Raw genomic sequence first — 72,089 nt, forward strand, 5'->3', positions numbered from 1 at the left:
TAGCATGAAGCAAAGTTATTAATATTTTCAACTGATAAAAAGCATAAAACTTTATCATCATGAAATATAATAAATGAGTATTATTTAACACTGGTAAGAAGAGTATGACTACTTACATAAATATGATGACTTCTTAACTGAATTAAGTGCTGTGATGAATCTTGACCAATCTATAGTTGCCTTCAAATCTATTTTTAAAAATTTTATTTTATAGTCAGTAAGTTTTTCATTTGTCTACTTGGGTGTGAAAGACACTATTTAAAACCAAACAGCAAATGTACATGGTTGGCTGAACATTTATAATCAAACAATTATATAACGTCTAAAATATAGCAGAATGAGTCACATAATTAAGATGTCAGATAATCAGGACAGCCGGTTCAGAAGGGTGTCATTTTGTTTCTTGTGCTCAGCTGAGCTTTAAAGTAAGTAGGACTGCTGGGTGGAGATTTATCCTTTCTACCTCTCAAGTCCTAATACCAGCCACTGTGAGGATACCTTAACTTGCAGACAGGACAACTAGATGGTATTATAAAGGAACAAAATTGTAAAAGCAGTACGTGAGCTGTTACCAATCCTTTATTTCCTTTGATTGCTATTCCTATACCATTTAACCTTGATAACCAGGATTCAAGTGATTCGTATTCCAATGACCTCCAAGTTAACTCTATACCAACCACCGGTATCGACTGGTCTCGCAAATAAAAACTGCTTTTAAATAACTCTGCCTATAGGTGTCTACCCATGACTTTTCTAGCGTGGTCTGCTTCTGAAATGTTGCCAAAACAGGAACAATTGATGATATCATAGGGAAAAAAATCTGTTGCCACAGGAAACCAAGTACTGTTGAGTCAAGTTCTTTCTTTTTGGTCACTTCTTTCAGAATTATTAGATAAAAGATCTACTTAATTTGTTCAACAAACAAGTGTACATCCATATCTCGGGGAAAATGATGTGAGACAACAAAATAATGTCCGTGTTTAGAGTTCATCATCCCTGGGATTCTGAGCTATTTTCTGGTATAGAAAACAGACTCAGCATCTCCATCTCCAGGGGATGCAGGCTGCCTCCTGTGATAATCAAGGAATGCAATGGTTCTCCCAAGTCCACAGTACACATCTGCTGTAAAGTGCCTGCTGCGATTTTCTGGTCCTCAGCTCCAACTCTGGCTAAGCCAACACAGAGTGTCTCTTCAGTGATTACTATTAAAAGAAGAACAAAACAAAACTGCTATTTAGTTCAGCAAATGCATGATCCTGTTCAACACTCAAAAACATTAGTACCACAAGTACATTTAAAGCCTCAAATATCTTTTAAATTTCCTCAGTCACTCACTACAGACCAATTACTTTTCCCTTGGAGAGTTACAAAGACTTACATAAACATGTTTTAAAGACTTGATAAAAAAATTAGCTATACTATTCCTTACAATTGTATATAGCATTTTTCTTAAAGCATTTGTTTATGACATACTTATATTTTTAATAAATTCTTGAGATATGTCCACACTGACCAAAATATAGTAGAAAAAAACAAAGAATTATGAGATAAATATATAGATTTCCATTCTGCTTGGCCACCTAATTAGCTATGGGACAAAGTTCAGTTTTCTCATTTTAAAGCTGTAATACTACTTCTCCTAAATGGTAGGTGTGATGGCTGAGACAATGGACACAGAAGTACTTACTAAAATACAGAGTTCTGAAGAGATAATGGGTTTGGGTATTATTTGTGCTTTTAAGATCAGAATAACCAACTCTAGGGAACTTTGGTATCATTTATTCTGCTTTTACTGCTTTCTTGTTTACTTGGGAAAGTTGTCCAACTGACCAGTGATCAGAAGGTAATGACTTATACAAGGAAAAGCAGACAAGCAAGAAACTCAGTACAAAGTTCTGTTCTTTCAGACTGTTCTCAATTTTAACAAGACTTACTAATGAGAATAAAATACACAATAGTCACTCAAGAATCTCTTAATGTATTTTTTCTATCAGAAGACAGGTACTTAAAGAATATGACAAGTTTATTTAAGAAACTCTTAATAAAGACTTACTGACAATATACATTTTATTCTATACTATAGTGTCCAGATGTTAAAAATATAAAAATAATTTCTTTTTGCTTTTACCATGAAGTAAACTACTGTTCTGTGTTGAGAAGAGAAAGTAGAATAAAAGTATTTTTGCAGGACAGATCTCACCCCTGATGAGATGTAGAATAGAAGTTCTGTATTTTATCAAAATCTTTATACATTAACACATTTACATCAAATTTGATTATATTTAATGGGAGTTTGACTTTCTGAAATTGTTAATTTTACTGTAAAGAACCCTATTTTTTTTCCCCAGTTCAACTTGAAGCCTGTGAAGTGTAAGTTAAAGTTCAAAAAAATGACAAGAAGTTAACACAATGCAAAAACAATGCCTCTTGCTTCAGTGGTGGTGTGTATGTATGTGTCGACATTAAATAATACACGTCTAAATGTACAGCAGAGGTAGCAGGACAGCCCTGATAGCGTCGTGAGTACCTGGTTCTTCTCCTCGTATCCTTTGATTCTGAACAATTTCCAGAAGCTGCTGGGCTGCTTGGTTTACACTCATATACCGAGGGGGTTCATAGATCTTTCTTCCCCTGTGACATAAAGCCGGATGCCATTGTTTTTAACCATAAAATTATACAGTCTGCTATTAATGCAATTACTCCCCCAAGTATGCTGAAGTAACACAGCCCACATTCTGCTTGAGGTTTTCACTTGATACTCATTTTAACTATACACCAAAGCATGAGGACAGTTGATTGTTCAAGTTTCTTAAGCTTTTCTACATTGCTCTTACTTCAACTATCCTTGGATCTCAAGGAAATGATGGCAAGAATAAGTCTAACAAAGATAGATACCCAAAATCAAACTAATCTTTAGTCAAAGTGATGATTTAGGCAAAAAAAAAAAAAAAAGAAAGAAAGAAAGAAAGAAATAGCTTGTCAGCTTGCTCAGGTTATCAGGTTCCATATTGTTCTTTTAATTTTTTTTAACTCTTTTTGGTGCTGAGGATTAAACACAGTGCCTAGATCATGCTAGGCATCTTTGTATATGTCGAAAGTACATATTCCTTTTTTCTTTTTGGCACTAAGCATTGAACTCAGGGGTGTTCTGCCTCCGAGCTATACCTCAGCTCTTTATTTTTAAAGAGGTCTCATAAATTGCAGAAGGTCTCACAAAGTTGCTGAGGCTGGCCTTGAACCTACAATCCTCCTGTCTCAACCACCTAAGTACTAGGATTATAGCTATGCTCAACAGAGCCTAGTCGATAATCCTTTTTTCTCATTTCTCTTCTAAAAAAGTAAACTAAAGCAGTAAAGATCTGAATATCTTAGATAGTGATTTATGTTTGTTTCTGTATGCCTCAAAAGCCTATCAGGCCTATTCAATGATAACAGTAATCAAAATGTTAGCATTTTCATCTTTTTATAAAATAGTTTTCATAGCTGGGTGTGGTGGCGCACGCTTGTAATCCCAGCATTCGGGACGTTGAGACCGGAGGATCGTGGTTTGGAGACAGCCTCAGCTACTTAGTGCGGCCCTCTGCAACTCAGTGAGACCCAGTTTCAAAATAAAGAATAAAAAATAGGGTAGGGGGTGTAGCTCGAAGGTCGAATGCCCCTGGGTTCCACCCCCAGACCCGCAAAAAAAAAAAAAAAATAGTTTTCATAATTTTACTGACTCAAAAAGCAATTCTTTCAGTCATTGTTAACCAATAGAAATATAACCCACAACATAATCTCAAAATTTTCAATAGACATGTTAACAAAATTTTTTTAAAAAGCAAAATTATTATTATTTTCTTGAACCCAGTGTTGCTCTTCCACTGAGCTAAATACTCGGCTCTTTCAATTTATTACAATCTTGAGATGGAGGTCTCACTAAGTTACCTAGGCTGGCTGGCCTTGAACTTGTAATCCTACCACTTTAGCCTCCCTAGTCGCTGGGATTATAGGCATGCACCACTGTGTCTAGTAGGCAAAATTAATTTTAATAATGTTTCATTTTTATCTAATATATCTAAAATATTATATTTCGAATGTTATTTCACATAAAAATTACTAGTGGGGCTGTTTTTACATTAAGACCTTGAAAGCTGGCATGTTTATTTAGAACATCTTAATTTGTTTTTATGTTTGTGTTTTTACAGTTTTATAACTGACTATGAACAGTTAGTTCTCATCCACGTTGACTGTGTATAGATTTCTGAACATGGTAACAGGGACATAGGTGAATCTTCATTCACATTATGTAAACATATGGAATGCTTCATGAATTTGTGTCATTCTTGTGCAGGGACCATGCTAATCTTCGCTGTATCGTTCAATTTTACTATATGTGCTGCTGAAGCGGGCACAAACATCTTAATTTGGATGCTAAAGTTTCACTGTAAATACTTAGTACCAGTTAAATTTCATTTAAATTTAATGTACAATTATATATTGAGGTTGTTCTGAACAACTGAAAAGTTTCCAATAAATAGAGTAGCAGTTGTTTGGTTTTTTTGTTTTGTTTTGATTTTGTGTGTGGTACTGAGAAATGAACACAGGGACATTCCACCTCTGAGCTTCCAGCTACACTGCAGCCCTATTTTTTATTCTTTATTTTGAAACAAGGTCTCACTAAGCTGTAGAAGGCTCACTAAGTAGCTGAGGCTGTCCCTGAACTGAATTTCTCTTGTCTCAGCCTCCCAAGTACTGGGATTGCAAGTGTGCGCCACCATACACGGCTTTTATTCTTTATTTTGAAACAGGGTCACACCAAGTTGTGGACGGCCTCATAAATTGCTGAGGCTGGCTGCAAACCTGCATTCTTCCAGTCTCAGCCTCCCAAGAATTGGGATTACAAGCATGGGCCACCAATCACACTAGGGTAGCAGCAGTTTTAAACTGATAAAAATTAAATAACAAAGTGCTTTAGTTGCACTAACCACATGCTAAGTGCTCATTGGTCAAGTATAGGAAGTGGCCACTGTACTGAATACTGACTCTCTAAGCAAAAAACAATTATCACTATCATTTACATATATAAAGAAATGAGGTCTCAGAGATGAAAATGATCTGCCCAAGCCCACATAACTAGGGGGAAAATTGGGGCTTAAACTCATTTTTTTTACTCCCAATTTATTAATTAATTCCATAAACATTTACTGATAGATGCCCAACCATTCTTGGTGTTGAATATATAAACTATATTACTATTTCTACCCTGTCACACTGCTTCCTATTTTGTTAAGAATAAATGTTTAATGTCCAACTGGTAATGAAAGCTGATTTCCAACCATCTTTAGCACTTGTCGTTTAAGTAAAACTGACTGACTTGTTCAAGGAATAAAAACAGATACAAGCATTCTTAGAAAAACTTACTTGATCAAATTTTCCAAAGACTGCTCCTTTACTTTGATATCTATAAGGAAGTGAAAAATAGTTCTTTAGGTTAATTAAATATTCTATCCAAAACCCAAGGTATAAAGTTCAGTTAAGAGTCACCTGAATTCTGTGGAACCATTCTTCCCAAGTCTCCCAAAATGCTCACCTGAGAGTGAGGTCTCGCCTCACACTGTATCTGGCCACTTTCTTACGGAAACTAGAAGAATGGTAGCTTGTGGTTGTGTAAAGGCTTGTGGTTAGAAAACAAACATGAACTTGGCCCTGACACCATCCAGCAGGGATCTAATTCCCTGCTGGAAAAGAAGACTAAGGGAAATTGATAAATACGGGCATACACACTACTTAACAGCGAATCAAAACCTGCTTTCATTTCTGCTAGCTGGTAACTACACAGACTCATCTGAAAAGTCTTGCTATGCTCCCATTCCTACCTATTTTTCAGGCACTATAAGACAAACACATCAATGAATGTAACATAAATATTAAAAAAGATTCTTATCACATTTTGAAAAGAAACTTTTGCTTTCTTATGAATGGTAAGACATACTGTACTTATAAATAAACAAACATTTCAATACCAAGTGCTCACACCTTTCACAGAGCACAAAGTGTGTCAGACACTGGGGCACCCCGGACCTGCCCAGTCGTCTCCACTCTCATGTCCACACATCGCAAAGAGCTCTTCCTTTACACTTTCTAATCACAGATGCTCAGCTGAATTATTTGGTAAAGGGTAAAAAAGCAGAATCACTCTACATCCTCACAGGAACTCTGCACACAGCAGCAAGAGCAACAGCTGCTTCCTGTTTTACATGTCAAAACAAACAGTTCAGCCAAAGTCTGTTTTTGTAAAAGTAAATATAGTGTAATTGAGTGGTCTTTGATAGACTTCTACAGATTTCTTAAGTTGTAAAGTTTTTCTTATAAAGGACACTAAAGAACTGGCTTAAGAATTATAGCAGAAACCAGTCACATATATGTGTAGTATTGAATGTTCTTGGAAATAGTGTTGAAATATTTTTCAGGTACAAAATATCATTAATTACTTAATATTTCTTCTTGTTTACACATATGGGAAAAAAGTATCTGTTATTGAAAATATGGACGCCCGTACAATTAATGATACAGGTCAATTTTTAGATTTCCTTTAAATGGTATTTGTAAGATTTTTTTAAAGTTCAATACATTTATTAATTTGTACACCGTAAGTTTCTAAAATATTATTTTTGATAGTAAGATCTTTCATATTTTCAACTTTTTAATGATATAATGATGTGCGCTACAGAATCTGATTTTGAAAATAAAATAAAGAGAATTGAGAATTTTTATAGGTGAATGTTTTTAAGTTGAACACAGACTGCATTAATCAATAGATCTTGAACCAGACCAAATTTACTATGGTTTGTCGTCTTCCTCCAGGTCAATGTAATGCTAGAATGTAAGCTTTTCCTACTCATCTCAGTACCAGGACTAGCATAATGTGACGTACCCAGCAGATACTCCATAAATGTCTACTGAATAAATTTACTAACATAGTTCTACCCACTCAGCAGCTTACCTTAAACTAGCCACCCTTTAAGCAATATAAGTTACAATTCTTTCATAAAGTTTTCACAATTTCTATTTTTGTTCTTGGGAGTATCTATAAAACTTATGCTATTTTTAATTAAACCTCTATTTCATCACATATATTGGTGTGTCTAAGCAAATTTTAAGTTCTCTGTGGTGTTCTGCCATGGTTTATTCTCACTCATCTCTATGGGGCTTGGCCCATAACAAGCAATCAATAAATGCATACCAATTAAATGATGAGAATGCCATATGAGATCTATGATTTGAGAATTTAGAACCATGACATCCTACACTTCACACCCTGTTCCTGCTTTTGTTAATGAAGCAAGGAAGATATATTGTTTAACCTTGTTTGTCTTTTCCCAGGAAAGCTAAGAAAAGAGACAGCTCTTAGAAAGAAAATCTAAGAGCCAAGGTTCTGGTTTGTCCTTCCTGTCTCTCCATACAATAGAACTTAATTGTTCTTTAAACTTTCATGTGCCTAACACATTAGTTCCAAGTAGATTTCAAACCTGTCTTAGTATTCCAAAAGAACCGAACTCTACAACAGGCACTCATAAATACCTATAAACTTTTTCGACTTGCTTCATCCAAGCTTTCCAAAAGATAAATATAGCATACTCTGCTTCCCCTCATTTTTTTTTTTTTTTTTTTTGTGGTCCTAAGGTTTGAACCCAGGGATGTAGATACTTCTAAGCTACATCCCTAGCCCTATTTTATTTATTTTTTATTGTGAAACAGGGTCTTGCTAAATTGCTGAGGGTCTCCTAAATTGTTAAGGCTAGCCTTGAACTTGTGATCTTCCAGTCTCAGACTCCCAAAGTATTGAGATTACAGGTATGTACTACCGCTCCCAAATCCTTCCCCTCAATTTTTTTTTCTTTTTTAAAATTTGGTACTAGAGAGTAAACACAGAGGCATTCTACCTCCAAGCTACACCCCAAGCCCAATTTTATGTCTTATTTGGAAACAGGATCTCACTAGGTTGTTGAGGGCCTCACTGAGTTGCCAAGGGCTGGCTCTGAACCTGCGATCCTCCTGTCTCAACCTCCAACATAAGCATGTATCCTAATGCCAGGCTTTCCCCTCATTTTTAATGGGCAAATGGGAAGAATATTAGATAGCTCACCTCTTAGACTATCCTCTACCTTTGTTTTAGAAGCTCTTCAAGCTGGGCATGGTGGTACATGCTTATAATCCCAGTACTATAGAGGCCGAGATAGGAGGATCGTATGTTCACAGCCAGCCTTAGCGACTAGCATGGCCTTCTACACCTTAGTGAGACCCTGTTTCAAAATAAAATAGGGCTAGGAGTATACCTCAGAAGTAGAATGCCCATGGGTGCAATAAAACAAAAAAGCAAAAATAAAACAAAAAAAATCCACCTCTCTGTCCTGCTGTAAAGTTCACACCCACTCTAAAATCTGAGTTCCAATGAATGTGCATTTTTTTATACCTTGTCTGAATACACTTCTGCTTATTCCTTTAACAAAAGTCTTTTTAACAGCTGTCCTTTCTCATCATCCTACGTTAAGCTTCAACTCACTGCTGCCCTTAGTTGGATCTAAGCTTGGACTAACAAGATGGACACATCTAACAGCATAAGCCACACCAATTAATAAGTGCTTCAAAATGTTGTTATAGGAACTACACAAAGACCCGTCTCTTTTCACATGGAGAATACAAGGACAAGACTCTAAAGCTAATTAATTAATTACTAATGAAGCACTAAAACCATTGACAAGAAACTAAAATTAAAAAAATATCATATGAGCTAACTGTGGGATAGAGGTATAAACCAAAACGGAAAATGTTAGAGAAATACTTATTTCCTAAACCAGATCTAGAACTAATTAGATATAAATGTAAATAAAATAAAAGGAATATATCTGGATAAGATTGAATGAAATAGGAAAAATGAAGGATTTCATATGACAACAGTTAATAATATCAAGTCTGAGAAAATAAAGTTAAAAAAACAACTAACAAATTAACTTCCATAAATATTCAACAGCTAAACTGCCAGACTTAATAGATATTTAGAAGAGAAAAATCAATAAGCATAGTCCCTGCTCTTACGAAGCAGGGAAGAAATCAATTAAGTACATAAAATAATTCAGATGAGAGGTAAGATTGAAATAAAGGTAATGGGAAATAGAATCACTGAGGGGATACAAGGTGTGGCACATGAGATTAGGTAAATTTCACTCTAGATCAGGAGTTGGCAAACATCTGCACAGAGCCAGGTAATAAATATTTTAGGTTCTGAGAAACATGAAGTCTACGCCACAAGTACTATTTCACTGCCACTAGAGCATAAAAAGCAGCCTCAGACAACACATCAGTGAATGCGTGTGGCCATGTTCCAATAAAGCCTTACAAAGCAAGCAAAAGCCAGAACTGCTATAGGGCACCGCGTGCTCACCCCTGATCTGAGTACTATCTCTAAATCCTACCCTGTAGAAAATGCCAACCATTAGTAAAGGTGAGTTATATTTTTTCTATTAAATTATATGGATTGGTACATATTGATTAATCTGCACAAAATTATATATCATTGATAATAAAGAGGCTGTATTATGCTAATCACGTAAAAGATTTTTGACAAATAGACATTTTTCTAATGTTCTGAATATTTATATTATTATAGAAGGAAAAATAATTGGTTCATCCTCTGCCCTGATCCTGTACTATGTAGTGGAAACTCTGCTTAGTGACTTCACATGGTATCAATAAAATAGAAAAATACAAAGCATGTTCTAATGATAGATGCCCTGTGTTAGCTTTTTATTACCAGCAAAGAGGAAGTAACAATAGAAGTAAGAATAAGTATTTACAAATACTTATGGTAATCTAACACATAAAAAACAAAAACCAATATATCAATTAAAAAAAAAAAAAACTGGTCCTTTACCACAAACAGTTTGAGAAATACTGTTCTAAACAACCCAGTGATGGAGGAAGCATTATTCCTATTTGATAAATATGACAACATGAGTTAAGGAATATTATCCAGCTAGTGAGTAAAAAGCATTGGGATTTTATCTTCAGATAACTGTATCATTTCAAAGTTACCAAAGATGCCAGCTGTGTTCTGCTCCCCAGCTGCAGATTAAAGTTTTCGATACCAGTATTTCTTTCTAAACATATGCTATCAGAATAAGGACTAAAAAATGTAAGTCAGTACAATTTCAGAGCTTCTGTAGGAAAGTCAAGCCCATGTCCTTCTGAAATTCAGTACCATTATCTCAGTATACAAACACAGCAGTCCTTGCTCTTTACAAACTAAATAGAAAATAGCAGTTGGGTGAGATGCTACAGTGAAGAGAGCTATGAATAACCATCTATCCGGAGTCCACCACCAATTAGCTGGGTGGCACTGGGGAAAATTATTCTAGATCTCAACTTCACCTGTAAAATAATTTTCAATAAGATGATCTCCAGAGTCTCTTTCAGATATATCATTCTGTGATCTTGAAAGCATCAGTGGGGATACAGGGTGGTGAGTGATGCAAATAAATGCTCAATCCAGGCCTGCTAAATTGCAATATATTGACAAAAAGAGGGCCTTGCCATATAAATGGGTAAGATATGAAATGTTGGAGAGGATCTACAGGTCCTAGGGGGAGCAGCATGAACTATGGATGTGTGTGCAGGGATAGCCATGTGGTACTTGAAGCAGATGACACACGTATCCCTCAAAGTATGAGAAAGTGTCCCAGACGCATTGGATGACTAGAATCTATCCTCCCTCCTTCACGCCCTCCCTCCCTCCCCTTTCTTCTTTCCCCTCTCTCCCTCCCTTCCAGCCTCCCTCCCTCCCTCCCTACTTTCTTTCTCTTTCTCAGGGGCATTCTACTGCCAAGCTACACCGCCAGCCCTAATTTTTATTCTTTCTTTTGGAACAGTCTTGCTAAGTTGGAGAGAGCCTCACTAAGTAGCTGAGGCTGGCTGTGAACCTGTCATCCTCCTGTCTCAGCCTCCCAAGTACTGGGATTACAAGCGTGCACCACCTCAGCCAGTTACCCATATAGAACAATTTTCACCTAAACACAAAATCAGAATGAGGAAAACCTGACAACTACATATAGTGACCTTAAGGAAGCTCCAAAACTCTTACCTAGTAAGCATAACGTGTGCATGCCATTCTGTCTGTTCTTCTTCACTTTGTCAAAAAAGCTTTCTGGTCTCCAAGTGTCTGTCCAAAAAACAATAGAAACTGTCTCTCCAAACTTATATAACTAGAAAAAAAAAAACAAAAGTATTAATTAATGATGGAATAAATGACTACTGTATCATAGATAAGAGAATTTAATTCCTATATAACCAAAATAAGAAGTAAAAATGAAGGATGAGAGGATAATTCAGGAGTAGAGCTTAACATGCCTAAGTCCCTGAGTTTGATTCCTAACAATGTTGAAAAAAAGAAAAAGTTAAGACCCAGCTCAGAGGGGGTCAGAGCTCACATCTGTCATAAATGGTAACAGAAGTTTCCGGGTTCATGGTAAGTGGTATCCTTTGGATGCCCCTTACAGTGGTAAGCTTCTACTAGTTCTGCATTCAGTACAGGAACAAGTAACTCATAATTTAGCTATGAAACCACTGAAATATTGAAAAGCAAGAACCCAGATGGAAAAAAAAAAACAACAAAATAAAACTTCTGAGCACTCAAGAAGATATAAGACCAGAGAATTATAAAGATCAAGTAAGTTCACATAGCTAATTAATAATAAAAAATAATCAAAGTCCCATCTGAAGGAATCTTCTATCATATTATTTCAATAAGATTTGAAAATTACCTATTCACGCCAGCCACTGCTCAAAACATCTAAATCCTTAATTTAGCAAGATTTTATTTGTTGTCTCAAATAAAGTCAATGATGAGGACTTTCTCCCCATGTGGCCCATTCCACTTTACCATCACTTCAACCAAGAAGTTTACTTCTCTAATCCAGGCTGGCTGTACTAGTTCACCTAAGTTAAGTCCAAACTCCAAATCTTATGTTGAGAAAATCTAGTTTTGCATTCTGACTCTGCACCTTGATAGCTGTGACATTACTCTAGGTCTGTAACTCCAATAGTAGTAAATACTCTTTCTTCTTTCCACTAGCATTGTGAGGACCAAACAACATGTAAAAAACTGTTCAAATGATGAAATGATATGCTAATATTAATATTAATTGGTTTGTGTGTGTGTGTGGGAAGGGGGCAGGAGACTGAACCCAAAGGCATCTATATCCAAGCTACAGCCCCAATCTTTTCTATTTTTTACTTTGAAATAGGCCTTGCTAAGTTGCTGAGGCTGGCCTTAAACCTGAAATCCTCCTGTTTCAATTTCCCAAGTACTAGGATTACAGGTGTGCATCACCATACCCTGCTTAAATATTAGTTCTCATCTAAGTTCTATGCAGAAATTTTTTTTTTTTTTTTTTTTTTTTTTTTGGTGGTACTGGGGTTCCTGGAAGCCCTTCTACCTCCGGGCTACACTCCCAGACCTGTTTTATACTTTTTTTATTTTTGGAAACAGGGTCTCTTAAGCTTCAAACCTGCTCAATCCTCCTGTCTCCGCTTCCCAAGTGCGGGGATTACAAGCGTGCGCCACCATGCCCGGCTGAAGAGATTTATTTTTAATGACTTAGTGTATAAAAAAATACTAATGTTATTTATATAGTTATTTCTTCAATATAAATAGTATTCAAAATACAGCTGAAAAGCGCTAGATACTGAAAATCAAATTTAGTCTTCTGCCATAAATTAACTGTGCCTGAAAAAACTGTGACTTCAGGAAGTCATTTATCTTTTCTGAGTCTTGGCTCTTCACTTGAAAATGAAGAAACTTGTCTGAAACAGGAATCAGTCGTCTTCTGCTTCCAGTAACCTAAGGAGTCTTGGGTCAGTTTCAGAGGCTGCTGCAAGAGCAACGGGGAACCAGACAGGAAGGAAACAAGAAAAGGTGGGGCATTCAGGCTCCTTCATCCCTACTTCCCTAGAGAAGCTCAGTATTTTTCAGGTTTCACATCTTGAAGGAGTTCTACAGGGACGGTTCATCTGATTCCTTGTAGGCTGTATCTTCCATCTTACCTATACCATAGGGGCTATATTCCAAGGTCCATTTCAAAGCTAATTAAGCAAGGAATTCTTTTAGAGAAGCCATGCAATAGCTAACAGTAACAGTTCTATTCTCAGGACAGCATACAAAGACCCATGTATCTCTCTGTCACATTCAACAAGATTTCTTTTCTTTTTTTGTGGGGGGGCAGTACTGGGGCTGGAACCCAGGGATATTCTACCTTAGAGTTACACCCCTGCAGCCCTATTTTTTATTCTTTATTTTGAAACAAGGTCTCACTAAGTTGCAAAGAGCCTCATTAAGTAGCTGAGGCTGTCCATAAACCAGGATCCTCCTGTCTCAGCCTCCTAAGTGCTGGGATTACAAGCATGTGCCACTGTGACCTGCTACATTCAACAATATTTTTCTGTAAAAAAATTGTATTTTAAATTCTAATGTGAGATTCCTGGAATATTCTCACCCTGTGTAAAGCTCACAGGAATGGCTCTAGCTCTGCTAAGGTGGAATGACTGCTATTATTCTGACAGGCAAATTTACCCAAAAATATTTAATATAAAGCATCTACTATGTGCCAGGAACCATGCTAGTCACGGGGTTAAAGTGACAAGCGAAACACCTCTGGCCCTCACAGAATGTGCTGATGCCTCATTCAGCAGGCAAAGGCTCTGAGGTCAGGTACTGGCTCTTACTCATTGGGAGATCACAGAAAGTAACCCTTCTGACCTTTGGGAAGAAACTGCCGGTAAAATAATAACCATAAAGCCAGGTGTGGTGGTGCATGCTTGTAATCCCAGTATTTGGGAGTCTGAGACAGGAGGATTGTAATTCGAGGCCAGCCTCAGCTACTTAGTGAGGCCCTTTGCAATTCAGTGAGACCCTGTTTCCAAATAAAGAATAAAAAATAGGGCTGGGGGTGTAGCTCAGAAGTAGAATGCCCCTGGGTTCCATTCCCAGTACCGCAAACCACAAACCTAGCAACAGAGATCTTAAGGATTAAATTACAAAAAGTATATAGAGTGCTTAGTAGTACATTACACATTATAAAGACTCAGTAAATAATACAGGTTTGATAATATGATAACAAGAGTACTTATAATGATGATATGAATAGCCAGGTGTAGTGGCATGCGTGTAATCCCAGCACTTGGAAGGCTGAGATATAAGGTTCACAGCCAGCCTCAGGTACTAGTGGGGATGTCTGCAATTAGTGAGACCCTGCTTCAAAATAAAGAATAAAAAGCAGGACTAGGGGTGTAGCTCAGAAGTAGAATACCCCTGGGTTCCCCAGTACTGTAAAAAAAAAAAAAAAAAAGTCATGTTCTGATATAATCAACTGCATTACTTATTGAAGCAGAAAAAATATATATTACCAAATATTTAAAACTACACTTATATTATTTAATTCTGACAAGTCCAACTATATATATATATATATATTCTTTTCTTTCTTTTCAGGTCTGGGATGGAACCCAGAGGCATTCTACCTCCCAAGCTACACCCCCAGCCCTATTTTCTATTCTTTATTTTGAAACAGGGTCTCAGCTGAGTTGCAGAGGGCCTCACTAAGTAGCTGAGGCTGGCCGCAAACCGCCGATCCGCCAGTCTCAGCCTCCCGAACGCTGGGATTATAAGCATGGGCCACCACACCTGGCTTATAAATATATATATTCTAAAAAAGAAATTTTCACTTCTCTGATCAAATTGTGAACTACTATCTGGGCATGGTGGAATACACTTGTAATCCTAGTACTTAGGTGACTGAAACAGGAGGGTTGCAGGTTCGAGGACGGCCTCAGCAAACAGTGAAACTCTCATCAACTAGTGAGACCCTGTTTCAAAACAAAAATAAAATAGGGCTGGGGTGTAGCTCAGACACAGAATACCCCTGGGTTCAATCCCCAGTACTAAAAACAAAACAAAACAAATTGTGAAATAATAGTACATATTATGGAAAACAAAGAAAATCATATATGCAATTATTTCTTTTTTTTTTTTTTTTTGCAGGTCTGAGGATGGAACCCAGGGGCATTTGACCTCCAAGCTATACCCCCTGCCCTAATTTTTATTCTTTTTATTTTGAAACCGGGTCTCACTGAGTTGCAGAGGGCCTCACTAAGTAGCTAAGGCTGTCTGTGAACCACGATCCTCCAGGTCTCAGCCTCCGGAATGCTGGGATTACACGCGTGCGCCACCACGCCCAGCCATATATGCAATTATATATAAATACTTTACATGGGTCTTAAATATTTAAAAAAGGCATGGAAATAGTCATAGAAGCAAATAACTAAATTTAAAATTCATTAAAAGAAAATTGAGAGTGTAGTTACAAAGAAACATTAACTGAAGCATTCTGTGTAAAAGCATCTTTGAATGGTCTAATTTGAGGGATAAAGAAAACCTCATATAAACCCAGATTTATAAACTGTAACCAGTCCTGTGACTGTGGTACAAACTTCTTCAATGAGTCCTGGAACATTATGCAAACAGTTTCACCATTTAAATGTCAGTACTTCAAAGAACAGAAGGACTAGTTTTTTTTGTGTTTCACAACCAAAGGACTTACCAGTAAAGTAAACTGTTAAAAAAAAAAAAAGAAAAAAAAATGGGACAAAATCATACAGCGACAAGAACTGAGGTTACAGAAGCCTAAATATTGAGCTTTCTTATAAAACTCTGTACTCTGTTAATCTTCCCTGAAAACATTATTGCTACAAATCTAAATTTAAAGACTACAAAACCAACTGTTTTCTACAAAACAGTGGGCAGATACAGACCTTTTTAAGTTGAACCTGGAGTAACATATAGAGAAAGCAGTTTACCTGGCTTGATATTAGATTATGCTTTTATCTATTAAAGAAAAAAACCACTGAAACAAAAAACCTGCAACTCAAAGCCACCCAGTCATTATATACAAGGCACTCTCTAAAGTGAGAAGATGCACAAAACAGACAACTAATATTAAATAATCATAATTACCAAGCCAGGAGTGGTGGCGCACACTTGTAATCTCAGTACTTGGGAGGCTGAGACAGGAGGATCACAGGTTTGAGGACAGACTCAGCTACTTACTGAGGCCCTCTGCAACTTCATGAGACCCTGTTTCAAAATAAAGAATGAGTAGGGTTGGGGGTGTAGCTTGGAGGTAGAATATTCTTGGGTTCAATCCTCAGTACCACCACCACCAAAAAAAAACCCAGATATGAAATATAGACTCTAAGTGTTATATAAGTTCAGCATTTCTCCCACTTAGCATCCGAAGAAAACTCCTGAAAAGGTAGGGTATGAGCTGGACCTTCAAGGACAGATACAATTTAGAGTGGGGATACTGAGTACAGGGGACCAATGAGATAGTATGAACTAAGTAACAGAATGGCCTTAAGCAATTATCTAACAATAGCTAATATACCTGGACTTGCTTGTAATCTGTATCTCTAGTTTCTGATATCTTATGAATGCCAATTTCTATTAATTACAGCAATATATGTACGCGCGCAGAGGTATACATACATTCACACACACGTAGGTAGATAATGAGGACTGATCTCAGGACATCCTACTTCTGAACTAGGCCCTCAGTCTTTGTTTTTTTTTTGTTTTTTTTTTTTTGTTTTTTTTAACTTTGAAACAGGGTCTAAGTTGCTGTAGCTGGCCTCAAACCTGTGATCCTCCTGTTTCTGCCTCCCAAGTGTTAGGATTACAGATGCGTCCAACCAAGTCTGGCAAGCAAATTAATTTACACAGAAACTCAGAAGCTAACCACTCATGTACCACCACCCGTGACTAGCAATGGGCTTTTAAAATAATGGTTAGAAATAGTAATAAGTGAGCTAGGCGTGATGGCACACACCTGTAATCCCAGCACATGGGAGGCTGAAACAGGAGACCCTGTTTCCAAATAAAAAGTAAAATATGGCAGCAGGTATAGTTTGGAGGAGGAATGAAATCCCCAGTATCAAAAAGAGAAAGAAAGAAGGAAGGAAAGAAAAGAAGGAAAAAAGGAAGGACACAAGAAAGAAAGAGTAATAAGTGGAAATGCAAAGTTGAAGAAAAAAATTCTAATTTTAAGTTAAAATTTTAATGATTTAGCAAGTATTCAAAGGCAGCTCCTAAATGATTAAAAGAAAACAAAGAGCTCAGATGAGTTCTCATAAGGTTACAGAACAATGTAGTGCTCGGATGTTACTTAATTTTGTGTTCTTTGTACTAAGTGAGATTTCATCATTTCAACATTAGTCCCTGGACAAAAATGAAATCAATGAATGCTTTTGAAAACTAGCAGTAAGAGCTACTACAAGGTCAACAATGCTGATTATCACAATTAGTGTTGTAGTAAGAAGAAAAGAAGGAAATGAGTTGTTACTTTTTGAAAGTAATATCCATCTTTTCCAAAACAGGTATGTATTATACCAATGAAAGAGCTCATGCCAATACTCAAGGTCACTCATGCAATAGCAAGAGAAAGTAAAAGTATTTCATAATAATTAGAAAATTATATAATCCTTTGCCTGAAGTTGGCCAGTTCGTATCCAGAAATAACTGCTAACTGGTTTCAGGGGAACGGCTCATTTATCTGTCCAAAATGTGTCCAACTAGCAGAGCATGGTGGTGCATGCTTGTAATCCCAGCATTTGGGAGGCTGAGACCGGAGGATCGCGGTTCGTGGACAGCTTCAGCTACTTAGTGAAGCCCTCCACAATTTAGTGAGATGCTATTTCAAAATAAAGAATAAAATAAGCCGGGCATGGTGGCGCACGCTTGTAATCCCCGAACTTGGGAGGCTGAGACAGGAGGATCGCACAGGTTCAAAGCCAGCCTCAGCTACTTAGTGAGACCCTGTTTCCAAATAAAATATAAAGTAGGTCTGGGAGTATAGCCCTGAGGTAGAAAGCCTCTGGGTTCCACCCCCAGTACCACAAAAAATTAAAAAATAAAAAAAAATAATAATAATAGAATAAAAAATAGGGAAGGGAATGTAGCTCGGGGTTCGAATGCCCCTGGGTTCCATTCCCAGATCTGAAAAAAAAAAAAAAAGTGTCAAACTCATTTCAGTTTAAGTTTTTCCCCCCCCAAAAGAATTAGTATAGCAAATTACACAAATGATTAAGAAAAATGATAAATACAGGGCCTTGGGGTGTAGCTCAGTGATGGGGTGTAGTTCAGAGACATAGTAAGTGTTTAGCATGCATGGGAGCCCTGAGTTCAATCAACAGCATTAAAGAAAGAAAGGAAGAAAGGAAGGAAGGTAGGGAGGGAGGGATAGATAAATAGCACACAGAGGCCATTTTAGAATTTGCACTTTCTTTTTATCTTGAGATATAAAGTCAAGTAGTACACATACTAAGTACTGAATTACACTGAGTGAGATTAAGCCTGTTTCACAAAGTCAAGGGTCATATACCTTCTCTCATCCGTGGAAGCAAAAGATAAAATAGAAAATAAAAGTAACTTCAGTTACACAAAAAAGAAAGACCAGTGGAATAGTGGATGGTGACAAGCCGGGCGTGGTGGCGCGCTCTTGTAATCACCGTACTTGGGAGGCTGTGCTAGGAGGATCACGCAGGTTCAAAGCCAGCCTCAGTTACTTAGTGAGGCTCTCAGCAACTTAGTGAGACCCTGTTCCCAAATAAAATATAAAATAGGTCTGGGAGTGTAGCCTAGAGGTGGAAGGGCCCTGGATTTCATCCCCAGCACCATATACACACACACAAAAAAAAAAAAGAAGAAGAAAAAAGAAAAGAAAAGTAGATGGTGACTGAGGGAAGAAGGTGGGGAGGTGAAAAAGGAGGACCGAGGAAGGAAATTGTTCAAATAATATTATGACAATATTTGAAGGTTATCACCACCAATTTCATTTACATGTATAGGAAGGAAAGGAGGGGAGAAATGTGGAACAGAATACACCCAGATCTGTGGGCATATATGTTTGTATCACACTGAACCTCACTAAGATGTATAACTCCAATACAGTAATAAAAATTTTGAAAGAAAATGAAATAAAAAGATTGAAAGAAAATGTACCAAACAATAACTGTAAATGCTTCTCGGTTGTGGGACCATGAGTACATAATGCATGTATTATCAAGGAAGTTGCTTGTTTCTCAAATGACTGTTCTAAAGCAGGAACAATGGTAAACAGAACAACTTCAGTATTGTATGAATAATTTACTAAATGCTTCTGCAAAAATGTTAAAATAATTCCACAAAAGAAGTATTTTATTCTTCCTGTCTTGTATGTACTAGGGGGAAAAACTCTTCAAAGCACACAATTAAACAAGTGTTAGAAGTAGTGCTGCTTAGCATTTCAGATCACATCATTCTTGTAGGGGTTGGGGATTGAACCCAGGGACACTCCACCTCCAAGCCACACACCCCACCCCAATTTTATTTTTATTTTGAAACAGTCTTGCTAGGTTGGTGACAGTCTCACTATTTGCTGAGGCTGTCCTTGAATCTGTGATCCTCCTGTCTCAGTCTCCAAAGTACTAGGATTACAGGCACATACCACCACACACCCCTAAATCCATGATTTTAAAATACATATTTATAACTCATTTGTATCCAGCTTGACAGGACCACAGCCATCTTGAAACATAACTGCTATGATCACCCTTGAGTAATCCTGGTTGTTCTTCCTTGCATAATTTCCAGCATTCTAAAAATACACAATACCATACGACTGGTGTGTGAAGTTTTACAATGGACCCTAATGCCGAGAATGTGTCTGACTCTAATATGATGCTGAGATAAAGCAAGTACACTGCAGCTTGGATGAAGTCACTTTTGTCTTGACTACCTTGTAACCTCATCTTCTGACAAATTCCAGGGATCCATCTGGCCTTGCTGATGCCCAGGATTATACTTTTGTCAGTAAGGTTCCTCAGTACACTGTACTCTGGGTAATACTGGAGCTGTCTGCCTCTTTTCTTTGGTCTCATGACACCTTTGAGGAGGTTTTCACATACTAAGAAGATTATTTTTAAAACAACTAATATTTTAATTGTGAAAAATGTTAAATTTACTCAATGAAAATTTATTTATTTTATTTTATTTGGTACTGAGGATTGGACCCAGATACATTCTATCCCTGAGCTACATCCCCAGCTTGATTTTTTTTTTTTTTATTTCTTATTTGGAATCAGGGCCTCACTAAGTTGCAGAGGGCCTTGCTAAATTGCTGAGGCTGAAACTGAAATCCTCCTGTATTGGTCTCCCAATTACTGGGTTTACACGTATTCGCCACCATGCCTGGCTCCCTCAATGAAAATTTAAATGCCTAACCTATCTTGGTCCAAGGTAACTTTTGCCTAAGGTTCAGAAAAAGACCAGCTTTTTTATAAAACCCTATAGAACATTAAAGCTTATCTAGCTTAGTGATTTTCATACTTTTTACTGCCACAACTCTTTTTCCAAAGGATTTCTTAAATAAAACATCAGTATAGTTAAAGATAATGACTGGCCTTCTCAAGGACTTAAATCTTCATTGTGTAACATTATATAATTGCATACTTCATTATATGCAGAATCCTTAAAGCATCTTCAAAAACCATGGTGCAGTTTAAAAACCAGTGAACTCGTCTCTCTCCCTCCTGTCTTCACTCCAGCCTCTTATAGCTTAAGAACCAGGGAAAATAGATGACTCCTTAATTACTGTCTGGGCATAAAGTAAAACCAAAACCAAGGCCTTTTAATTTGTAATTAAATTCTAAACCTTTCCATTGTGTTTTTCAAACAATTCTCAATTTATAGTAAGATTTTGTTTAATACATTTATATTCTATGTCTTAAGTTACTAATTTCCTAGATAACCAAGGTTTCTACAGTATATAGTGTGTGTGTGTGTGTGTGTGTGTGTGTGTGTGTGTGTGTGTCTAACACCTTACAGATTTCCTAAAGGGCTTCCATGATTTTCTTTTACTTGTGTTTTTCTGTATGGAATGTCTTGCTCTTGTATCCATCTAGCAAACTTACAATTCAGTTTTAACCACTTTATTGAGTTATCCTTTACACATCATAACATTCACCCACTTTAAGTGTACAGTTCTGTAACTTTTAGTAAATTTACTGAGGTATATCAAACATCACCCCAGAACATTTTCATCACCCTATTAAGATACCTTTATATCCATTTAGTTACTCCCTGAAATACACAGCTCCAAGGCAACAACTAATTTCTTTCTGTCTCCATAGATTTGTCTTTTGAGGACATTTCATATACATGGAATCATGTAATAGGTGGTGTTTTATATCTAGCTTCTTTCAGTTAATATAACTGTACTCACTTTCTGTGTCAGAATAAACTCTTTACAACTCAATACAAGAGACTTTAGGGCCATGTCCAGAGGCTCAAGAATCTAGGAGTAAGATAAATCTAACCACACCCTTCTATATAATCAACTCTATGATTAATCATAGTCCAGACAGTATAGGAAGATTAGTGGAAGGTTCTCAGTGACAGGAGGCAAATCCTCTGGCAATGACAAGTTACTAAAATCAATTAAAGCTGGATGTGATAAAAAAAAAAAGTAAAATAAAACCAACCAAAACAGGAAGCCAATTGAACAATAGTAATAGAAGGGTCCAGCCCCATAGTCCTTGGGGATAAGAACCACAATATCTGTAATAATGGAGACTGTGGGACAACACCCATTAGCAACTGAGCCCATTTCCTTTCTTAGGACTAGCATCAGTAAGGCAAAAATAAATCTCTACATCTGAATTCTCTTATGAGAAACTGCTCTTACAAGTCCATTTCTTTGATTTTCTCATATTCTACTCTCTCCATGCAGTGGTCCAAGCCACCATCATCTCTTTTCTAAATGACAATAGCCTCCTAAACGATGTCCTCAGTCCCAGTCTTGTCTGGCAGCAATTCAACCTCAGTATACCAGCCACATATTTCTTTTTTTCTTTTTTTGGTGGTACTGGGTGGAACCCAGGCTCTTTCTACCTCTGGGCTATATTCAGACCTATTTTTTTTTTTTTTTTAAAACAGGGTCTCACTAAGTTGCTGAGAGCCTCACTAAGTAGCTGAGGCTGGCTTCAAACCTGTGTGATCCTCCTGTCTCAGCTTCCCAAGCACGGGGATTACAAGCGTGCGCCACCACACCTGGCCACATATATTTTTTGAAAACATTTATCAGATTCAGTTTTTCTATCAGTTAAAACTCTCCCATAGTAATCCATGTTATTTAGAATCAAATCCAGACTTCTCATGTTGGATTAGAGAGCTGAGTGGTCCAGTTCATACCCTCCCATCCAACCTCAGGTTATTCCTCCCCTTGCCTATATATGTATGTGTAATTCAATAAGACTTTTTTTTTTTTTTTCGTTTCCTTTAGCAAGCCAAGTTCATTCTCACTTTGGAACCTTTGCATTATCTGTTCCCTCTGACTAGAATACGTTAGTTCCCTCTTGATTCACATTTAATCTCAGATATTACTCTAGAGTCCTCTTTTCACCATGACAATGACTTAGTCATTCTCTAATATATCAGTCTACTTGCATTCCTTACATTTACCACTACTGGTTTTTTTTTGTTGTTGTTGTTGTTGTTGTTCCCTCCCATCAAAATATTAGCTCTATAAGAACAGAATCCTAGCTGGTTGTGGTGATATATATCTATAATTTGAGTACTGGAGGCTAGGATGGGAGGTGTAAATACAGGTTTGAAGACAGCCTTAGCAAATTAGTGAGGCTGTCAGCAACTTAGCAAGATCCTGTTTCCAAAATATTAAAATAAAATAAAATAAAATAAAATAGGGCTAGGGGCATAGCTCAGAGGTAGAATGTTCCTGGGTTCAAAAAACAAAAACAAAAACAAAAAAAAAACCCACAGGATCCTACAGCTCGTTTATCACTATAGCCAAAGGCACTCAATAAGCAAACAATAAATAGCATTTATTGAATAAATGAATCACATTATTTTGCTTAAAGATATCTAATTTGGAAGCCTCTAGTAACCATACATTTTACAAGGAAGCTTTTCATTAGAAATATGGGGTTTGTTATTAAGGAATTTTAGTTTTATAGGACCCCTGTAATAGAATGCATATCAATGGCCTTAGATATATATGTGTGTGTATACATATACACAAGTGTTAAATAGCTATGAAACTACTTGCCATCATTAATTTGGATAAGTGAGAATTTTCTGTTGGCCAATAACTACATTTTTTTTTTTTTTGGCAGTACCAGAGATTGAACTCAGAGGCATTCTACGTCCAAGCTACATTCCCAGCCCTATTTTTTGTATTCTTTATTCTGAAACAAGGTCTCACTAAGTGGCAGAGGGCCTCACTAAGTAGCTGAGGCTTCCTGCAAACCTGCGATCCTCCTGTCTCAGCCTCCCAAGTATTGGGATTACAAGCATGTGCCATCATGCCCGGCTAACTACAAATCTAATAAAAATAATACTTGATTCTGAACTCTCTGTGTTATTACTTTAGAAAACAACAGAAACACTGAGCCCATGGTAGCACACACATAATCCCAATACTTGTGAGGCCAGCCTCAGAAACTTAACAAGACCTGTTTCAAAAATAAAAAATAGGGATATAGCTTCAATCCTCAGTAAGGAGAAAAAAAAAAGAAAATAAAAACAATAAATAGAATAGGATAATGCAAAAAGGATTAATGAATTGATAGTTTAAATATCTGTGTCCAAGCCAGGCATGGTGGCACACGCCTGTAATCCCTGCACTTGGGAGGCTGAGACAGGAGGATTGCAAAGGTTCGAAGCCAGCCTCGGCTACTTAGTGAGACCCTGTTTCCAAATAAAATATAAAATAGGTCTGGGAGTATAGCCTGGAGGCAGAAAGCCTCTGGGTTCCACCCCTAGTACCACCAAAAAGAAAAAAGAAAAAAGAAATCTGTGTCCATTTTTAGGCTGGGAATTTCATACTGTAACTCTTTAAGGCAAAAGTGACAGAAAGCATGTACTGTTGAGGTCTATCACAGCACTCAAAGTGGTGTCTTTGTTCAACAACTTCATGGATGCTTTTGAAATTATGAGAAAGTATTTTCACAGAGATGACAGAATGCCTTTCGAAAGAAGTGCCTACTTCCCTTTTTAAAAAATTTAGCAAGAGAGCATGACCAGGTAACCTGCTAATATTCTACATTTGGCAAGTTATTTCTGGCCATTAAAATTTATTCTTCCAATCTTGCCAGGATAAATAGGAAAAGAGAAAATAGATTTTTTAAGGCTTTGCTTAGGCAGGTGGTCCTCAAAGCATGGTATATCCGTACTAGCAGCCACAGTGTCTGTTAGAAATATAAATTCTCAGACCTCATCCCAGGTGTATTCCACCAGAAAGCCTAGGATAAGGCTCTGCAGTCTGTTTCACAAGTCCTCTAAGGTGATTTGCATTCGGGTTATAAATTTTTCTATATATGCTGGTCCTAACAGTAAAAAGGGCGGCTATGTAAGGGAATGGAATTTGCCAAAGTTCTTGCAGGTTATCGACACATTTCACACATTTACTCCTCTTTCTTCCTTTCTTTCTTCCTTTCTTTTTCTTTCTTCTTTCTTCTCCCTCTCATCTCTGTCTCTCTCTGTCTCTCTCTCTCTCTGATTTATTATTTATATTGAAGACCGAACTTAAGGGAATTCTACCTCCAAGCTACACCCCCAGTCCTATTTTATTCTTTATTTTGAAACAGGGCCTAAGTTGCAGAGGGCCTTATAAGTTGCTGAGGCTGGCCATGACCCTTTGATCCTCCTGTGTCAACCTCCCAAGTACTGGGATTACAAGTGTGTGCCACCATGTCTGGCTTCACATTTACTTTAAAAAGTCAGTGTGCCATGCATATTGCTGTGCATATATAATCAGCCCTCCATATCTGTGGGTTCCAATGAAATGAGTTCAACTAACTGTGAATTAAAAAAATTCAGGAAGGGTGCTGTTTTTGTATTCAACATGTACAAACATTTTTTTCTTCTTTCTTAAACAATTCAGTACATCAACTATTTATATACACTTACATTGTACTAGGTATTATAAGTAATCTGAAGATGATTTAAAGTACACAGGAAGATATGTGTAAGTCATAATGTAAACACGTTTTAGGTTTTTATATAGGATTTTCCTCCATGTTAATATAAGGGACCTGAGCTGTTATATTAGAAAACTATACAAAAGGAATAAAAATTATATTTTTCCTGGGATATGAATCATTTAGGTAGTATAAGAAGTATACCTTAATAAAACGCCATCAGTACATAAAATAAAACCCAAAAAGAAACTTCCAGTAATACACAATTAGTAAATTGTTTCATATCAAAATTAGATAATAATCCAAAATGGGGCAAAATGATTTGTGGCTACAGAGAAAAATCCCATACACAACTGAGCATACTACACAACTAAGCAAACTAACTACTTTGAAAAATAATACATAAAACATGGATATGAACTCAGGAGCTTACATGTAAAAAGCCAATTCTCATTAAAAATTCTTCAAGTAAATTCAACCATTTTAGACATGAGAAGAATCATCTATCAGTGTAGAAGATCAGAAAAACAAGGTCACCCAGATTTAGTTTTAGCTAGTCTAGACAAGAGATTTACATGGACTATACTTTGTTTTTTAAGGCTTAAGAACAAAAAAAATTTAAATACTTATGATAATTGAAGCCAATATTTAAGCCAGGTGTGGTGATACATTCCTGTAATCTCAGTATTTGGGACTGAATTTACAAGAGGACTGCAGGTTTGTGGCTAGCCTCAACAACTTAGTGAGACCTCCAGAAGCTTAATGGGGCCCTGTTTCAAAGTAAAAAATAAAATAGGGCTGGGGTGTATCTCAGTGGTAGAATGCCTCTAGGTTCAATCCCCAGTAACACAAGCGCGTGCACACACACACACACACACACACACACACACACACACACATACACACACTTTAAAAATACATGTTATAGCCAGGTGTGGTGGTGGGACATGCCTGTAATTCTAGTACTTGGAAAGCTGAGACAGGAGGATCACAGATTCGAGGCCAGCCTCAGCAACTTCATGAGATCCTGTTTAAAAAAAAAGGGGGGGGGGATCTGGAGGTTTAGCTTGGAAGTAGAGTGCCCTGAGTTCAATCTTCAGTATAAACACACACACACACACACACACACACACACACACACACACACACACACCACATACATATTTCATTGGCTTAAGATTAACAAATCTTTATTACATGATAATGTATTGCCTTCTGTTTTTCTTTCTTATAGCAATCATTAATTCTTTTAGTATATATGCTGCCAAAGTGAGCACAAAATCATCAGTTCCTAAAAGGTAGCCTTATCTAAAGGGAAGAATAATTGACTAAGAACCAGAGAGGTTTAACCTCATCTTTGCTATTACCTATCTAAACAATTTTTTCAGTCATTTTATCCATCCTTAGCATTCTTCATAGTGTTACATTTAATGGTTTTATGAACAGCATTCACCCTATTCCAAAATAGCAATGTTCAGAAGGATTTTAAACTAGAAAAATCCTACACCAATTTAAATATAATTAAGAGCAAGTGGTAAATACTGAAATGTAAATCATGTACACTTCTTTGGTTCCAAAGGCATTATTTTGAGATGGATGAATGTCTAGTATCAATAAACTGAATTGAGCTATTCTTCTAGGTATTAGAGATTTCTCTATAACTAGAGACAAAGCACTGAGTCTAATGTTAATGTGTCTTCTTATAAATATCTATCTTTAAGTTAAGACATACCAAGGAATTCAATATTGCATAGATTCTAAGATGCACATTATCTTCCTATTATAACACGCCTACTACTAAGATTGGATCAGACAGATTACCCACAGAATCACACACAAAAAAAGAAGATGCCAAGACAACAGAAAACAAGCCTAAGAACCCCCAAAATATGAGAACTAGGAACAGTGAGGAAATAAGAGAAATCATGAATATTGACCTACAAGAAATACAAAAAGGAGAATTCCGAATCCTGATCCTCAGTAAGATAAAAGGCCTCACAACAAGTGTATAGACAATGAAAGAGAAAATGGAGACATTAAGAAAGAATCAGAGGACTGAAATCAAAGAGTCAATAAATAAAATGAGGACAGCAATAGAAAGAAATTCTGAAAGATTAGATGAAATGGAAAACAGAATATCACTATTAGAAGACAGTTCATTCAAAACTGAAAGCACAGTCGACAGCATACAGAAGTCACTAGAGCAACCAAACCTAAACATCCAACAACTATAGGACAACATGAAATGTCCTAACTTACAGACAAAGGCACTGAAAGGATAGAGGTACAGACCAAGGGTATCCGTAATCTCTTCAGAGAAATAATTTTAGAGAACTTTCTAAACATGGAAAGAGATTTGGATATACAGGTACAGGAGACATACAAAACACTGTTAAGACAAGATCAAAGAAGGACCTCCCCATGCCATGTTATAATCAAAATGACCAACACAGAGGCTAAGAAAAGAATCTTTAAAGCAGTGAAAGAAAAAGAACGGGTGACATACAGGGGCAAAACAATAAAAATCACCCCAGACTTTATAACCCAAGTCATGAATGCAGGAGGCACCGGTATGACATAATACATACCCTAGGAAAAAGAAACTTCCAACCAAAATCGCTATATCCAACAAGGTTATTATTTAAAATTGATGGAGAAACGTCAGGCGTGGTGGCACATGCTTGTAATCCCCGTGCTTGGGAGGCAGAGACAGGAGGATCACGCAGGTTTGAAGCCAGCCGTGCGCGCTGGCTTAGGAGACCGTGTTTCCAAATAAAAATGTAAAAATAGGTCTGGGAGTGTAGCCCGAAGGTAGAAGGGCTTCCAGGAACCTCAGTACCACCAAAAATAAAATAAATAAATAAATAAATAAATAATAAATAAATAAATAAATGGAGAAACAAGTGTTTCAATATAAGCAGAATCTCAAAAAATTCATGAATACAAAGCCAACACTAGAAAAAATACATAAAGAAATAAACCATAAAGAAGAAAAGAGAATCAAATTTCAGAACCAGAGAAGCAATGAAGTTGTTCAGCTCGGCAACTAAGCAAAGAAGAAATAACATTATATCAAACAGAAGATAGAACACAAAATGGCATGAAACAAAAATCGTATTTCAATAATAACTGTGAACGTCAAAGGACTTAACTCACCAATTAAAAGACATAGCCTGGCAAAGCCGATTAAAAAACATAATCCAAATTGTACCAGTATTGAGAAGGGGCATCAAAACGTATTAATGTGCCAGTATTAGAAAATTGGTTTGATAATTTCCAAAATGTAAAACATAGTCAGAGCCTAGGTGATGTGCAGGCACTCAGGCAGGGAGGAGGCTTCAGCTATTACAATGCAGAGTTCCTCTCTGTCTTTGCCCTTCATTCTAATGATTAACCTATAGTAAAAGCCTTAGTGTCAACTGAAACCTTTAGCCCTAAAACTACAAGAGAGGCAACCGGTGCCTCTGTTTACCTCCTCTTTTCTGTGATCTGGCCTGGGCATGGGAAAGGTAAACTCTGTGTGTGGCTTCAAAGCACCCTAGTTGATGAGCAACTAATACTGTCCAGTACAATAGAGACAAGGGCCAGTAGATTCTTGACCCTTGTACTTAGCAAGTGCACTGTATGGAGACAAAGAAGCACCATGTGGCTGAAGACTAAGTAACTATCCCATTGCCTTGGTAATGCTGACACCAATACAAAATCTATTTGAAGGTTGGAATCCCCAAAAGGGGCCAGAGTTCCATTTTCGGGCTCTCCAGCATGCGGGTCAGCATGCTGATTTTTCTTTCTCTTCTCTATTTCTTACTGCTCTATTTTTCTAATTTTGTTATAAAGATTTGTTAAAGTTGCACTGAGCTGCCTGTTAAGTTTTAATTTTTCTATTCAACAAACCTTAGTTGAATAAGAAAAAGAACCCCCACCATTCAAACAGTAACACAAATATATGCTGCTTGCAAGAAACTCACCTTACAGCCAAAGACATTCATAGACTGAAAGTGAAAGGATGGAAAAGAATATATCATACTAATAGAAACCAAAAATGGGCAGGGGTAGCAATGCTACTATTCAACAACACATACTTGAAGCTAAAACACATCAGAAGAGGCAAAGCAGGGCACTTCCTTTTATTAAAAGGAACAATTCACCAAGATAGTAAATGTTCATGCCCCAAATGTGGGTGCACCCACATGTGTAAGACCCTTCAGGACATCAGACCTCAAAGAGATCCAAATACAATAATATTGGGAGACTTCAACATAGCTCTCATGCCACTAGATTGATCTTCAAGCAAAAGATGAGTGAATACTCTTCAGAGCTAAAGAAAACTATAAACCAAATGGACCATTATAATAGCTATACACAGAATATTTCAACCAGCAGTATATACATTCTTCTCAGCAGCCCATGGAACCTTCTTCAAAATAGATTACATCCTGGGCCATAAAGCAAGCACTAGTAAATTCAAAAGATGTAATATAATTTCCTACATCTTTTCAGACCACAGTGGAATGATAGTAGAAATCCACAACAGGAAGAACAAAAGAAACTATTTAAATACATGAAGACTGAATACACTATTGAATGATGAGTGGGTAAGATCATAAATAAAGGGAGAAATAAAAAAATTCATGGAATTAAATGAAAATAGAAATACAAAACACTAAAAGTTATGGGACTATTTGAAGGCAGTGTTAAGAGGGAAGTTTATAGCACTGAGTGCCCACAAAGAAACAGAGTCACCAAGTAAACAACCTAATGACACATCTCAAGGACCTAGAAAAACTACAACAGTCTAATCCCAAAGCCAGCAGAAGTTAGAAAATAATTAAAATCATAATAAAAATAAATGAAATAGAGTATGAAAAAAATTCAAAGAATCAACCAAAAAGCTGGTTCTTTGAAAAGATTAATAAGATTGGCAAGAAAGAATCAACTCAAATTATTAAAATCAGAAATGAAAAGGGAAACATCACCACAGACAGTGGGAAATTCAAAGGATTATCAGAAACTATTTTGAAAATTTATACTCCAAAAGAATAAAAAACATGGAAGAAATCAATAGATTTCTAAGCACATATAACCTACCTAAATTGAACCAAGAGGACATAGCAAGCCAAAACCAACTAATAGCATGCAAAGAAATAAAAACAGCAATAAAAATTTTGCCATCAAAGAAAAGCCCAGGCCCTGACAGGTTTCCAAATGAATTCTACAAAACCTTCACAGAAGAACTAATTCTAATACTTCATAGCTTATTCCAGGAAATCAAAAGAGATGGAATTCTCCCCAAATTCCTACTATGAGGGGAGTATCACATTAATACTAAAACTAAATAATGATACCTCAAGAGAAGAAAATTACAGACCAATATCCTTGATAAACATAGATGCAAAAATTCTAAACAAAATACTAGCTATACACATTCAAAACCAAATTGAGAACTATACACCAACAACCAAGTTGGTTTCATCCCAGAAAAGCAAGGCTGGTTCAACATATGCAAATCAATACAAGTCATTCACCACATAAATAGAACTGAGAACAAAAACCACATGATCATATCAATAGATGCTGAAAAAGCATTTGACAAAACCTAACACCCATTCATGTTAAAAAACACTGCAGAAAATTGGAATAGAAGGAACGTATTTCAATATCATTAAGGCACCATATAATAAACCCAAATCAACATCATATTGAATGGAGAAAAATTGCAAGATTTTCCTCTAAAATCAGGAATAAGACAAGGATGCTCACTATCACCATTCCTTTCAATATAGTTCTCAAGACTCTGCCCACTTGCCACACAATAAGATAAGAGAAGGATATCAAAGGATTCAAACAAGAAAAGAAGAATTAAAATTATCCTTGTTTGCAGATAACATACTTTTATCTAGAAGACTCAAATAACTCAATCAAAAGACTACTGTAGCTGATTAACCAATTCTGCCAAGTTGAAGGATAAAAATCAACCTAAAAGCCGGGCGTGGTGGCGCAGGCTTGTAATCCCAGCATTTGGGAGGCTGAGGATGATTAACTGGAGGAGCTACATTCGAATATGTGTATAACTGTGAATGTAGCATGGTCAATATGGACACTCATTGTTGGGAAGAGGGAAAGTGGAAATGGCGTGTGAGGATGGGCACCAAGCACTGTGTGAATGTACACCATTTTCAATATGATCCACATTAAAAAAAAGTTATAAAAAAAGAGAAAAAAGGGCAGAGAAGCTTGGAGGTAGAATGCTCCTGGATTCAATATCCAGTACAATAAACACAAAACAAACAAACAAACAAAAGCTAACATTATACATATTGAAAATTGCAAAGCTAGCCTAAAAACATAGTATCACTATTGTTTTTAGCTCTATTGTTGGTTCTTTTAAGAAATTCAGCATCATAATATTAGCTCTTTCTTTCCCCCACTGTGGTACCAGAGACTGAACCAAGGGCCTTGGCATGCTAGGTAACCAGTTTCTCACTGAACTACATCTTGGCTCCTTTTTTGAGGCAGGATCAATTAAGTTGCTTAGGTTGGCTTTTAAACATGCAATCCTCCTGCTACAGCCTCTTTAGTAGCTGGGATTACAGCATGTACCCCACACCCAAGCATCACAATCTTTTTTTTTTTTGGTGATTACTGGGGGTGGGACCCAGGGGCTTTTCTACCTCCGAGCTATACTCCCAGACCTACTTTATATTTTATTTGGAAACAGGGTCTCACTAAGTTGCTAAGAGCCTCACTAAGTAGCTGAGGCTGGCTTCAAACCCGTGCGATCCTCCTGTCTCAGCCTCCCAAGCGCGGGGATTACAAGCGTGTGCCACCACTTCCAGCTTATCACAATAATCTTGAAAGTATAAAAAGTAATGCCATGTGGAAAAACATGGACCTCAACAATGCGGATTAAATCATTTGGAAGCATACAGAAAAGGTTTAGAAATACTTAAGCAATATAATTAATCCGCTTATGTTTTCCTTTTTGTATATGTACAAGTTGGAGAGAAGGCCAAAATCATTCTCTAGCTAAATCTGTGACCTAGAAAACATAAGTTGGAGAAAAATTTGCTATAGCAAACAATATAAATTAAGTAGTACATTTTCAATTAGTATATTTTATGATTCATGATCTACAAGCAAAATCTATTTGCAATCTGTAGTGAAAATAAAAGATTTTCACTTAATTTCATTTAAAAACTCCCTTTGTAGCATACCTGTAAACCACAGCAACCTACAGCATTCATTATGGAGGCATTGTGAATAACTCGGTAAGGGATTCCCAACTTCGTTGCTCTCAGAATAAGATCGCTGTGTGTGGTTGCCCTGTAGTGAGAAATTACATTGGATTAAAGTAAATGACACCAATTTCATGTATGTGTGTGGCAATGGGTGGAGACTGAACCCTGGGGGCATTGTACTTCTGAGATGTACCCCCCCCAGTCCTTTTGTTAATTTTTATTTTGAAACAAGAGAGAGCTAAGTTACTAAATCTCACTAATCTACTGAGGATGGTTTTGAACCTGAGACAGGAATCTTCCTGTCTCAACCTCTCTAGTATTAAGATTATGTGCCACCATGTCCAGCAAATGGCACTAAATTTTATTTTGTGTGTGTGTGTGTGTGTGTGTGTGTGTGTGTGTGTGTGTGTGCGCGCGCGCATGTGTGTGGTATTGGGGAAGGAACCCAAGGGCATTCTGCCTGTGAGCTAAATTCCCAGCCCTATTTTATTCTTCTATTTTGAAACAGAGTCTCACTAAGTTGCAGAGGGCATTACTAACATTCGTAACTTCCTGGCCACAAACCTGTGATCCTCCTGTCTCAGCCTCCTAAATATTGGGATTTCGCGTGTGCCACCACACCTGCATGTGCCCCTCTAAATGTTGAATTACAACTACAACACAAGTAGCTACTAAAAAATGGGACGTCTATTTGTTCGATGTCCTGTTAATATCTGTAAGAGACATCTGTGGAATATAATGAACTCAGCAATCTAACTATTGAAGAGCAATTCTTAAATTCTTTGGTCTCAGGGCACCTTTAAATTTATTTAATTTTAATTGTACTTATTATGAAATACAGTGTGAGATTTCAATACCATGATCATAATGACTGGCACACATCGGTCACCTCAGACATTTACCATTTCTTTCCTTTTTCTCTGACACAGCTGTCACTTCAGATATCTCTCTCCCTCTCTTCCCCTCTTTCTCTTTTAAGTATCTATCATCTCGGACTCATTTCTTTCATCCTTTCTGCCCTTCTTGTTTTTTACTTTGATACAGGGTCTCACTAAGTTGCCCAGGCCTACCTTGATCTTGTGATTCTCCTGCCATAGCCTCCCAAGTAATTGGGATTACTGGCAGGAGCCACCACACGCAGCTGGCATTTCTTTGTGTTGGAAACATTAAAATCTCTCTACTATTTTCTTTTAATGTTCAGTTATTTGAATCCAATTGTGTTACATAATATTAGGAGTAATTCCTCCTATACAACTACACTCCTGTATCCATTAATCATCCTTTCTCCATTTTCCCTCCCTCATACCCTCCCCAGCCTCTAGAAACAACTATTTCTATTCTCCATTTATTTGAGATCAACTCTTTAGCTTTCACGTAAGATCCTTTAAATTCTTAAAATTGCTACTTTAGAGTTCAAAATTATGAACTGGGCATGATGGCACACACTTGTAATCCCAGTACTTAGGAGGCTGAGACAGAAGGATCCCAGGGGTTCATCACCAGCCTCAGCAACTTAGTTGGGTTCTTTGTAATTTAGTGAGACCCTGTTTCAAAATAAAAAGTAAATTAGGGCTGGAAATGTAGCTCAGATATAGAATGCCCCAGAATTCAATCTCCAGTAACACACACACACACACACACACACACACACACACACACACACAACTAGACTCAATTCTTTATAACTGCTCTGTTTTGAAGGCTTTGGTTTTTGCTCTTGAAATATAAGTCAGAATATACACATTTTCCTAGCTTATCAGTCTTTCGGTTTTTTTAATGCAAGGGTTTTTTATGAGAGTTTTGTCTGACAGAATGTTGCTTACGCTTGTCATCTGTCTAGCAGTTGCTTTATTTATAACTTTTCAGTCTGATTACTATATATAATTAGTATGTATGTGTATATGTATGTGAATATGTACATTCTTCCTGCAGCTTTTCTTTTATTGAGATAAATTGCATTATAATTAGGGAGGTAGGCAGGTTTGAACACAGAATGTATTGTAAATACAAATATGAATACTGTTAAATGTAGCCCCACATCAATTTTGAACTGTATTACTAAAGGCTTTTTCCCTCTTGTTAAAAATTCCAGACCCTACTGGGGAAAGCAACATTAGCATGTTTGAGAAACTACTTACAAACAAGCGGAACCTATCAACTGTTCAATGCATATCAAGTAGGAAGATCAAGAGCTTAGACCCCAGGAGGCAGTCAAACACAGATTAACACATACCCATCAGGTAAGCCCATTTTTAATCAAAAGCATAAAATAAAACCTAGTATGAAAAACAATCATCAGTTTGATTTAGACTAAGCTTTAAAAAATAAGGTGATAGTTGTAAGGAATATTTTTAATATCACCTTACTATTTAACATTAAGAAAAGTGAATTAGTTATTGTGAGTTTTTTCAACTTTAAATATAGTTTTATTGATGAGTTACTTAAATAGATCTAAAGAAAAACTGGTTTACAACTATGTTTCTACCAAAAGTTCACTTGAAATGACTAGACCTTGACTGAGAATCTATGTCAGCTACTTGGGAGGCAAGAGGCAGGAAGATCACAAGTTCAAGGCCAGTTTAGATACTTTAGCAAGCCTCTACCTCACAAGAGAAAATGAAAAGAGCCAGGCATGGTGGTGCACGCCTGTCATCCCACTACTTGGGAAACCCCCAGGAGAACCACAGGTTCAAAGCCTACCTAAGTAACTTAACAAAGCATTCAGCAACTTAGCAAGAACCAGTTTCAAAATAAAAAATAAAAAGGGATCAGGGCGTACTTTGGAGGTAGAATACCCCTAAGTTTAATCTATAGTATTCCCTAACTCCCAAAGTTAAAAGGGCTGTAGCTCAGTGATAAAGTGCCACCAGGATTTAATTCTCAGTAATACAAAACAAACAAAAAGCTAGATCCAACTCATTTATAGACAGAATTTCACTATTTATAGCCACATGCCCAGAAATTGCAAAGAAATTTTGTCTTAACAATGTGTTTGATATCTTGAATTGTTCTAAAGGTAATTTCAAAAGAAGAGAGCCAAAAATGTTTACATTAATGGACTCAAAATATATAAAGGTGACTAGTGCAAATGTACAAGATTTGGCATATTTATTTTAAATTTTATCTTACAATAACATCAGTATTCATATGTAGTACTACCCTATTTGATTTAGGCATGGCTGGTGGTCTAGAAATTTACTAGTTTTTCTAGTAACACGACACAAATTATATTCTCATAAACTATTGGAAGGTCTGTTAACTTGGTGCTATGCTAAATTGTGTGTGTGTGTGTGTGTGTGTGTGTGTGTGTGTGTGTGGTACTGGGGATGGAACCCAGGGGCATTCTACCTCGGAGCTACACCCTCCAGCCCTAATTTTTATTCTTTATTTTGAAACAGGGTCTCACTGAGTTTCAAAGGGCCTAAGTAACTGAGGCTGGCTGCTTACTGTGATCTTGTCTCAGCCTCCCAAATTCTGGGATTACAAGCATGGGCCACCACACTCAGCTCTATGCTAATTTTTATGCTAATTTATTTTTATTTATTTATTTATTTTTGGTGGTACCAGGGATGGAACCCAGGGACACTGTACCTCCGAGGTACACTCCCAACCCTATTTTTTTTCTTTCTTTTTTTTTTTTTTGGGTGGTACTGGGGTTCCTGGAAACTCTTCTACCTCTGGGCTTCACTCCCAGACCTATTTTATATTTTTATTTGGAAAGAGGGTCTCTTAAGCCAGCAAGGCTGGCTTCAAACCAGCACAATCCTCCTGTGTCTGCCTCCCAAGTGGAGGACTACAAGGGTGCGTCACCACACCCGGCTCTATGCTAATCTTTTAAAAAGTAACTTGACAACATATTTTATGTGCCAGAAAAAATACTATATCCATAATTTTTTACTTTTGATCTTAAAAACCTATTTAGGAGAATCCAAATTTTAGAAAAGTAGATGAGGGGCAAGAGATCAATTCCACTAACTTGTATAATAGCTTTATACTGGAGAACAGAAATGCACTCATGATAATGCTGACGTTTACAGGGCAGTTACCAGGAGCCAAACACCATATGCATCATGTTGATGAACACAATGATCATATGGCCTACAGTAGGGCACACGGGAGACAGGTAATTAAAGGCACATTCTCTGTATGTGTACGCCATTAAAGAAAATATACATGATTTAAGTTACAGAACATACTAAAATATGGGACACAAAGACTCATTCAACAACTCTTTATAGGGAGACTTAAGGATATTGAGTGCTTGAGGCCATCATTTCTCACATGATTAAGCCAGATTTACTGACATAGTATTTTTTAAGAGTTCTTTATTTGATTAATTTCCACATTCCTTTCAAAAAGCTGAATAAAAGAGTACAGATGAAACTACATCAAACTGTTTAATTCTGATTTGTTAATTATGTTCTTCAAGAACTTGTCAGAAACAGAAAGAGATGAATAATGACAAGACTTCCACAACTACATGAATTTCCTTAATGCCACTGGACTATACATTTTAAAATGATAGTTTGTCAGCCGGGCGTGGTGGCGCATGCTTGTAATCCCTGCGCTTGGGAGGTGGAGACAGGAGGATCAGGCAGGTTTGAAGCCAGCCAGCCATGCTGGCTTAAGAGACCCTGTTTCCAAATAAAAATATAAAAAAACAGGTGTTTGGGAGTGTAGTCCGGAAGTAGAAGGGTTTCCAGGAACCCCAGTACCACCAAAAAAAAAAAAAAAAAAAGATAGTTTGTCATGCATATTTTATCACAATTTTTACAGTATTATAGAAAAAAAATTAGTAGAGTGTGGTGACACATGCCTTGGAGGCTCAGATAAGAGGATCACAAGACTGAGGCCAGACAAAACAACTTAGATTCTGTTTCAAATAAAAAATAAAATAGAACCGGGGGTGTGGTTTGGCGGTAGAATCCCCAGGGTTCAATCCCTAGTACAAAAAGAAAAGAAAAAAAAAAAAAAAAGAAAAAGAATTTTAAGATTAAGCTTCCTGAGCTTCCTGTGTTTTATATTTTATTTGAACACGTATAAAGGGGTTTAAAATTAAATAAGAAACTTTTTTTATTTTTTTGGTGGTACTGGGGGTGGAACCCAGGGGCTTTCTACCTCTGAGCTATACTCCCAGACCTATTTTATATTTTATTTGGAAACAGGGTCTCACTAAGTTGCTGAGAGCCTCACTAAGTAGCTGAGGCTGGCTTTGAACCTGTGTGATCCTCCTGTCTCAGCCTCCCAAGCACAGGGATTACAAGCGTGCGCCACCATGCCCGACTTCCTTATTTTTTTTAATGTCCTATGATTTAAAAAAAAAAAAAAGAAGAGCTTATAAGGCTAGGTGTCATAGCACATGCCAGTAATCATAGGACTTGGGAGGCTGAGTTAGATTGGCAGGTTCAAGGCCAGCCTCAGCAACTAAGTGATACACTCAGCAATTTAGCTCAAACCTGTTTAAAAGATAAAAAAAATAAAAAGGGGTGGGAACAGGGTATAAATCTGATATATAATGCCCCCGAGTACAATTCCGAGTAACAAAGACAATAAAAAAACCACCAAAAAACAGATACTACTTATTTTAAGGAAACCTTAATTTTATATAAAATGTCAGAGGCCAAACAAAACTATTTAAATATTTTGAAATGCATAATTATCCAAAGTAACTTATAATCAAGTAAAATACAATACAGAATCACTGACCCTCTGTATTGATATACTTTCTTTTCGTGGCAGACACATTCACATATTACTTCAGTTTTTGAGAAACACCCTTGGTGGTGAGTTCATAGTAATTTAATTGTCCTTATGTTCCTTAAATCTGTGACATATTTCTTGGGTCACCAGCTGTAGACAAAAACTATTCTATTTGGATTGACATTAGAGATTGATGATGCTTGAGTAGACAAGTAGAAGCCCATCTTCTTAGTAATGAGGAAGAACAGAGCTCCCAGTGGATATAAGAAATTGAAATCAGAGGCTTGATAAATGATAAAGTCAAGACAAGTAAAGTAACAGCAGTATTGTCAAATATTAGGTCATTTACAAGGAAAAAAGAAAAGGTCTGGAACAAAGGAAGCCGAAGATACTTGCAATTATCTGCAGCAAATGGCAGGCGTGACTTTCAATAATGACTTATTTAATAGAGATGCACTAGTTGAGGCATGTGACGCCCTGTGTCATCTCCTAAAACAGCAACAGAATCAAAGATAGAAACTTGAAGTTCATACTTAGTAACACAGTGGCACTACCTTCACCTGGGAATGTTTTTCATTAATCTCAAAAATAATGAAAGCTTAAAATACAAAAGTTTAGATAAAGCTTTGGAAAACACAGTCTTCTATCAGAACCCGACAGGTAAATTTTAAATGGAACAGAATAATTACCGCTGACTAAAACGATAAATAACTAAAAAAATATTTGTTTGGCTTACCCAAATGGATCACCAACCACAAGGAATGCAACATCACTGCTCTCAGCATCCTTTAAAATATTATCTGCTTCTTGTTCCACTTCTTCTCTATCAGCAAGAATCAATTTTCTTCCGTAAAAGTCTTCCTACGGATTTAAGTCCAATATCAAAATGACAGAGGTGACCATTTCATCACACACACACACACACACACACACACACACACACACACACACTAACAAAAACATTCTTTGTCTGAAGCTGATGCAAATCTTGGCAACCATCCAAACACAAATCACTCAGCACAACTCATCAATGAGCTAGCACGCTGTATCATGTTACAATTAAACTCTGTCTTTGGGGCTATCTTAATATCCCAAGAGAAGGCAGACCTTTTAACATCTGAGGCGTTTTGCATTTTAAATTTACCTTTAAATTTGGCTCTAATAGATCAGGCAGAACATTATAGAATGAACAGAGAGTATGAATGCATGAGCTCTACTTTAGAAACATGATAACATACAACAAATATAATAAATAAGACTGATAAACATACGTGATAGTTCTTAAACTTTCTATGGGGAAAATATTAAGCTTGGTAAAAATAAAAGGCAACATCAATAATAAATAATAAAAAGCTGTATTTTGGCTGTTTACAATACCAGCAAATGTTGCTATATAATTGTAAGAAAGACAAATTTAAAAGTGTGTTCTCTTGTTTCTGCTAAAAAGGCACAGGTGCAGGAGAAAGAACTGAATTCTAGCCTAGAGATGTGGCACACACCTGTAGTACCTGTACTTGGGAGGTTCAAACAGGATCAAGGTTCGAGGCCAGCCTCAGCAACTTAGTGAGATTCTGTTTCAAAATAAAAAATAAAAAGGGTTAGGGGTGTAACTCAAAGGTAGAATGCCTGTGTTCAAGACTCCAAAGAAGGAAGGAAGGAAGTAAGCAAGCACAAGGAGAGATCCTTTACTAGAGAAAGGTTCCAGAAGTTTCCTATGTTTACCCAGATGGAAAAAGCTGTTTCCATTTTTACTATGCACATTTTTCTTAATTATTAATATTTCATGTTTTACTTTGATTTTATGAACCAGAAAATGTAATCGCTGTAGAAAACTTATATTTACATAACAGACATTATTAGAAACTGAAGAAAACAATGGCCTTTATTAAACTCCTAACATTTCTTAAAGACCAAGAAACCACATGCTTCTAGTTGAATGGGAGTCAGTTACAAGGATATGAAATATAACCGGAAGTGGGTACCATAAAAGTAAATTTTTTCACAAAAGCTTTAAAGAAGAAAAAGTATGGGGGGAAGAAAGTTTAAAAGATAATTTCCAGAATGGCCAATGCTTGAATATGGTTTCAGAATGAAAGGAGTATGGCAATACAGGTTGAACGTAAAGATATGGTTGTGCAATATTTAAAGGGAAGTTTATAAACCATAGGTAGATGGGGCTGTCCGGAACAGGAAAAGAACATCACCTTACAAGACATTCTGTAAGGCCAGAGGGAAGACAGATGCAGATTTATGGCAAGGGCAGATGAGAAGGTAATAAAAAGAGTCATTAGCTTCATTTTTCTCATTGGAGTATAGTCCTTTACTGCCCTTTCCTGTATTCCTATTCTCAATTCAAGCAATTGGACAAGAGAACAAGGTAATAAGAAGGAGCTGATCTCCAAGTGATGTAAGTTAGGAAGAAGAACAGAAAGAAACTGAAAATTATGTCAGTGAAGCCCTATGACAAGTGTAACAAGTTTATATTTTCTTCCTCAATGCTTCTGCTCAGTTATTTCTCTTTCAGGCTAGACGGTTCTTTCTCTTATCCTTATCAAATCTTATCTAAAATAGTATCTGTACCAATACACTTAGGTTGGGATTACTCCATGATCAGGTATTGTTCTAAAAACCTTATGCATATGAATCTATTTATTCTTCATTTCAATCTGATATAGACACTATTTTAATCCCTACTTACAAATAGGAAACTGAGCACAAAAAATGTTTAATGGCTCAAAGTCAGAAACTTGGTTGATAGCAGAACTTCATGTGTGCTACAAAGATTAGTGATATCTGCTTTCTTCTCCTTCTCCTTCTCCTTGGGATAAAATCCTGGTGCATTCTACCTCCAAGTTACACCCCAGCCCTTTTTATTTTGAAACAGGGTCTTGCTACCTTGTTGAGGTTGGTCTCAAGCCTGCAATCTTCTTGTCTCGGCCTCTCACATCCTGGGATTAGCATGCAACATTGTGCTAGGCTCATTCTCTTGCTTTTTTGCAAGGTAGCTGAGATTCTAGAGTTGGCCTCCTCTGGTTATGAGCAGTTTCCATACATTTATTTACCCTGCAGGGGTAAACAAACATTCTCTACTTGGATTTAATATAAAACAAGAGACCAAACAAACAAAAAGATTGGGATAAACTATTTTAAAACATAGCTCAAATTCCATCTAGTCCATAGTATTCCCTAACTACCACAGCCTGAAGTAATCATCTATTGTATTTCCATCGTAAATAACTATTTTTTTCACATTTGGACAGCTTCTACTACTTTGCTGGTGAAAGCAAGCATGATATTTAGATAAGCTCATCTCAGTTCTTTCCAGACATATCATTTTACAGTTTTTTCTTTCCACTGCTATAAATATTACTTAAATCTTCCATTGTTACCTAAGTTTTCCTGAGAATAACCTGGATAATTCATAACCTGCCTGTGAACAAAGTTTATGTGTTTTCATATAATGCACACAGAGACATAACACCAAAGAGGCATATAAGACATTTTAACAACAGAAAGTACCTAAAGAAATTCAAGTTGTATATACCAAAACTAAGACTCTGTCCTAGATTTATTGTCTCTAGATTATTTTTTTATAGAGAACATATAAATAATACTGTTTGGCAATTTGAAAACAGCTTTCTTTATGAGCAGATACATTTCAGATTTCTTTAGCAATGACCGTGGTACCATTTATGAACTATTATGCGTGATGGGTAAGAGAAAGCACATGTTCATTGTGGAAAATAGATAAAAAATTTTTTTCTTACTATGTAATAGATACTTATCATTGAGACCAGATTATATATATGTAACATATGAATTTCAAAAAAACTCAATTTATTATAGAGAAAAATGTACAATAAAAAGAGAAAGGAAGTCGTGGCTGAGAAAGTGGTTCTGAGTAGGTAATCAATATAAGGCTTAGGTTTATTTATATTTTATTTTAGTCTACAAATGATTCACTTAAGATGTAAGATGTATACAAATTGTTCAGGGAAGAAAATGAACTGAGGATCTAGAGAACATGCTTCTTGTACCTTAACAAAGTACACCTAATTTACCAGAGGTAGAAGATTGGGACCCAGATCTTGACTCTACAAGTAAAACTCTACAAGCATATTTTTGGGGAAGAAAAAAATCTTTCAGAAATTATAGCAGTTCCACATAGAACATCTTTATTTTTTGGTGGTACTGAGGTTCCTGGAAGCCCTTCTACCTCCGGGCTACAGTCCCAGACCTATTTTTTTAATACCTTTTATTTGGAAACAGGGTCTCTTAAGCCAGCGCAACTGGCTTTGAACCTGCACGATCCCCCTGTCTCCACCTCCCAAGCGCAGGGATTATAAGCATGCGCCACCATGCCTGGCAGAACATCTTTATTTGTGTGTGTGGTACTGAGGACTGAACCTAGGGGCATTCTACCTCTGAGCTATACTCCCAGCCCCATTTTATTTTTTATTCTGAAACAGGGTCTCACTAAGTTGCAGAGGACCTTGCTAAATTGCTGAGGCTGGTGGTGAACCAGTGTTCCTTCTGTCTCCGCCTCCCAAGTACTGAGATTACAAGTCTGTGCCACCATGTCTGGCTGATACCTTGTTTATAAAACTGATAATTAATTTTATTCATCTCTATTCTCTTAAATGGTTTTAAGTTCATTCTAGTTTTACTTGATCTCTGGTTTAAAGAGACATATCCCCAACATAATTTCAAGGACCAGTCCTTCATTCCTTCTTCAAAGCTGTAAAGAAACTCTGAAACCTTCAAAATTCTCCAGGTTGTGAATCTGAGGTCAGAGACCGGAAATTCTTTGGGTCTGTTATTTATTTGGAAGACATGAAAATGTCAGTTCAAAAAATCTCCTTCCTCCTCCCAAGTCAAGTCCATTAGCCTTTTGGTCTTAATCTATATTTGTGTGTGTGTGTGTGTGTGTGTGTGTGTGTGTGTGTGTGTGTGAGTGACTGAAAACTGAAAGCGGGGCTTTCTACCTCTGAGCTACACCCCTGGCCCTTTTTTATTTTTTAATTTTGAAACAGGGTCTAAGTTCCAGAGGGCCTCCTTGAGTTGCTGAGACTGGCTATAAACCAGTGATCCTCCTGTCTCAGCCTCCCATGTACTGGGATTACAGGTGTGTGCCACAATGCCTGGCTCTTAATCTATATTTTCCTTAGGAATTTGACAATGAACCTGAAACTACACACATCCTCTAAAATTTACTGAGCCCTTAATGAGGACTAGCTAAATGTATAATACATTTACAAATCATTTGGTTACTTTGTCCCAGGCTCACTGGATATATGTGAGAAGTCTTAAAAGATGTCTACTTAAAGGTACACTCTCCCTAGATATGTTACAGATAAGAAAGGCCCTGATCACCATTCCCTATGAAAATACTTCAGAGACTAAAGCTTTCAGCTTGGATTCTGAATATATAACCAACTCATTAAGGAGGTGTCAGCACCTCATTACCACTCAATGCAGAAAGGATTTCTTGGCTATCTCATGAAATAAGGGATTCTGAGAACTATCCCCCCAGGAATGAAAAATAACTTTCCTTTATTTTCTGAGGAAAGCCACAAATTAGAATTTTAAAGTAGGACAAACTCCTCTTTCATTTTCCAAGTCACTTGGTTGGTGTCTGATTTCCATTCTTGTCCTCCTCAGATCCTTAACGAAACAGGGGATGTACTTTAAACAAGCAGACCTGAACGTTCTCTTCGGCTTAGTGTATGAAAATAAGATGGTCTATAGTTTTCTTTCCAAGAGAGTGGAACCTAAATCACCTACCAGGGCTTCCTTCCCTACAGTCAGGATTGAGGTGTAGGCTTCCAGATACACTCGACTGCAGCGTCTTAGGACTTCCAGGCCCTTGACTGTGATGTCCTTGGCATCTCCCAAGCCCAAACCGATCAGGTAAAGCATTTCGAACTCCAGAAACCCGGAGACTGCAGGACGAAGTGAACAACAACAAAATAATGTCAGCAACCATGTTTTTGTCAAGACAATACCGAGGATACCTTAAATCTAATGATGGAAATCACGGTTGCTGAGGGCGCGAGTAAGCTCCAAGAACCTCAGGTCATGCTTCTTTTTTGGTGGTGTTACTGGGGATGAAGCCTAGGGGCATTCTCTGAGTTCCACCTCCAGCCCTATTTTATTCTTTATTTTGAAACAGGATCTCACTAAGTTGCGGCGGACATCGCTAAGTAGCTGGGGCTGGCGGCGAACCTGCAATCCTCAGGTCTCAGCCTCCCAAGTGCTGGGACGGACGACAGGCTTGCGACACAGGGAGCCGTGTTTTAAACAATCTCACCCGGGGGAAGTCCAATTACCGAAAAAGAGGACCGCAGCAGCCTCCGGGTCGGCGCAGCCCCAGCCCCAAGCTCCGTGCGGAAGCTGCTCCGCGGAGACACGTGCGGCCGCGCGCCGGCCCCTACGGCGCCGCAAACCGCCGGCGCTTTTACGACACTTTACGACCGGCCGCTGGGGCCGGGCGCGGGGAGCGGGCGCGGCGCGTCCTCGGCGCCTGGGGAGTGGCCTCGCCTCCCTCCCCGCCCGGCGAGTGGCAGGTCTTTGCCCCAAGTAGGCGCGCGCTGCGGGATCCGAGCCCGGCTCCCCCGGCCCCAGAGAGGCGGCGGCCGGAGGGCGGGATGCCCCGCCCTCTCTCTGGGCTGTAGTTTAGCCCGCGGCCCTCCGGGTGGGGGGTCGGGCCGGGAGGTTCTGGTTTCCCAGCGAGGCAGGGACTCCTGCGGTTTGTTCCGAGAGCTGAAGGCGGAATGCCCCGGACCGGCCTTAGTCATCCTCGGTGTCTGGGAATCCCAGGTCTCCCGGGTCCAGGGAGACGACCTTTAAGAGTGAGTGCTCAGGGACTTCAGACCTGGGCTCCAGCGGGGAATTCTTGAACTGTGATTAGATACACATGCAGTTCCGGTATCGGATAGGTTTTTTTGTTTTTTTTTTTTTTTTTTCCCTAAAAATGCTCTTCCTGAATTTACTGATGGTCTGTTGTCATTCCTTATCAGATTTCCATTGCTTATCTTTTTTTTTTTTTAATGTGGTACTCAGGGTGGAACCCAGGGGCTATCCTCCCAGACCTATTTTATACTTTATTTGGAAACAGGGTCTCACTAAGTTGCTGAGAGCCTTACTCAGTACCTGAGGCTGGCTTCAAACGAGTGCGAGCCTCCTGTCAGCCTCCCAAGCACTGGGATTCATAGCGTGGGCCACCACGCCCAGCTTCCATTGCTTATCTTGATAGTATTGATAATACAATATTTTCTTGTGTGTGTGTGTGTGGTACTGGGGATGGAACCCAGAGGCCTCTACCTCTGGACCACACTCTCAGACCTATTTTATATTTTTACTTGGAAACAGGGTCTCACTAAGTTACTGAGACCCTCACTAAGTAGCTGAGGGTTGCTTTGAACCTGCGTCATCCTCCTGTTTCAGCCTCCCCAAGTACTGAGATCATAAGCATGTGCCAACACGCCCAGCTTCTTGATTCTTTTCTGACAGGGCCCTATGTCCTTTTGCCCAACTCCTTCCTTAACACTTGATTTTTTCCTCTGAGAATTTCACCCACCCTTTGCACTTCTCATTCAATACACCCTCTCATGGCATTGATTTATATCTCACACCATATTTCATTATAAAAAAAAAACTCAGAATGGGTCATAGACATAAGTGGAAAACTTGAAAGCATACCAGAAGAAAACATAGGAGAAAGTTCCATTATTTAGCCAAAGATCATCTAAGGGGCATACTGTACAGACACTCAAAATACAACAAGAAAAAGTAGTTCAGTGGACAGAAGATTTAAACTGATACTAAAGATATATAAATAGCAGGCATTTAAAAAAAATGGCAACCATCATTAGACATAAGGGAAATACAAATTTAAACCACAGTAAAATACCTCTGCATACTACCTATTAGAATGGCTAATATGAAAAGAACGAACAAGAAAAACTGTTAATCCACTCTCATAATTCCAGGTATCCCTAATATTTTACTAACTCAAATTGTAGCCTCACATTTAGGACTCTTCCCTTGGTTGTGTAGATTACCTTTTTGCAGGAAATCTTCACCTGGATAACCCAGAGCATAGGAAATTCAGTGTATCCAAAGCTGAATTCATCATCTTTTCTACCAACTTGGCTCTTCTCTCAGTACTAACTACTTCAAGTAGGAAGGATTGTTATCCATAGATTCACCCAAGATAGATATGTGGGCATCACCAAATCTGTCACATCTTTGTCTCTCTCTTAATAGAAGCCAAACCGATCACAGTCTTTGTTCATTCTGTCACTCTTTTAGCTGGTCATCATGTCTTCACATTCATCCTTTTCTTGAGGGCCAGGGAGTTCTAGTAACATACAACCTAAAAATGCCACCCCCCCATCTACCTCCGGGCTACACTCCCAGACCTACATTTTTATATATTTTATTTGGAAACAGGGTGTGTTAAGCCAGAGAAGCTGGCTTCGAACCTGTGCGATCCTCCTGTCTCCACCTCCCAAGCGCAGGGATTACAAGCGTGGGCCACCACGCCCAGCTGTTACTCCCTTTCTTAAAATCCTTGTAAGGCAAGAGCAAATTCCAGCTCCTTAACATATTTCACCGGATCATCTGTGGTATGGTCACTACCTACATCTGTGTTTTCAGCTTTCTCCATACATGACCTTTTCCTCCAGCAATATTGAGTTGCTTGTAGTTCTGTCCACCACATGTTGCTTTTTGCCTCTGTGCTGCCACTTGAGCAAGGAATGCTGTCTCCTGTTCTCTCTTGCCTAGGTAACTACTACTTGTCCTCTCAGGACTTCCTCTCAGAGATCTTCAAACCACTAAGGTAAATTAGATGGCCCCTCTTTATCACAATAATTCTCTATATGAGGCAGTTAATTTAACTCAATTTTGTAATTATTGACCTGTATTTTTTTACTAAATCATCATTTTTATAAAGTGAGGGACTGGCCGGGGGTGGTGGCACACGCTTGTAATCCCCGCGCTTGGGAGGCAGAGACAGGAGGATCGCGCAGGTTCGAAGCCAGCCGCGCTGGCTTAAGAGACCCTGTTTCCAAAAATAAAAAAGTATCAAATAGGTCTGGGAGTGTAGCCTGGAGGTAGAAGGGCTTCCAGGAACCCCAGTACCACCATATATATATATATATATATATATATATATATATATAAAGTGAGGGACTGTCCCTCATTTATATTCTCTTCCCTAAAACTTAGTACTGTGCTTGGCACATAGTAGGTTTTCAATATGTTTCAATATATGTTTTATTATGTATCCACCAGTAGCTGAGCAATTTCTCTGAGTTGTGATGTATTTTCTATCTTATTAAATGCAAGGAGTGATATGTTGTGGATAATTACCAAAAAGTCATCAATAGAATACGAACCATGCTGGGTGTGATGGCACAGGCTCCTAATTCCAGCATTCGGGAGGCTGAGACCAAAGGATCGTGGTTTGCGGGCAGCCTCAGTTACTTAGGCCATCTGCAACTCAGTGAGACCCAGTTTCAAAATAAAGAATAAAAAATAGGGCAGGGGGTGTAGCTCGGAGGTCAGATGCCCCTGGGTTTCATCCCCAGACCCGAAAAAAAAAAAAAATACTAACCATAAACATGCTTTGCTCTTGCCACTTTGGAAAGCCATTTGTATTGAAAGACTTATGACATATATCACATATACTTCATATGCACACTATTGAATAGGTAAAGTTTCCAACATTCTGGTAATATTTTGTATGTTGTTTTCACATTTTCTGTGAATAATTTCAAGTAGATTTAGTATAAAAGAACATTGCTAAAAAGAATAAGCAATTCAAAGAAAAGTATACTTTCTTTCCTTTTGGGAAATCTATACTGAAAATGGAGTTATTCTATTTTCTCCTTTGTTATTTAAAGCAGGTTTAAAATATGATTGCATATCCTCTAACAATTTCTTAGGAAGACTTTGAAACATAGAAAAGTTGAACAATTTTACAGTATCTATATGGCTACCTCCTAAGTTCACTGTTTGCTGTGTTTGCTTTGTTACACATTCATCCATTTACCCAGACATCAACTCATCTTATTTTTTTTTGCATTTCCAAGGGAGTTGCATCAGTACTCATGATTGTATTTTGCTTGAAAAAAATAAGCTCCTTTCAAGATAACAGATTAAGAAAGCATGCCTGAAAGATAGCTGATTACATCATATAATTTCTTCAATTAATTTAGGCTGGTCTTTGAAAATTTTCTTTTAAAACAATTTATTTATATTTGGTACTGGAAACTGAGGGGCATTCTACCTTCAAGCTGTACCGGAAGCCATATTTTATTTTTATTTTGAAACATGGTCTCCCTACATTGCTGAGTGTCACTACTTCCTGAGGCTGTCCTCTAACCCCGGATAATCCAGTCTCAGTGTTAATACTCGTAACATTATTTCAATGATAATGAAAGCAGTTGATTACAATACAGTTTTACTGATATATATAGCAAATTCAAAGTCTGTTTAAGCAGAAGAGAGGGATGATTATAAAAAATGGTAGATCCAGAACACCCCCCCCCAAAAAAAAAGAATGAAGTAGAAACCTTTTTTAACTTAAAGAATAATAAGCATGAATGAGGACTGTAGAGTTTTCTACTCTATAGTCCTGCTTTTAGGTAGACAGATAGTCCTACCTAAAATCATCCCTGAGCATTCATGCATTTTCTAAAAGATTCATTTTTGTTTATTTTTTTTTTGAGGGGATGCTGGAGATTGAAAGATCTGTAAGGTGCTTTTATAATTTTTTTCAGTAACTAATTTTCAGTAGTCTATTAAATTTCTTCCTTATATCTGAGACTTTAAGGCAGTAGTCATAAAATGTATGAAAGAGATGCACATAGTCATAAGGTAATATTGATAGCTTTTCCATTCCATTGTCATAAACATATACTACTTTTAGCTTAAAGTAATAACATAGTTGAGATGCTGCATTACATTATGGAGAAATTATAATTACTTCACAGCTAAAAGAAGTCATCCTTTAATTATCCTATTTGAGCTTGTTGTCTGTCTATTGAAAAGAAACCATCAGGGGGACTGACTAAACTCCATCTGACCTTATTGTGAATAGAGAATATTATTTTACTCTGAAGCTGGCCTTTTAACCTACATTTTCCCAGAGATTGCCTTTGTTAGAGGAAATCTTGATTAATATTTGTAAAGTCTAGAGACCTGAACTGATTGATAGTCATTATTTTTTTTAACAATTCACAAATATCTGGTAATTAAAGATACCACTGCTTTAGGAAAAGGAGCTGTGTTCACTGAGGTTAAAAAAAAGATTTAAAGTTCTTTATTCTGTATTGGTTTAGGACAAAAGTCACTTTTTATTCAGTGATCTTATTTACTCATCTCTACATTTTACATTATGTGATATGTAAAATATTTAAATAATGAAACACAATATACCAAATCTAAAACTAATTTCTGTGAAAAATAATGGAAATTTCAATATTTTTATTAACCATAGCTTAATACACTGAGAGTAACCATGTGGAAGACACTTAAAGACCTATGTTTTTACTTTTTTATTTTATTTCATTCTTTTTTCCTTTTTTCTCTTTTTTTTGTATTTTTTCTTGTATTTTTGGTTGTTTTTTTTTTCTTTTTAATTTAAGCCTATGTTTTTAGCTCCCAGAATGTTACCATATGTGTGTGTCTGTGAACTTTATTTTTCTAAGCCATTTTTATAGTCGGTAGCTCCTTCAAAATAGGTAGAATCAAGGATACTTAGTTTCAATACTTAAAAACTGTATAGTTTTCTTTTAAGTTTTTGTGTGTGTGTGTGTGTGGTACTGGGGTTCCTGGTAGCCCTTCTACCTCGGGGCTACACTCCCAGACCTATTTTATACTTTTTTATTTTTGGAAACAGGGTCTCTTAAGCCAGCACAGCCTGCTTCGAACCTGCGATCCTCCTATCTCCGCCTCCCAAGCACGGGGATTACAAGCCTGCGCCACCATGCCCAGCTTTTAAGTATTATTTAAGGAAATATTTAAATTTGTCAAGATATAGTGGGAGAAGGAGAGTGGTTTTCTTTTTACTCAAAATCTGCAGTTCTTAAAAAATGACCTTCCAGACTCTGTAGGAACTATATGCTAGCTCCCTCCTATACACACATATCATTCCCCTATTTCTCTTACCTCATCTCTTACTAAACTCTTGCTCCCAACTCCTACAGATAAATATGTGGCTCTCTGTCTCCACTATTCAAAATCTTTGTCTCAGGTTCACCTCTTCAGTGAATACTAGCCTAGGTAAAATTGCCACCAACATTTCCAATCATCTTTTCTATTCATTTCTCCCATAGGACTGTTCATAACACAACTGTCTGATTTACTTATTTATAATTTGCGTTTTTGTTTTTATTGTCCATATTCTACTAAAATATAAACACCAGAAAAACAGGGATTTTTCTTCATGTCCATTTTCTTTACTAATGTGAAACAAATACCTAGAACAGTATTTGGCACATACACTCAAAAAATAACTGTCGAATGAGTCAATATACATTTTTATATGTAATAAATTATAAAATTCCTTGGAATAAAGAACTGGGCAGAGGGAAGTTTATATAATGGTTAAGAACTCACATTTTGTTACCATTCAGATCTGGGTTTAATCTAGGCTTTTCTACTTAATAGTGCATTCCCTTTGGCATCATGGCAGAACTGTGTGGGAGAGGAAGAGGTCAAATAGCCAGACAGGACACCAGGGAGAGATTGAAAGGGTAGGCTCACTCTTTTAGAACAGCTCATTCTTGAGAACTAATTGAGGTCCTGTGAGAACTACCTTAATCTTTCCAAGGGCAGCACCCCAGTAACCTAATCACTTTCCACTATATTCTTATTAAAAAGTTTTATCATCCCCTCTTGGCTACATTGAGGACTCTTAAAATGGGTGACCCTTTGGCAGACAGACTGTATCCAAATCATAGCAGTAAGAGTTCAACAAATGTGTTTGTTACCTGTGTTTGGTAAATGTTACCTGTAGGAGTTTTATGAAAACTAAATGTGACAAAATAAAAATGATGAGAAAGGCTATCTTAAAAAATTGACGGGCCCTCAGCTGGGTGTGGTGGCGCACGCTTGTAATCCCAGCGCTGGGGAGGCTGAGATAGGTGGATCGCACAATTTCAAAACCAGCCACACTGGGTTCGGACTCTGCTGAGGGGTAAGGCCGGTGCCAGGGCCAGCGAGGCCGGGATCAGAAACTGCAATGAGGCAAGGATGGAGCTGGGACTTACGAGACCAGGATAGGAGCCTGCTGAGCGGTTAGGCCGGTGCCAGGGTTAGCGAGGCCGGGATTGGAGCCTGTCATGAGGCTCGGCCAGTGCTGGGGCCTCTGAGGCCGGAAGAGGAGCCAGCCGAGGGGTTAGTTTGGTGCAGGGGCCAGCAAGGCCAGGATTGGGGCCTCCCATGAGGCGAGGTCGGGATAAGAGTTCTCCGGGTGGCCAGGCCACTACTGGGGCCGTCAAGAGTGGGATCGGAACTTGCAATGCAGCATGCACAGAGAGCACAGAAAATAAAATCCAGATGCTTCCCCTAATTAGCAAGAACTAGGAGGAAAGGGGTAACAGGAGGAGGTTGAGTAGTAGAAAGGGCCCTATTGAGAAGCAATTAAGGTGGCCAATCAGAGGGGAGGGGATGGGGGAGGATGGAATCTCTTTAAAACTCATGAGGTGCGTAAAAAATTATATCAAAGATAATCACCAATTAAGCATGGGATCGAGGGGGGGAGTGTATGGGATGGGGATTGGATGAGGGCTTATTGGATGATATGTGCTTGTATATCTTCTCAAGTCTTGTATTCCAAAGTGATGTATGATTACAAAAAATAATAATAAATAATAAAATTAATTAAAAATAAATTTAAAAAAATAAAAGAGAAAAAAAAAAGAAAAGAAAAACAGCCTCAGCTACTTAGTGAGGCTGTCTGCAACTTAGACCCTGTTTTAAATAAAGTATAAAATAGGTCTGGGAGTATAGTCCAGAGGTAGAAAAGCCCCTGGGTTCCATCCCCAGTACCACCAAAAATACTAATAATAATATTAAAAAATTGAATGGCCCCCACTATACTGACTGCAGCACACAGAAGAACCTGTGCAATTGTTAAAACAGAGCATTGTATTTATTTCCATGATAATTCTGAAAATGTGTCTTTTATGTTATAAAACTTTTTCTCCCAAATTCATAGCATGTCTGATTTTGCCTTAAATTTCAATGGCTTACTAACATCCTGGTTCTCTGGAACACCTTGTTGGAATAAAATTCTAATTTTTTTGGTCAGTATACTTTGCATTAGAATACTCTTTTATTGTTTGATTTACTGCTTTCTTTTCTAGAACACCAAAGGATGATGGTTCTATAGCCAATAAGCCCTGATCTATGTCTCCTTTAAACTAGTCAAGACGAGACTTCCAGTTCTTGCGTAGACAAGGCCTTCACTCCTTTTTGGTGTTGAAGAAGCTATAGAAGATGGACTTTTGCCGGGCGTGGTGGCGCACGCTTGTAATCCCCGCGCTTGGGAGGCAGAGACAGGAGGATCGCGCAGGTTCGAAGCCAGCCGCACGTGTTGGCTTAGGAGACCCTGTTTCCAAATATAAAAATTTGGCCTTGCCTTTAAAATCTAAGCTAATTAGAACAATAACATATGATAGCACTAAAATATTTAAATAAATCAATAAAATACTAAAGCAAAATAATTTTAGCTTAGGAGAGGTAGGAAACACCATGAATGAAGGACTTCTAAACTAGAATTTAAAAGATTAAGATTCCCATGAGATAAAGTAGGAAAGTAGTATTACAGGAATGGGCAATAACACTAAGCAATGAGTGGCTGTGAAAGTTGAGATAAATTAACCAGAAAGAAGAATCTTGCAACATTTGATCTAATGAAGATCATCAAATAGGAGAGCAGCAAGCGATCAGCGATAGTTCAAGAAACAGGCAACTGGTCACTTGCCACCTATACTGTTGAGTGGGGAGCATGTAGCATATGTGACACCTCTTGAAGTTATGCTCAAAACCTGTTCAAAGGACTAAATGACCCTGAGTTTCTGAAAAATGAGTGTCTAGTTTGAGGGTGTCAAATATTGCAAAAGGGAACACATTCATAGAAAGATGGGCTAAGGGCAAGAACTCCAGTCTCACAGAGGACAAGCTATAAGGTTCAATTTCTTCAGATAACAAGGCAGGAATACGAATCCTGAGGACTAGGTAGAAGGCAAAGAACTTTGTCACTGAGAACAGTGGCAGCACAGATAATAGGAAAGTAAATAATGTCTAAGTGTTAATGAGTATCAGGATCAATGTGATCCTGAATAATTTCTACATAAAATTTCTTATAGCATCTCTACTTAAGAAAAGAATTGGCTTTTACATTACCGTACTCCCAACCTATTGATAAGGTTTAATGGCCATAAGAGAAAATTATTAGAAACTAAAACATGTCATCACGTTCTTAAAGTATTTAAACACCTATTGATTTTTTTAAGTTACTAATACTACTTTCGGCTTCCTTTTATTGCAAATATTTCAGCTACTTTTATCATCTTTAAAAGCTTTAAGTTTTAGCCTAGAAATCCATGGGTTTTTTTTAAGGGATTACCAAATATTTTAATTGCTAGTTCACTTTTTATGGTGTGTACTGAGAAATGTGATCCTAAAGTACAATTTCACCTAGAACACAAATTATATAAAATCAATGGGCTACAGAATGTGTTTGGTAGTAATATTAGCTAATGTTAGTTGTGTATGACATTGCACCCAGAATGAACTAACCCTGTTTTGTGGAATAAAAAAAAAATCTATCAGCCATTTTGTCCATTTCTGTTCGGGTAACATTAGAGAGAGGTGAGTAATAGATATTCCAAATTAAGATATCTATTTCAGATGTGAATTTGAAGATTATTTGAGGAATATAAAATCCAAACATATAAGTTGGGTATAACTATAAAGGAAGACATAAGAAAATTTCTGTCCACATAGCATGCTACTTAATGGAATTCTTTTGAACCCATTATCCTTAAGTTTGGTGAACTCTGTTCTCTGGACTTTTTCATTTTTTTTCTATTTGTGGAAAGAACTATTTAAGCTATTATTCAGTTGCTTTTCCTGAGAGCCTGGAATAGTTCAGCCTCTTTGCATTATGAGTGGATTTATTTGACCAGCTCTCACTCTTCTAGGTTTATCCCTTTATGACAATCTATTAAGGTCTCATTTATTCTTTATTCATTTTTGGTATGCTGAATAATTGAAATTTTACTACTAATAATTACAGAAAGTTTCCAGCTACAACTTGGGTCCCATTCAGATTTGTTTCAAGTTAGTTTGTTCTTCTGAATACAGTGGCACCTAGGTACTAGTTTCTCCACTTAGTGAATCACACACGGAGTCACCGGAGAGCTCTCTTACCCCCATCCCCACCCCAATCAATTGCTATGTCTTGTAAGTTCTGGCTCCTGAATCACTGTTGAATCGTTCCAATACCCTCCATGCCCACTACTCAAGATTTAATTCTGATCTTTCCCATTTTTCACCTATACTGGAAGTAGCCTCCTAATTGGTCTCCCTGTCTCAAGTATAGCCCTACCCCATCTTTTGTACTGCAATAGTGTTTTGTCTGAAAAGAAATTTTAGCCAGGTGGGGTGGCACACGCTTGTAATCCCTGCACTTGGGAGGCAGAGACAGGAGAGTTGCTTAGGTTCGAAGCCAGCCACGCTGGCTTAAGAGACCCTGTTTCCAAATAAAAATATAAAATAGGTCTGGGAGTGTAGCCCTGAGGTAGAAGGGCTTCCAGGAACCCCAGTACCACACACAAAAAAATTTTTTATTATATACTCTCCCTAAGAGTTTTCATTTCTCCTATAATATGTAAAAATATCAAATTCCTTAGACTAGTAGACGGACCCATCTTACTTGATTTTGCCCATATTGCTAATCTTTTTTCTATTTTCCTGTTGTACACCTTTTATTCCCACCAGCTGAACTCCCTCTTCAGAAATCAGGTGTTTCTTTGTTTCACCATTTTGCATGTTTAGTTCCCACTCTGGAGAACCCCACAACCATCTGCCAGTTGACTTTTTATTTATTTTCAAGTTAACTTAAATGTTCTTTTCTCCCAAAAACCTTTCTCATAGAAGAGAACACTGACTCTACCTCCCAAGTAAATTTGACACTCCATTGTAAAATCTTAAAAATGATTAATTACTGTAAAGAGCATTTGCTAAGAGATGTAAAATGGAAACAGAGAAAGGTACCACTTCATGTTGATAACAGCTTTATTCCCAATAATATTTTTCTTAAGGATAAAGTGATATTTACCTTAATAAGCAAACAATTTAAATTCTATTTAATTATCATAGTGATGATAATTCTCTGCGCTCATTTGTCCTAAATGTACTTTTTTTTTTCCAGTGGTACTGGGGTTTCTGGAAACCCTTCTACCTCCAGGCTACACTCCCAGACCATTTTTATCTTTTTATTTAGAAACAGGGTCTCTTTAGCCAGCGTGGCTGGCTTCGAACCTGCGTGATCCTCCTGTCTTCCACCTCCCAAGTGCGGGGATTATAAGCGTGTGCCACCATGCCTGGCCTAAATGTACTTTTTTATTAAGTGTGCTTGTCTTCACTCAGCCAAACTTTTAAGTATAAGCACTTAACAAAACTAGGCATCTTACAGTTTGATTCTGTTTCTGATACCAGAAAAGTACTGGTAATGGGATATTATAATTATACATCAGAAAATATTCTGATATTTTAAGTAATATTTTAAGTTTTTTAGAAATTCTCTTTTAAAAGTATTACCAGTACTTCTGTTGTAATGTCTAATTTGTCATTTGTAACATGAAACTAATTTCCATAATGGTTGCATCAAAATATCCGTGACTGCACCTGTTGCTGGGCTAGCCCCTTGGGAGTGGTTTTAGCCTTGGGGAAGACCCAAATAATTTGGTAGTGGGGAAGCCCCAGCTAAAGGAAGGGAAATATATTTTTTGGAACACTTCAATTATTGTTGCTACAAACATTGCATTCATGCTTTTACTTCCTCAACTCCCTCTCACTTTTCAGCCCACTTTCAATCTAACCTCTTTCTCTGAACTCCACCGAAACAGATCTTGCTAGGTTATAATTAACTACTAATGTCAAAATCCATGAGTAGATTCAAGCTTTTTTCTTATGTGATTCCTAAATAGTATTTGTCAGTAATGCTCATCTGGATTATCTCTGCATTTTTTGGCTTCTGTTCTCTATCCCTCTTACTACATATCACTATTCTCATACTTTGTTTTCTTTTTTTTAATTTTTGAAACAGTGTCTCACTAAGTTTTAAAGGGCCTCACTAAGTAGCTGAGGCTGACAGCAAACCTGAAATCCTCCTGTCTCAGCCTCCCAAGTACTGGGATTACAAGCATGTGCCACCATGCCCAGCTTTGTTTTCCTTTTGAATGACGGGTTCTGCCTTAACTCTCGTGATGGTTAATGTTATGTGCCTACTTTACTAGGCCACAGTATTCAGTTGTTTAATCAAATACCAATCTAGGTGCTGCTGTGAAAGTATTTTGTAGACATGGGTAATGTCTACAGTCAGTTGCATTTAAAAAAGATAATACAATGGGCTTCCTACAACCAATTGGAAGGCAGTAAGAACAAAAACTGGAGTTTCCAAGAGAAGAAAGTGAATCTCATGACTACAGCATCATCCGCCTGCTGACTGGCTTGCTCTAAAACTTTCCAGGTTTCCTCCTCTTTGAGATTTCAGTATGCCCAACCCCATAGTGTATGAGCCAATTCATTGAAACAGTATCTGTAAAAGCACACATTCCATTATACACATATGCCCTACTGGTTCTATTTATTTAGAGAATTCTGATTACAAATCCCTTTATCATTGTATTCATCATGTTCTCCATAATTTATCCACTTTATTTCTTCAGCTATCCTTATTATTATTATTTATTATTATTATTATTATTTTCAGTACTGGGGGTGGAACCCGGGGCCATTCTACCTCTGAGCTACACCCCAGCCCTATTTTTTATTCTTTATTTTGAAACAGGGTCTCACTTAGTTGGAAAGGGCCTCACTAAGTAGTAGCTGAGGTTGTCCTCGAACTGCGATCCTCCTGTTTCAGCCTCTCTAATGCTGGGATTATAAGCATGCACCACCACGCCTGGCCAGCTATGTTTATTATATATCATTGATTCCAGGATATTTACCCCAATCTCTTATTTGAACACAACTTTCACATTTCTAACTATTCAACATCTTTACATTGATACTTCAATCTCATGTTAAATCTAACATGTCCAAATGGAATGATTTTTTACTCTCACCTTTATTTCTTTCCTTATTTCCTATATCAAGTAATGGCATGTCTCCATGTAATCAAGCTATACTGAACTCTCCAACCTGTTCTTGCTTCCTCCCTCTCTTTCATCTTGATCTAATCAGTCTCTAAACTTGTACAGTTTTTGCTTCCTCAATAACCTTTGAATCTGTTCCTTTTGGACCTCATTTAGGCTCTCCCTAACCATCCTTTACATGGATTTAAAAAAACTGAATTAAAATGTTTTTTAAACATGGTTTCCTTGCTCACTTCTACCCTTTTATATTATTTTTCACGAGTCCACAAAGATTATTATTCTTATTGTAACTGTTGCAAATAATTTGTCATACCTTCTAGATTTGGAGTCATTCATTACTTTTTTATGAATGAATGAGCATGGAGTCCACCATTTTTTTATGAGAAAGATCTCCTAATTTGCTAAAATCAGAAATTACACTTTCCTAGAGAATAAAATTATACTTTCCTAGAGAATAAAATTGATCAATAAAATAAAACCATTAAATCCAGCTATTTTTTCTTCCAACTAATTTTTTTTGTATTTTTTTCTATATAGGTGGTTCTTAGCCTAGAATCTACAAATGGACTTCTAAGAGATTTATGAACTCTCTAAGATTTTATGGGAAACATTTTTAATATTTTTCTGTGAAGAATGACATAATCACTAATTTTTTTTAGATATATCAATGCGCTTTTATTGGTGCCTTATAGTCTCACATCATAATATAAATCATGTTGACAATACCATACACACACAGAGAACTTGGTGTCCCACACCCTGCCTCCTCATTTCCCTCCCTCCCAATACAGAGTACCAGATTGATATTGATATATTCACATGTATACACATAGTCAATGGTAGTATTTCCATTAACGAACCTCATTCTTCTGCCTCCCCTATGCTTAGATCTCTTCCCAGGCTCTGCTGAGGTTTTTCCTCCATTATTTTGAGTAACTCTTGTATCCCAATTACTCCCTATCCTGCACATATTAGTGAAACCATATGACCCTTTACTTTCAGTGATTAGCTAATCTCACTAACATAATGTTCTCTAGGTCTTTCCATCTTTTTGCAAATGACATAGCTTTGTTCTTCATTATTGCTGAATAGAATTCTATTGTTTGTATTTCCCATAATTTTGTAACCCATTCATCTGTTCATGGACACATGGCTTGGTTTTAATTTAGCTATTGTGAATTGTGCTGCTATGAACATGGGTATACATATATTGCTGTAGTTCTCTGTTTTCAACCTCTTTGGAAAGATACCCAGGAGTGGTATAGCCAGATCATATGGTGGATCCATTCCCAGTTTTCTGAGGAATATCCACACTGATCTCCATAGCAGCTGAACTAGTTTGCAAGGTTATTGATTTCTTTGCTTTTAGCTTCTATTTCTTCTATGCCTATTATTCTATGCCCATATCTATTCTATGTCTAATTCATAATATCAAAGTGTTTTTTCTAAATTATAGACTATGCATTCATTTTTGAAATGGTCCTCTTCTAAGAGTGAGATTCTATTCTCCATGTGATATATTCTGTTTATAGTTTGTATTGATTCCTTCACTTCAATTATTTTATCTTTCACTTTCTCCAGAGCTTCTTTCTGAATCCTGTTCAGGATGTCAGATTCTTTGCTGATTTGTTCTTTTATTTATTTCAGGCTCTATTTAATTTTTTTTGAAATCCTGTATTATTTCTACTATTAAAGTTCTGATTTGTCCTTCTGGTGATCGCTGCAATTCTGTGTTGTTGGTTCTGTTATTGTGGGGTTGTGGGAGCGCATTGCATCCTTGCTATTCCTCCTTCTCATGATTTCAGGTTTCTTATGTTTATATCTTTGTTGCTTTATTTATTTTTTGGGCAGTACTGGGGATGGAACTCAGGGATATTCTACCACCAAGATGCATCCCAACCCCTGTTTTATAGTCTTTATTTTGAAGCAGGGTCTCACTGAGTTGCAAAGGGCCTCACTAAGTATCTGAGGCTGTCTGCAATCTGTGGTCCAACTGTTTCAGCTTCCTGAATGCTGGGATTAAAAGTATGCACCACCACGCCTGGCTTCTTTGTTGCTTTTGATAGCTTTCTCTCACTCTGTAGGTGTCAGCTGGCATATAGAAGGGCAAATTGTGTTGTATTCAATGATGAAGGTTGAGTGAGGAGGAAGATGCTGAAGTATTAAATGCAAGAATAGGGTAAAGTAGTAGATAGGATGGAGTAGAATGAGAGTTTGAGTGCAGTATGGTAATATATAGTAGAGATTAGAGATAGTGAATATATAGGAGGATTCTAGTAACCAGTGTAGTTAGTTACAGTGATATAAAATAGATTTAATATATGACAAAGAAAAGAGAAGGGGGGAAAAAGGACAGAGAGATGAGAGTAGATATGAAGGGGGAAGAACCTTGCAAAAGGGATTGGGAAGAGAGCAGAACAGATAGACCACACACGCGCGCACGCACACACACACACACACACACACACACCCCAAAACAAAACAAAATAACCCTTCAAATATATGAATACAGAGCAGACTTGGCCTCTGGAGTCCTCTTGGGTCTGTGGATACTTTCAGTTGTGTAAGATTAACTTTCTACATTAGGTATGTTCCAAGCACTCTCATTTGTTCTGTAACCTGTAGCAATAATGTCAGTTCGTAGTCTCACTTTTTGGTTTTCTCAGTGATTGGGACCCTGGTCTGAGGTCTCTCTTTGTCTGTGCAGGCAGCAAGTGCCACTGGTGCCTCTCCTGCTGCAAGCCTTGGTTTGTGAGCTCACCACAGGACCTATCCTGAGTCTCTCTCTGTCTATGCAAGCTGTCGGTATTACTGGGGCTGGATCCAGTGCAAGCGCATGTCTCTATGCTTTCCAAAGACCCTGAGCCTGCATCTCTCCCCACCTGTGTAGGTAGCAGGTGCCACTGGGACCAGACCCAGTGTATAGGTAGGGATCTGAGTTCCTCACAGATAGGTCTGGGTTGATCTGACTTTTCCCCATTCATCACAATTAGGTGGTCTGTGACAGTATCCAGAGGCTCTTCTATGGTGCTGTGCACTGCAGACTGTAGGCCTCTTTGCCTAATTGGCCCTGGGAGCTATTTGCTAATCTATGTCTCTGCCATGTTTGACAGCAGAGTTCACCTCCACTTCACTAGGGTAGACCACAAAGTCTCAGACCCTGCAATTCTATCATTTGCTCTGCTAGTCCCTACAGCCAAGTTGGATGCTCTTCCATGGTGACAACTAGTTCACTTATGGTGTTGTTGAGCACTGCTCTAGATCTCTGGAGGATGAAGTGGGCTTGGCTGCTGCTGCTGCAAGCTCTAGCCAGGGATCCAGCAGTAGAATTTCTGTGGAGCATGGAGTTGGGTGCTGACCATTTACAATTCTGATGAGCCACAGCTGCTTATTTTGCATCAGGTCGATGACTTTTTTGTTGGGGGTCTCTGGAGGCTGCAGTGCCTGTAGTCCTGGCACAGATAAATAAGATGGCGCCACTGTGGCCCTCTTGGCTGCAGCTGTTCCCCAGGGAAGGTCCACAAATACTTTTCTGTCCTCAGTTCTGTCTTCTGGTCTTGTTTCTGTCACCTTTCAATTTTTCATTGCTTAGTTTAATTTTTTACTGTTTTTGTTCTCTTGTGTAGACATTGTTTTAATGGCGATAGAGATTAAGTCAGCAGGACTGAGATATGCTGTTTCCCTCAGTTGCCATCTTCCCAGAATTCTTAAAGAGATACTTAACACCGGCTATGGTGAGTTTATATCCCAACTCTGCCATTTACTGACCACAGGAACTTGGGAAAGATTTTTAACCACTCAGAGCCTCACACAGCTTCCTTACTTTTAAATTGGGGAAGAATAACAGCCTTATAAGGGTGTTGTGAACATTTAGTAAGTTAACATATGTAAAGTGCTTAGCACATATAGTGGCAGTATCACTCTTGCTAGAAAATGCCTAAAAATTAAATATAAAATACAGAACTTTAAAATTACTGGTATTAAACATTAGTATTTAAAACTCAAAAGATGGGTCATGGATGAAGATTCAGGTTTAGAGCAATATATATATATATATAAAAGCAGTGTGTGAAATCACAAAAATAGGGGTAGTCCCTGGAGAAGAAGAGCAAAAGATTTTAGATTGAGCACAAAATAAAGTGAAAGAAGGGGAAGAGATACTCAAGAAGAAGTTAGTGGAGTCTGAAAATACAAAGCAGAATTTTATTATAAAAGATACACTTAAGCTTTCATTAAGCCAAGGAAAATGAGGAAAAAGAAGAGACTGGGTTCTGTGATTAAGAGAATGTTGTAGTTACCTAGTATAAAATGGCATCAATCGGGTTGTCTTAAAAACAACACTGCAGGGCGTGGTGGCGCACACTTGCAATCCCAGCATTTGGGAGGCTGAAACAGGAGGATTATGGTTCACAGTCAGCCTCAGCTACTTAGGCCCTTGCAACTCAGAGAGACCCTGTTTCAAAATAAAGAATAAAAATTGGGCTGGGGGTGTAACTCAGATAGAATGTCCCTGGGTTCCATCCCCAGTACTGTCAAAAAAAAAAAAAAAACATTAACATATTTTTTGGATTTGTGGAAGACAGAACCCTAAAATCAGGATGCCATCAGAGCAGCCTCCCTCCAAAGGCCCCCCAAAATCCTTGCTTGCCTCTTCTCATTTCTGGAGGTAACAGGCAGTCCTCACCAATCCACAGCTTACAACTGCATCACTTCAATTTTTGTCTTCACAGGTTCCTTTCCCTCTTTGTGTCTATGTCTTTATGTCCAAGTTTCTCTCTTCTTTCTAGAATACTAGTCATTGGATTTAGGGTACAGTTTAATCCAGTATGACCTCAGCTTGATTTCATTTGTAGCTATTTCCAAAGAAGGCCACAGGTTCTAGGTGGACATGAGTTTTGAGGATGGGGGGGCTTCTTTAATTTAGAACAGAGTTACTTTAGAGTTGTGATGAGGTAGAAAACTATATATTGTAAGGCACCAAGGAATTGGTGAGCACTTGAGGTAAAAATTACCCTTTCCCTGAAGGATATTTGTTAGTATTAGTAAAACAAAGGCCAGGCGTGATGGTGCACACATGTAATCCCAGTATTTGGGAGGCTGAGACCGGAGGGTCACAGTTCATGGACAGCCTCAGCTAATTGGTGAGGCCCTTCACAACCCAGACCCTGTTTCAAAAATAAAAACAAAAAACTACAAAATAGGGCTGGGGGTGTAGCTCAGAGGTATAGTGCCCCTGGGTTCAATCCCCAGTACTGCAAAAGAGAAAGCAAGCAAGCAAGCAAGCAAGCAAGCAAGAAAGAAAGAAAGAAAGAAAGAAAAGAAAAGAAAAAGATCATCGATTGAGAAAAAAAACACACGGAGAAAGATAAGAGATGGTAATAAATTATATACAGCTAGAGATAGACTCAGAAGCAGATACAGACACAGATATTGATACAGTTATAAACCTAAGCATACTTTTAGGCAAAAGTGGAATGATAGAGGGATGGTTATCAACAACAATGGTGGGGTCAGTTGGAAAAGAGATAGGACAGCTGTTCCTCAGAGATAAGAGGATAGACTGCATTTTGAGGTTTCAGAAACAAATGACTGTTATTAATCATACATTCTCTACAATAGTATTCATCTTGTGCTGTTTTCTGACTTTACATTGTAGATGTCAGTTACATATTTCTCATTCTTTTTTTTTAAAAAAGCATATCCTAAAAGGATACTTTCAATTAAAATAGACTATAACTAACATAGTTGTAATCTGAATTGTGTTTTATAATTTTCTTTTCTTTTCTTTTCTTTTTTTTTTTTTTTTTTTGCGGGTTTGGGATGGAACCCACCCAGGGGCATTTGACCTCCGAGCTATACCCTCTGCCCTCTTTTTTACTCTTTATTTTGAAACAGGGTCTCACTAAATTGCAGAGTGCCTCGCTAAGTAGCTGAGGCTGTCCGCGAACTCCTGTCTCAGCAATTCTCCTGTCTCAGCCTTCCTAATGCTGGGATTACAAGTGTACACCACCATGCCCGGCTTGTGTTTTATAATTTCTTTGCAGAAAATATTTTAGAGCTGAGTGTGGTGGTGCATCCTTGTAATCCCAGTATTTGGGATGCTAAGTAGGATCACAGATTCAAGAAAAGCCTCAGGAAGTAGTCAGACTCTCAACCTAGTGAGACCCTGTTTCAAAAATAAAATTTTTTTGCTGGGCGTGGTGGCGCACACTTGTAATCCCCGCGCTTGGGAGGCGGAGACAGGAGGATCGCGCAGGTTGGAAGCCAGCCGCGCTGGCGTAAGAGACCCTGTTTCAAAAATATAAAATAGGTCTGGGAGCGTAGCCCGGAGGTAGAACCCCAGTACCACCAAAAAATAAAAATAAATAAATAAAAATAAATAAATAAATAAATAAATAAATAAATTTTTTTTTAAAAAAAGGCTAGGGGTATAGCTCGGAAGTAGAATGTTCCTGGCTTTATTCCCCAGTGCCACAAAAAATAGTAATAAAATATTTTAGGCAGTCTGGAACATTATCTAAATTATTTGGTACCCATACTTTTATGCTCTCTAAAACTGAGCATGCAAAAAAAAAAGGTATTATTATTATTATTATTATTATTATTAATTATTATTATTTTGGTGGTACTGGCGTTCCTGGAAGCCCTTCTACCTCCGGGCTACACTCCCAGATCTATTTTATATATTTTTTTTATTTGGAAACGGAGTCTCTTAAGCCAGCACAGCTGGCTTGGAACCTGCGTGATCCTCCTGTTTCTGCCTCCCAAGCACGGGGATTACAAGCGTGTGCCACCACAACTGGCCAAAAAAAAGAATAGTTATTTTAATAAAAATACTTAGTGATTGAATCTTAGCCAATAGAAAAATGTGTGTATGTCTGATTATGTACTTATTGCAAAGCTTTTTAAAAATATACTTTTATTGGTGCATTGTAATCACATTATAATGAAGTTCAGCATGAAAGGGACATCCAAAGCTTTGACAATGATGATGTGCAATTTCATATTTCACTTAAGATAATTAGGTTTTATGTGAATCCTCATGAGAGAGAGCAGTTCAGATAAGTCATGTTTCCCAATTAACAAGTGGCTTTGCTTTTGTGGTCCTAATTTAATTTTTTATGTAAATCAATGAATAAATATACAGTAATGAAGTGTATACTCATATTATATACTTTTATGTAAAACTTTCAAGCATTTTAACTTTTTTAATTGACTAGAATATAATAAAAGTCTACTTTCACACTGTTTGACTTTGTTAAATAACAACAGATTTAAATAAAAAGTTAAATTTCTTGTGATATCATCTGGCTTATATTTTCTTAATATTAAGGATCATAAACATTGGCATTTAGAGTTGTAAGGCACTACAGAGGTCATCAATTTGTGCCTTTTTTCAGATTAAGATATGATTGTTTGTTTAGAACAATTCAGTGGTAATACAGAGCCAAAAAGAATTACATAGTAATTACATAGTAGGTTCTATATGCCAGGCTCTATTCTAAACACTTTACACACATATTTATATCTTGACCTATTTAATTCTGAAAATAACCATTTAACAGACAGAAAATAGACACACTGAGGTTAAGTTGCTCAAGAACACCCACATGGTAAGTGATCTGAACCCAGGTGGTCTCCTTAGAGTCTGCACTTAACTAATTCTAAGTTTCTGCAAAGCTCTGTGTCAGGATCCACAAACCATTTTATCCTTTTAAAGCAACCCAATGAAAGCAAAAGTTCTGTCATTTTCAAGTTTCTATTAAAATAAGCAGAGAAAGAAAAAAACAGCTGTGTGATCGATGCCATAGGCTGGACGCATTTCAGACATTCATTATAAATATGAGCCAAAAGGAAGTCTCATACTTTCTAAAAAGAATGAGATGTTCAGTCTTTCATCTTATTTCATGGAGACCATTGGAATCCTTTGCACTATTATTTCTTTGACTATATATACATTCATCTAAATGAAGATGTATTTTATACTTGTGACTTATTACTAAGTGGCAATACATATATTTCACTGGCATTGTTTTTCAGAAAACTACGGACATCACACATGCTAGGCAAGCACTCTACCACTGAGCTACATCCCCACACCTTTGACTGTCTTTACTCTGTTGATATCTGGCTGATGCTCTTCTTTTGCCAAGAAGCTGTCTTCCTGCTGGTTGAGTCTCAGAGCAACAAAAACATGCTGTCTTCTTCTATTCTGCCATCTTTAATCCCTCAAACCCTGCTACTTAAAATATATATATTTCTATTTCTTAAATCGGTCTCTTCTTTATTTCTGCTGTCCATTATGATCTTTTTTTCTTGGATCATTGTGGAAATTGTCAAACTGGTCGGAATTTCTCTAGTCTTTTCCATCTCTAGTTTTCTTTTATATTTACCAACTGTTCTCTTTGAAAATACACATTTGATTATGTCACTCTGCTGCTCCATGTTTTAATATCTTTCCATTATTTGCAGAACTAAGTTTGAACCCTTAGTCATAGCATACTAGTGTTTTATGCGCTGGCTCATTCACCTCTCTGCCATCACCTTCTGCCATCATGCCCTACAAGTTCTACACTCCACCCACACCATATCGCTGTTAACCATGTCTTTTTATGTGTATGTGTGTGAGGGGAGAACTGAGGATCGAAGGATGTTCTACTCCTGCACTACACCTCCAGCATTATTTATTTAAAACATTTTTTTTAGTATGAAAACAAAAGTTTATTGAAACTAATATCCATTGTTTATATAAATTCACTATTTTAAAGGCTGGTACAATGCTCATTAGCAAGAACATCTATATCTAATCAAACTTGGATTATATGGATTTCATATAAACAGCAGAACCTGTTCTTATAAACAGTTGGACCCTGCCTTTTAAAAATTCAATCTGGCATCTATTTTTAAATTATAGTGTTTAGGCCACTTAAATGTAATGTAATTGTTAATATTTTTTGGTTTATGTGTACCATTTTGTTCTTTTTTGTATTTATCCCATATGATCTTTACCTTTTTTTCAATACAATATTGCGTGTAACTGCGTGTGTGTGTGTGTGTGTGTGTGTGTGTGTGTGTGTATGTGTGGTGGCACACGCTTGTAATCTAAGCATTTGGGAAGCTGAGACAGGAGGATCGCTGCTTGTGGACAGCCTCCGCTACTTAGTGAGGCCCTCTGCAACTTAATGAGACCCTGTTTCAAAATAAAAAATAAAAAATTGGTTAGGGGGTGTAGCTCAGAGGTTGAATGCCCCTGGGTTCCATCTCTAGATCCATCAAAAAAATCGGTTTTATTTTCAATCATATAGATGTATATATATGTGCCCTTAGGGCTTTTTAAATAGTAAAGCTGTATGAGAACCTAGCATAAGATAATATCTGATATAAACTCAAAGCAATTGGTTACTTTTCACTTAATATATCAATATTTCACAGGGAATTTTATTTGCATTGGATAATTACCAGAAGCAGGGAAAGAAGGTGATTAGATTTTGAACACTTGTTCTAAACACTGAGAACATTTAGGACATTGATACTTTCAAAAGAATCGTAAATATCTGAGACATTTTTTTATATTCTTTTTCACAACCTTATGTCCACTGGTCTTTTTTTTTTAGTTTGATGATTACACAACTAAACACATTGCAACTACCGATTTATTTTTACAAATGGTTTTATAAAAGGAGAAAGCTTCTTAGTCAATGAAATATTTTCTAATTAAATGTTTCCCCCCTCACTCAGAACTAATTAGCTATGCTTAAGACTTTCTCACAAGAATTTTTCGATAGAGGAAATGATACTTTCACTTTTAAGGTCCCCCACTAGAATACAACCACCTTGTAGGAGAGATCATGTTCCTATTTCTACCCCCATCTTCATATACACTGTTGGAGCTTAGAAGTCTGTGAGTGTTCACAGATCCGCCTTTTCTAGTTCAGTGATTTTTGAGGCAGTATGATATAGGGAAGCAAAAAATGCCACAGTACAGTTCTATCAGGTAGATTTGGGCTTCTGAACTGGCATCAAGGCACATATCGTATATTCAAAAGCAAATTCTAAATGCACACTTTCAGTATTTTTATGTTTATATTTGTAGTTCACAAATGGTAGTGCAGTAGAATGTAGGAAGCTAATAAACGAGTCAATACAGAGTTATTGGTAGTTTGGATAAATCCATTCACTCAGAAAATGTTCACAGGTATCATCTGTGTAAGGCACATTTCCAGTCACTAGGGACACTGTTAAAACACTAGCATTGTAGAGTTTACAAAATGCCTAGCTTGAAGAAGGCACAGAATACCTATCCTCCTAGAGTTTAGACTATTAGAGGAGACAGATATTTTAAAAACAAATACATAGTATGTCAGATGGGGATTAAGTGTTCACAGATCTGCCTTTTCTAGTTCAGTGATTTTGAGGCAGTATGATTTAGGGAAGCAAAAATAAGAAATTAGAACAGGCTAAGTCCGGTTAGGGAAGAGATGTAGAGTTGGGAAGGTGCGGGCCTGCTGCTTGATATATAGTGCAAAGAAGAACTCTCTGAAGGGATAACATTGAAGCAGAGACCTGGAGAAAGTGAGGAAGCGAGGGAGTGAACCTTGAAGGTATCTGAGGAAGAGCTGTCCAGGCAGAAGGAGCAGCAAGTGCCAAGGTCCTGAGGCAAGATTGCTAGACATATTTGAAGAATAGCAAGGAGGTATAATTGGAGCAGGATAAGAAAGGAGAGGGTGGTAAGAGGTGGCCTCTAGCACAGAATCTAGCGAACAGTTAATACTCAGTAAAACTCTGTTGGATTAGTGGATGAACAAATGCAGGAGTGAATGAGTGAATGAGATGATTGAGCAGGGTCTGAAGGAGGATTAAGATTTGTTTGGGCGGCAGAGACATACTGTGGGTAAAGAGTATGTGTACCAAAGTTATGAAGCCGTTGAAGTACATGACTCCATCCCAATAATAATTTTAGAATTTGATTTAAAATACTCTGTCAAGTCAACTTGAGACATAACTATTGATACATATGATATTTCTTTTTGGTATATTTAACACAAATTTATAAGCATCTAGAAATTTCCTACAGCATTATTGGTATATGTTTTATATATTTGCCAGTTAAAATATCTACATTTTAATCACAGGAACTTCTTGGTATCCCAACGTTTTTAAAATAATATCTTTTTTTTTTTTTTTTTTTTTTGCGGGTTTGAGGATGGAACCCAGGAGTATTTGACCTCCAAGCTACACCATCTGCCCTGTTTTTTACTCTTTATTTTGAAACGGTCTCATTAAGTTGTGGAGTGCCTCACTAAGTAGCTGAGGCTGTCCACGAACCGCGATCCCCTGGTCTCAGCCTCCCAAATGCTGGGATTACAAGCGTGCGCCACCACGCCTGGCTAAAATAATATCTTTACAAGCAAGAACAACTCCAGAATCAGAGCAGATAGCATTGTCCGCACAGTATGAAGATTAATTCACTTGAGTTCACTTGGTGGGAAAAAAAATTACAGATTTTGCCACCCAGTAAAATGTATTATCTTGTCTATTAGTGTGCAGTTAAACCTTAATCAAGGTATATCAAGTCCTGGAAATGATTTCAAAAGAATGAAAAAAAGAAATGGAATAAAATTCATTTAAAACTGGTTCACACCAGCTCTCCTGCATGTACTATTAACTGCTAAGATCAAGTCACAAAACATTATTTTAAGGAGAAAGGGTTTAGTGAACCCTAGAAATTGGGTTTGATTTATGCCAGAAAATCTGCCTTTTCACTGCTTGAGATTTCTATGGAAGAAAGCTACAGTCTTTTACCAACTGGTTTCTAAGGAAACCCCTTATAGCACAGCATCTGAAAACAATTTGGTTGTTAATGAGAAATGGTTCTCACGGTGGGAAAGTGTTGACTGAAAGAAAAGGCTTCTAGATTTGGCAGTCTGTCTGTAAAACGTGTTTACTGTTCTACAGTTTCGTTTATGAAATTTTTACATAAAGTAAACTTTTCTAGGCCCTATTTTACAGCCATTTTTATTTGTAAATATATCTATATTTTAAAAGAAGCTAGGACAATAGGAAAGTTCTTGTACAAAGAAAATGCAGATACTTGAACTTTTAAGTATATTCAAACAAGTTGCCTTCCAGAATCAGTCCTCTTCATTGAGTTTTCCAATCTGTTCTGGAATTCCAACATACCAGAATTCTTAGCATGAAATTAAAAATAAATTAAATTACTATTATAAAATGTGTCTAAAATCTTAAAACGCAGTAGGGAATTTATATGTTTCTAAAATGTTTTTAAACATTTTAGAATGTTTTTTAAATGTACTATGAAATGTCCCATAAATGATTTATTTCTATTAAGTCTGTCTCAAAAGAAAGTAATTAATTGCAATGTTTGACTATAATCATTTTATAATTTCAACATAAAATTTCAATATCTAGTGAAACACTTAAACTTTGTGGTTAAAAAAATAAGTGCTAGATATACTCTAATTCTTCTACATGTACCCATTGAAGGCAGGAAGTCAGAGTCCAAAATAACCATACCTAATAAAGGTAATCAAGATAATAAATCTTGATAACCTCTAACTAACTAATGAAAGCAAAAAAAATTCATTAATAATTTAAAATAGATTTTCCTCATTTGCCTGATTCAGAAACATAAATGAATAGATGACAGCAACAAAAAGAATGACCACCAGAAGTATAAAAATATTTGGATTTTTTTTTTTTTTTTTTGCCTTGGGAGCATTATAAGGTTTTAAGTTTGTTTAAAAATACTGCTCAGTTGTTCAGCCACCTGAAAGCCTACCGGTGCATCACTCTGCCCATTGCTGCCATCAGTCCCTCTGCCCTTTAATATGTTTTCTGCTTTAGACTTCTGTACAAGGCAGAGTTGCCAAGAGTCTTCGTGTTGTCCTCAGTTGCTTTCCTCATTTGACCCCCACCTCCTTTCTCTTTCTTCTTTGGTCTTTGAACTTCCTCCACTTTGGACAGCTGCTTTCATTTGCAGCCTTGCTTTGGGCAGGGGAGAAATTCTGCCAATGAAAACAGGAAAAATAAGAAAACAATAAAGGTTGCAAGTGCTTTGCATGTGTCACAGCTCCCTGGCTGTCCACTCTGGGTCTTCTTGCCCATTGGGTAGTGGACTGAGAAGGCATCTGCTGTTAAGGGCTGATCCTCAGGGATCAGAGATTATCCAAGAGGCCTTTTCCTCTCACGTTAGAATCAACAAATTCAGAAACAGCGTTGAAAGAACTGGGAAGGTGATATTTTATGTTTATTCATCTATTTCATCCTCTGAGGGCAGATCTATGTCATTGTCAATATTGTCTGGTTACAATAATAATATGTACAATGTTTTTGATTATTTGAGAGGGAGCGGATATGACCATCCTTTATATTCTTTCCCATTTTTTATAACACAGAAGCTCAGAGAGTATAAACTTCTCTGACTTTTCAAGAGGGATATATAATAGGTATGTACATTAATATTTAGTAAATATTAGTTCATGATGTAAATGAAGGAAACATCTTTCCTAAATCAAAATAGCAGAAAGAAAATACTCTAGTTGCTGTTGTTATGCCAAGTTGCTTTATTTTTGAGGTTTAGTGAGATGATTTTTGAGAGGCTGTAAAAAGAGAGTTGATGTAACCCTTATCCTTATTTATTTATTTATTTATTTATTTATTTATTTATTGGTGACACTGGGGTTTCTGGAAGCACTTCTACCTCCAGACTATACTCCTAGACGTATTTTATACTTTTTTTAAAATTCAGAAACAGGGTCTCTTAAGCCAGTGTGGCTGGCTTCGAACCTGTACGATCCTCCTGTCTCCGCCTCTCAAGTGCGGGGATTTTAAGTGTGCACCACGCCTGGTTTATATTTATTTATTTATTTTTAAGTACTGGGCATGAAATCCAGGGGCACTGGACACCCCCAGCCCTATTTTTTATTCTTTATTTTGAAACAGGGTCTCACTGACTTGCAAAGGGCCTCACTAAGTAAAAGCTAAGGCTGTCCTTGAACTGCAATACTCCTGACTCAGCCTCCCAGATGCTGAGATTACAAGCGTGAGCCACCATGCCTGCTGTAATCCTTATTTTTGTGGATAAAACATCAACAGAGTTTGCTGATGGTGGTGTCTGAGTGATATGCCCATAATAGAAATGTAGTTTCTGCCTCAGCATATTTTTTCTCTTCTTTTTTTCACAGTATTCACCACAGAATGGCTCCCCAGATGAGGCAACAATCTAATGGGGCAATTGTAGATCTCTGTGTCAGATTGTAGAAGAAATACTTGTCTTTACATATATAATGCACCCTGCATATCACATTGGCACATATGTAGCTGAATGAACAAACTGCTAAGGTGAAGTATTTCCTCCCTTCCACCTTGTCTGAGTGCCATCAGTTATTATTATCAGAGCTGAACATGCAAAGGGCAGGAACCACATGAGAGCTATAAAAAAGTACATGTGGGTGTTGGGGGAATAACTGTGTTTGCTGAGTCAAGATTTGTGTAAAGGAGGAGATCAAAGTTTCTCATCTTGTAAAGACTTTTAAAAATGTAGTCTCAGCCAGGCGTGGTGGAGCACGCTTGTAATCCCAGTACTTGGGAGGCTGAAACAGGAGGATGGCACAGGTTCAAAGTCAGCCTCAGCAGCTTAGTGAGGCTCTCAGCAACTTAGCAAGAC

The 72,089-nt window shown here is 37.4% G+C and overlaps 1 protein-coding gene across 1 annotated transcript; it reads right to left on the reverse strand.

Annotated features, from left to right (window-relative positions):
- Positions 1 to 990: 990 nt before the first annotated feature.
- DPH5 (diphthamide biosynthesis 5) lies at positions 991 to 43,919 on the reverse strand (the record flags this gene model as incomplete). Its single annotated transcript, XM_080691479.1, has 7 exons — positions 991 to 1,202; positions 2,528 to 2,631; positions 5,404 to 5,443; positions 11,120 to 11,240; positions 32,277 to 32,385; positions 38,737 to 38,861; positions 43,785 to 43,919. 7 exons carry the CDS (start codon positions 43,917 to 43,919, stop codon positions 991 to 993), a joined length of 846 nt encoding a protein of 281 aa, XP_080547605.1.
- Between the last annotated feature and the right edge of the window lie 28,170 nt (positions 43,920 to 72,089).

This window comes from Muscardinus avellanarius (genome assembly GCF_963383645.1).
Source record: "Muscardinus avellanarius genome assembly, chromosome: 3".
Taxonomy (NCBI): Eukaryota; Metazoa; Chordata; class Mammalia; order Rodentia; family Gliridae; genus Muscardinus; species Muscardinus avellanarius.